General features: G+C 42.2%; 1 protein-coding gene across 2 annotated transcripts; it reads left to right on the forward strand.

Annotated features, from left to right (window-relative positions):
- Positions 1–1207: 1207 nt before the first annotated feature.
- On the forward strand, positions 1208–36226 carry pgpep1 (pyroglutamyl-peptidase I). Of its 2 annotated transcripts, XM_041204288.1 has the most exons (6): positions 1253–1337; positions 2989–3149; positions 14272–14324; positions 27076–27192; positions 28543–28775; positions 32833–36226. In XM_041204288.1, the coding sequence occupies exons 2-6, from the start codon at positions 3017–3019 to the stop codon at positions 33023–33025; spliced, it is 729 nt and encodes a 242-aa protein (XP_041060222.1). In that variant the 5' UTR covers positions 1253–1337; positions 2989–3016; the 3' UTR covers positions 33026–36226. The 2 variants fall into 2 exon arrangements, with proteins under 2 accessions (XP_041060223.1, XP_041060222.1); XM_041204289.1 differs by lacking the exon at positions 2989–3149 and having other exon boundaries at positions 1208–1337.
- Positions 36227–51348: the final 15122 nt, after the last annotated feature.

A 51348-nucleotide genomic window follows, 5' to 3' on the forward strand; every position in this document is an offset into this window, starting at 1 on the left:
GGTACTGTTTGGAAGGTGTTATAGTTGGTACACACTGCTGCAACTATGTGTTGGTGGTGGAGTGAGTGAATGTTTGTGGATGGGGTGCCAATCAAGCGGGCTGCTTTGTCCTGTACAGTATCAAGCTTCTTGAGTGTTGTTGGAGCTGTACTCATCCAGGCAAGCGGAGTATATTCTATCATATTTCTGACTTGTGCCTTGTAAATGGTGGACAGGCTTTGAGGAGTCAGGAGGTTAGTTACTTGCTGCAGGATTCCTAGCCTCTGACCTGCTCTTGTAACCACAGCATTTAAATGGCTAGTCTAGTTCAGTTTCTGGTGAATGGTAACCCCCAGGATGTTGATAGTGGGGGATTCAGCGACGGTAATGCCATTGAACATCAAGGGGCGATGGTTAGATTCTCTCTTTTTGGAGATGGTCATTGCTTGGCACTTTGGGGGAGATGTAGGAGAGGAGCATGTAAATAGGACAGGGATAAAGACTTGCAGGGGTGGGGAGAGACATAGAGTAAAAGACTAACATTGGAAACATACATGATGCTGTTGTAATAATGATGTCAGACCACATGACTGAGAAGTAAGCAAGATTTGGAAGAAGCTCCAACCTGGCGTAAATATCCAAATGTGTAAATACTTGCTGTAAATAAAGAATAATGGTTTTGTGAAACGACAGTTTCAATCAGCATACTTTTGGGTGAATAGACAATCCTGAAAACCCCTATCTAAACCCCAACCACACGATGAAACAGCTGTACCTGGCATCCACAGGTATGCTTGAGTCATTCCGCTACTAATGTGCACCAGAGTTACTGGAGTGCACTGTTCACACAGAAATAAAGAGTTGACACTTACATAACTTCAATAGTATAATCTTGATTTAATTGAGAAGTTGGGGTATTTTTTGTTAATTTGCTTGCTAATTAATGCTGCAAATCAACCTAATTGTTACCAAAACAAGCACTAAACAAACGACCAGTGGGTTTCTAGATCTGGAATAAGTCGGGCAATAACATGGTGCACATGTCCTACTAGTTTTCCCGCGCTCAATGGCAGAGGATGGGAAAGGGGCACAAAGCGCATGGCGTCTCAAACCGGCGCGCTGACGTAAAACACCGGCGTGCGTACGTGACGGGGTGACGCAAAGGTGGGTTGGTTTAGTTAGCCAGAGAGTCTGGGAGAAGAGGAAGAGAGAGAGAGAGAAAGAGATAAATAAAGAAAGTGAGGGTGGAGGGGAACGGAGAGAAAAAGGCAGGAGGAGGAGGAGGAGAGGAAAGAGAAACGGCTGCAATCAGCTGGGGGAGATGGAGAGGAACAGCAACAGGACTGTGGTGGTCACAGGTAAACTGCGGTGGGGAGTATTGCTGAATTGTATCCACTGGACTTTGTTACAGTAACTCGGCACTGGATGCACCTTAGAGGCACCGATAGCCCCTCTTGTGAGGGAACTCCCAACTGCTGTGTTTACATTTTAATAACTTTACTGAGAATGGGAAGGAGATCCTTGAAGCTTCCCCCCTCCCACACTCCTTTGTGTACTTGTTGTTGTGTTTCAAGAACCTTTGGATTGTCTTTATGTTTCTCTGCCTTTGTAAACTTCAGAATGTTTATTTTTAAATATTGCTGTCAATGCAAAGTTTTCATTAAGTATAACTTTATTTTTAGAAAAATTCTAGTACTTTCTTGAAGTATAAACACCTGTTGATAATTTAAGCAAGTTAGAGAAAGTAGTTTTAAGTTATAAAACAAACATGTAGCAATTTTTGTCAACAATAGCAAAGTTTGAAAGTGATGCATTGTTCCAATGGACGTTACTGTTATTATAGGTTTCTCCATAAGGTAGAATTGGACTAATCTGAAAGGGATCCAGATTTTAATAAAAAGACTGAGGCAAGCCAGAGGGGGGACTATTTTAGTTTTTTTTTTGCTGTGTTAGGCACAGTAGGGGAGCCATTATGCTAACTTTGCTGGGCTGCATGTGATATAGAGCTGCACTAGACAAAGAAAGGGACAAGGGAGTTGGTCAGACAGGGGCAGAGACTGGGCCAGACAGTAAAATTAGGCAGAGGAGACCAAGCATGAAAGGCTTGGGATTGTTGAGCGTCTGTATAAGGAATGACGTGACTTGGAGTGTTGTGACGACTTGCCTGACTGCAAATAGTTGGGGTCTTTAACTAGTTTATAGAGGGTAGAATGGGGCTGGAGGGAAAGAAGGAATCCGACAAAAACAAAGTAGAGATTAGTGTTTATTAAGTTTAAACTTGGAGATCAGTAGCTTCAAGAATTACTTTTCAAAACAGTGAACTCTGCATACTGGCAGGCATTTTCAAGTTGTGCTTTTACCAAACCTAAAAATCTTTGAGGCTGAGAAATGTTTAAAGTGTACTGGTTTTAGTTTCATTTTTTTGCTTGATTTTGTACATTTCTGTTCTATTTTAAGGAAAAAAGAGTAATGGGAGTCAGTAGAAAGGGGAAATGAAAAGTGGAAGAATGACAGTTATTATATTTATGATGTGACTGCCATTATCTTTCTCTCAATGACCTGTAAGATCTTTGTGAAATGATAGCAGTTAGGTAGCATTGTCTTTGCATAGCCTCTGAACAGCAGTAAAGACTGTAGATTTGCATAGTGTCTTTCATATCCTCAATGATCTGAAATACTTTACAGCCAAAGAAGTACTTCTTTGAAATGTAGTCACTTATTATAATGTAGTAAATATGGCAATTTGCACAGCAATCTCCCACAAACAGCAATAGATACTGACCAGATTTTCAGGTTTTTTAGTTATCTCAGATGAGAGAAATAATGGCCTAAGACATCTTGGGAGAACTCTCCTGATCATCTAGTACATCACCTGAGAGGATAGTTGGGGCTTTGGTTTAACATCTCTGACAGTGCAGTACTGTGGGAATGCTACAATGGGAGCGTCGGCCTGGATTTTTAGCTCAAATCCTTGGATTGTGGTTTGAACCCATGGTCTTCTGATTTTAGGGGAGTGCTGTCTACTGAGGCCTGGCTGATGCCTATCTCCTCCCAATCTGGTAGAAACAGAGAAAGTGGACAGACTACTCACCAGCCACTGAACATACAATCAATGAAAGACCCAATGAAGTACACTGACACCACCACCTCACCTCCTCTCCTCTGGCTCAGTGAGTACATGCACTGCCCTGTGTAATACTGAGCCGTACTGACCAGAATGTCCATGCTGTATCCATGGTCTGTGCTGTTTGGCTTTGGCTGTGGCAGCTGTTAATTGTTATAATGGAGCTAAGAACCCATGAACTAGACAGAGGGAAATCAGTCAGACATGCTGTTCCTAATCGCTCTCTAGAGCATATACCTGTGTGGGTACCAGGAGAAGCCAGGGATCTGCTGAATTTTTTATGTTCCCACTTGAGGAGCCTTGGCACTGTGTCACAAGAGCAAGAGGAGGTTATTCAACCCATTAGTCCTGTTCTGCTATTCCATCCAATTATAACTTATTTGTATCTAAACTCCATGTGCCCACCTTGGCCTGTAACCCTTAATATCCTTGACTCTTGCCTAAAGAATGGAGTTTGCCTGTAAAGCTGGACTCTAGAGTATGCAGATATTTTTTTTTCAGGAGAAACGGAAAGGGAGAGAGAAAAAAACTGTCCTTGCTATGACCCTAGTTGACAATGTCATTCAGCCAGACTAAGGATGGCTGTTGAAAAGTGATGGAGCAATGTCACCCTCTTTCCACAAACCCCTACCCTCAATATCAATTGGTACATTCTTTAGGTAAAAGTTATCAACAACAGCTTTCATTTATAGTGTACTTTTAATGCAATAATATGTGCCAAGGCACTTCACAGGAGTAATAGCAAGCAAAATTTGATGCTGAGGCACATAATTAGATATTAGGACAGGTGACCAAAAACTTAGTCTTAGAGGTAGGTTTTAAGAAGCACCTGAAGGGACAAGGGTGAGGTAAAGAGGCAGAGGTTTATCGGGGCAATTCCAGAGCTTGGGGCCCAGGAAACTGATGGTATGGCCACCAATGATGGAGTGATTTTTAAACGGGGGATATGCAGGAGGCCAGAATTAGAGGAGTGCAGAGATCTCGATCAGTAGGATGCAGCATTGGAGATAGGGAGGGCTGAGGCTATGGAGTGGTTTGAAACAGGCTGAGAATCTTAAAATCCAAACGTTGTGGCTCAGGAGCCAGTATAGGTCAGTGGGCACAGGGGTGATGGGTGAGCAGAACTTGGTGTGAGTTAGGATATGGCAGGAGGGGAAACTTTACCAACCTGTGCTGTGTATGATCTGGGAGTGCTCAAGGCTGAATTTGGGTGCCTGAAATGAACAGTGTTATATTCCTCATCACCCTGAGCAAAAGTAAAACATTTAATTAAACAAGTCCTTGTTTAGTATCATTTATATTATCAGGCATCAGGGTTGAGTGCTGCTATTCATCTCATTTTTTATCTAATCTTTACAATGTTACATAATATAATTTAAAACAAAATAGATCATTGGTGATGAGGGAAGATTGAGAAATTAACGTTGGAGCTAGTGAATGTAACAATCTTTCTCATGTTTCAAAAACTTAATCAGGAAATTAGTTACAAGTTCTGTTTCTAATAGATTCTGTGGATTCAACAAGTCTGGAGTTCCAGCAGAAGTCTTTTCTGTTCTTATGTCTGTGCTGCATGATTTAAACTATCCACACATGTAGCTGACACATTTTGAGCAAAGCAAACGCATGGAGCAGTGATTCCTTGAGGTCACTGTGCCCTTTATGATGACACAATGGTACAGCACTAAAGAGGCCACTTGGCCCATCGGGATTTGGGTGTCACTGGCAGGGATGTAACCTCCCGGGTGGGAGTGATATCCTCCTGAACTTAATCTGGACCTGCCTTCAATAACAAGAAGTGAGCAACTGTTCTATCACAATATCCTGTTGACAAGTGTTAACAATTTTATCATGGCTACTTTACATGTAACACTGCTCAGACCAGTTAAAGAGCACTGTCACTATCTACAGCTTGGCTCAAAAGTTCCAGGACAGTGGTGAAGTGTTTCACGATTGGTTCCTGGTACAATTCGGCCAATTTGAGTAACAATTAAGTGTTTTTCATTGGTTCAATCACCAACGTGCAATATACTTAGTTAATCATGGACAACCACAGCTCATAGACCTATACCATATCTTCCAATTCATGGCTAGCAATGCTACAATAAATCCAACAGTGTTTACACGATTCTTAGTTTTCCTCAGATCAACATCACTAAAACATTATCTAGCCGTTTACTATATTGCTTTGTTTGGGAGCTGCTTGTGTGCATATTGGCTGCCAAACTTCCTACATTACAGCAGTGACTACATTTAAAATAGCTTAGTTGACTGTGAAGTGCATTGGGAGATCCTGAGGTTGTGAAGGTGCTATATAAATGCAAATTCTTTCTGTCATAGAATAAATTTTTCCAAGGTAATTTTTTAAAAGTTCTGAATTTTGATTGCTGTCCAACACACTTTACTTTCCCTGTTTCCCCTTGTTGGCGCATGTTGTTCTTTCATAATGTTCAGTTTAAGAAAACTTCCTGTTAATTCCCTGTCTCCGTAACTTTCTCCCTCCCTGCAACCCCCTGGGATCTCTGCACTCCTCTGATTTTTGGCATCTTGCACATCCCTGATTTCGTCCCTCCACTGTTGGCAGCCATGCTTTCAGCTGCCAAGCCTAATAGATGGGAAGGCAAGCGGTGAGGATGAAAGTTTACAGAGGCATAGAGACAGGTAAAGTCAGTGGGCAAAAACTTGGCAGATGGAATGTAATGTGGGAAAATGTAAGGTTATGCACTTTAGCAGGAAGAATAGAGGAGCTGAATGTTATTTACATGGAGAAAAAGTGCAGAAAGCTACAGCACAAGGGATCTAGGAGTCGTCGTGCATGAATCTCAAAAAGCTAATATAAAGTTCTGCAGGTAATAGGTAAGGCAAATGGAATGTTGGCCTTTATTTCAAAGAGAATGGAGTATAAAAATAGGGAAGTCTTGCTAAAACTATACAAGGCATTAGTTAGACCACATCTAGAATACTGAACAGTTTTGGTCCCTTTTATCTGAGGAAAGATATACTGGCATTGGAGGCAGTCCAGAGAAGGTTCACTAGATTGATTTTTGGGTATGGAGGGATTTTCTTTTGAGGAGAGGCTGAGAGTAGGTTCGGCCTGTACTCATTGGAGTTTAGAAGAGTGAGAGGTGACCCTATGAGATTCTTAGGGGGCCTGATAGGGTAGGTGCTGAGGTGGTTTCCCCTTGTGGGAAAGTCTCTGATCAGAGGCCGTAATCTCCCATTTAAGACAGATGAGGAATTTTTTTCTCTAAGGCTGGGAGAGGCAGATTTTTAATCAGTAAGGGAATCATGAGTTATGGGGAAAAGGCAGGAAAGTGGAGTTGAGGATTATCAGATCAGCCATGATCTCATTGAGTCTGCTCTGCCATTCAGTGGGCCAAATGGTCTACTTCTGCTCCTACATCTTATGGCCTTAAACTCTGGAATTCCATTCCTAAACCCCCCTCTCCCCTTTACTTTACTTCTTAAAGCCTATCTCTTCGTCCAACCTTTTGTTCACCTGTCCTAATGTCCCCTTGCATGTCTGTGTCAAATTTTGTTTTGATAATGCTCCCATGAAATATTTGGGATGTAATCCTATGTTAAAGGCGCTATGTAATTGCAAGTTAATTCACTGATGAGCAGCTGTTAAATTATAATAGACACAGCCTCTGAATTCAGAAGGAATTAATCATTCTCTATCCTTCCGTTTGTATTAAGCATTTTGTTTTGAAATCTTTCTGGAGCATACATTAAATTAGTCATGTGCCTTGGACTGGCAGAGGGAGATGTTAGTAGTGAAGTGCTAACGTGTTGTATCAAATGCTGTTTTCATAAAGACATTAAACATTTAAGCAGTTAGAATTATTGAATCTAGTATTCAGCTTTCAGACTACAAATACAGATGTAAAACATTAAGAAAAAAGCCAAATATTTACAGGCTTTGATCTGTAACATTCCTTCAAGAAAGATTGGAGTTCAGATTGTTCTCCATTTACTCAACATTAAGGCATTGTGGCCATGAAGGGGCACACTTCCACTCTTGCAGCTGAACAATAATTTGTGAATGGCATGGTGTAACATTCCTGCCTGTCCTTTGTCTTACAAAAGCAAAATATGGCTGAAGTTGGAAACCTGAATTAAGAACAGAAAATGCTGGAAATAACAGGTCAAGCAGCATCTTTGGAGAAAGAAACAGAATTCACACATCAGGTTAATGACCTTTCTTCAGAACTCAGCCATAGTTGAGTTTTTTGAGCAATTTTTTTTATGCTCTCTGCCTTATCCTGAATACTTGCACAGGTCTGCCCATTCCTGTAATCTGTTAATAAAAATCTTGTCTAATTTACATCTGCCAGATTGTGTCAAAAGCTTTTTTCTTCTGAATAAACAAGTGTCTATTTCTTTTTGCTGCATTTTTTATTCTGACCTTGACAAATCTCCTCTTCTCTCACCAAGGGCCGAAGACTGATACACAACCAACTGCCAATCTGTTGAAAGTTCCTCTAAATAACCTCAAACTGTCCATTTTAGACCACTGCAGCTGAGTATTGCCCTTAAAGGAGTCAGGCCTATGCAAACACTTCCTTGGTAGTAGTTCTTGTGACCTCCATGCTGTGAGGGAGAAGAGCAGCAAATGCAATACACACACATTGGACATATATCAGTTGTTCCTTCATTGTCACTGGGTCAAAATACCTACAGCACTGTGGGAGCACCTTTGCCACACAGACTAAAGCAGTCCACCACCTTGAGGAGCAATGAATACCAAATGGCAGGCCTGCCACTGATGCTTACATCCCAAGAATGAAATTTTACAAAAAACAGCCCTACCCTCTAACTGCAGGCTTTCTTGATTAACTTGGATAATCAGCTAAGTCAGAGGTGAAAAAATAAATCTGGCAGTGTTGAAAATAATATTCTGGAAGCTCTTAGTGAGCCGGACTGCACCCTGGGGCCTGACCGGATAGGTTAACATTTTGGATTCAATATTTTTTCCAGCTCTGGGTTGTGCCTGAAATGCTAACCTGTCATTTCAGCTACTGTGTAACTCATGCCTCTCAAAATATGTGCAACCTGATCTTTTCTTTTGTTGTTGAGATGTCAGCTTTCAAGTGAAATTCTTGGCATCAAACTGTAGTGGCCCTGACATTTGAATAGTAACCTAGAGGTCATCTATTTCCACCTCTGTATCTGTCCCTGCCTCAGCTCATCTGCTGCTGAAACCCTCAACCATTTCAATCCACTCCTTGTTGACCGCAGCCCTTTGTAGACTTAAGTGCATTCAAAGGACCTTCTTCTATCCTAACTCATTCCAAGACCCAATCACCACCCCCCACCCCCCAAGCCCCCAACACCATGCTGTACGTGTTGAGTTACCTCAGTTTTAAAATTCTGATCCTTCTGGTGAAATCCTTCCACTGCCTTTTCCCTTCCTATTACTGTAACCTTGTCCAGCCCTACAAACCTCTGAGATCTCTGTGCTCTTCCTCTTGCACATTGGTAGGTGCGCCTTCATCTGCCTGGGCCCTAACATCTGGAGTTTCTCAAACCTTAACAGGCTCCCTTGCCAGTTAAGAGTATTTCAAAACCACCTTCTTTGACCAAACTTGTAGTCCTAATATCTCCTTATACTGCCTGGTGCCAAATTTTATTTGGTAATGCTGATCTGGAGGCATTTGATAAAGCGCCACATCAAAGGTTATTGCGGAAAATAAAAGCTCATGGTGTAGGGGTAACATTGGCATAGACAGAAAATTGTCTAGCTAACAGGAAGCAGAGAGTTGGCATAAATGGGTCTTTTTCTGGTTGGCAGGATGTTATGAGTGTTGTGCCATAGGGATCAGTGTTGGGGCCTCAACTTTTTTACAATTAATATAAATGACTTGAATGAAGAGACTGAAGGCATGATTGCTAAGTTTGCTGATAAAGATAGGTAGGAAAGTAAATTGTGAAGAGGACGTAAGGACAGGTCAAGTGAATGGGCAAAGATCTGGCAAATAGAGTATAGTGTGGGCAAATATGAAATTGTTCATTTTGGCAGGAAGAATAAAAATGAAGCTTAGCATCAAAATAGGGAGAGATTGTAGAGCTCTGAGTTTCAGAGGGATCTGGGTGTCCTAGTGCAAGAATTGCAAAAGGCTAGTGAAAACAGAAAACACTGTTAAAACTCAGCAAGTCTGGAAGCATCTGTGGAGAGCGAAAGAGTTAACTTTTCGAGTCCATATGACTCCCCTTCAGTTCTGAAGAGTCATATAGACTTAAAACGTTAACTCCGTTCCTATCTCCACAGAAGCTGCCAGACCTGAGTTTTTCCAGCATTTTCTGTTTTTATTTCAGATTTCCTGCATCCGCTGTATTTAGCTTTTACAAAAGGCTAGTATTTTGGTACAGCAGCTGATTAGGAAAGCTAATAGAATGTTATCATTTATTATGAGAGGAATTGATTACAAAAGTAGGGAGGTTATGCTTCAGTTGGACAGGGCACTGGTGAGACCACATCTGGAGCACTATGTACGGTATTGGTCTGCTTATATACGGAAAGACGTAAATGCATTAGAAGCAGTTCAGAGAAAGTTTACTAGGCTCATAAAAGGGATGGATGGATTGTCTTATGAGAGAAGGTTGGACAGGTTAGGCTTGAATCCACTAGGGTTTAGAGTAAGAGGTGACTCGATTGAAACCTTTAAGGCCCTGAAGCGACTTGACAGGGTGGATTTTTTCTTTTATTCATTCACGGGATGTGGGCTTCACTGGCTGGGCCAGCATTTATTGCCCACCCCTAGTTGCCTTTGAGAAAGTGGTAGTGAGCTGCAGTCCATGTGGTATAGGTACACCCACAGTGCTGTTAGCGAGGGAGTTCCAGGATTTTAACCGAGCGACAGTGAAGGAATGGTGACATATTTCCAAGTCAGAATGGTGAGTGGCTTGGAGGGGAACTTGCAGATGATGGTGTTCCCATCTATCTACTGCCCTTGTCCTTCTAGATGGTAGAGGCCTTGGGTTTCGAAGTTGCTATTGAAGGAGCCTTGGTGAATTCCTGCAGGGCATCTTGTAGATGGTACACACTGCTGCTATGTGTCGGTGGTGGAGGGAGTGAATGTTTGTGGATGTGATGCCAATCAAGCTGCTTTGTCCTGGATGGTGTCAAGCTTCTTGAATTTTGTGGGAGTATGTTTCCTCTTGTGGGAGAATCTAGAACTAGGGGTCACAGTTTAAAAATAAGGGGTCACTCATTTAAGATAGATAAATTTTATTGAGGGTGGTGAGTCTTTGGAAGTCTGCTTCCACCGCCTTTTTGAGGAAGAGAGCCCTTGAATACTTTTAAGGCAGAGCTAGATAGATTCTTGTTTAACGAGGGGGTGAATGGTTATCGGGGGTAGGTAGGAATGTGGGGTTGAGGTTACAATCAGATCAGCCATCATCTTATGAATGGCAGAGGAGCCTTGAGGGGCCGAGTGACCCACTCCTCCTAATCGTATGTGTGTGTGTTGTTTACTGTACTAAAGGCATTTATATTAATGCAAGTTATGTTGTGGGTTTAAATCCCACCTTGTCAAATTTAGAGTGAACAACCGAGAATGGAAAAGTGACCATGAAACTGGAATGGTGTAAACACCATCCTTTGAAGTGACAGAGCAAGGCACTCAATTACGCCACCAACTGCTTCTAGAAAGTGAACCATCCCCGTCTTGAGGGAACTGGAGATGGGTGGCGAAGGTTTTTTGACGTCATAGCCCTTGTGCTGAGAAAGACGGTGTGACTTGGATGAATAAACTTTCCCAGCTTTCTTATCAAGCAGCGTTTCTTGGAACAGGAGAAGGCCATTCAGCCCCTTGATCTTGTTCTGCCATTCAATTAGATCATAACTCCACCACCTGCCTGGGTTCTGTAACCCTTAACCCCCCTTGCTGAATAAAAAATCTATCAGTTTTTACCACCCCCCCACCCCCAACCCCCTAGCCTTAACAGCTTTGAGGGGTAAGTTGCAGATTTCTTTTATTCTTGTATGGAGAAATAATTCCTGAGATAACGTTAAAATCAGAGCTAGGTGTTTCCGTGGTGATGTTCCCCTGTTCTGGGTTTCCTCCACCAGAGCAAATAGCTTCTCTCCATCTACTCTAATCAAATCCTTTAGTCATCTTAAAAATCTCAATTCGATCACCCCTTATTCTTCTATACTCAAGGAACTACAAGCCTAGTCAATGCAATTGACTTTGTGCCATTATAATTATAATTATAATAATCATAACTATAAACCCCTTTAACCCTGGTATTATTGTGGTGAATATCATCTGGGCCCCGTCCCCCGTCCCCCTCCAGTCTCTCATATTTTTCCTGAAGTGAGGTGCCCAGAGCTGAGTGCAACACGTATGGAGTCTAACCCAGAAACTTATAAACTGTAACATAACTTCCAGTACTTTGTATTCTCCCAGAGGTGCAGGGTGGGGGGTCGGGGGGAGGGAGAGAGAGAGAGAAAAAACACTCACCAACTGACATGTTTCAACACAAAGTCAGACCTCTTTTCTCCTTCCCACCTCCCCCCACATCTATTACATCTGCACTGCACAGTGAGTTCATTTTTTACGCACACTTTTAATTCTCTGTACTGTTTTGAAGTTGACATTGCACGGTGCTACAGGTGAGATTGCAACTGTCTTACTGCAGTGAGTGGTTTAGGTTTTCCTGATGGGCAGCCCCAAAACTGGCACAGGTGAGTAGGAGAGTGGAAGGTGTTGTGGGTAGTGGTGTCTCACAGGGTTCTGACTTGGCTCCACTACTGTTCATGCGTACATGAATGATCCAGATATAGAGTCAGCAGGCTCTATATAGAATGAGAAAGAAAAAAATAACTCATGAGGAACGAAGAAAGATGAGGAAAAATATCGATCAGAACATTGTGTGGAAAACAGTGGCAGATTGAATTCAATGTCTGTATTTGTATATAATTGTCTTTTAAAAGAAGCAATTCTACTTTGAGAAAAGTAGGATGTAAAAGAGCAGAGATATCAATTTCAATGTTTAAAATCAGCACCTCAAGATAAACACAAATTTCAACGTAAAAGATAGAATAATGGGTTTAATGGTGATGAATTCTCCTGTCGTTTGGATGGATGAGTGTTTATTAAAAATAGTTTACAGTCTAGGCTGGTATCACATCTTGATTTGCGTAGCTGAAAAGCATATGAAGTCAATGTTGGAGAGGTGGATGGAGGCATTGGCTTTGTGCTGTGCTCGCTTGTCCTGAAGGCACTTGGCTGTTCTCCTCAAATGTTGAAATTGCTTAATGACAGAGACTTCGTTTGGGACTGTCCAAAGTTGTTTTTTCCCCATGTATTGGGATCCAGCTTGCAAGTTCTGAGATTGGCTTTCAGGTTGTCTTTATGTCTAAGTTTGGGACATGCTATGGTGCAGGTTCCTGTAGAATACTGTGGCAATCCTCCATGCAAACCACATGACCAACCCAATGAAGCCGAGCTCTGATAAGCATGACCTCTCTGCCAATAGTGCAACACTTTAGAACCTCTGTTTTATAGCAAGAGTTAAATACATAGACTGGTTGGGCCTGTTTCATTGTTTGAGAATCTGTACCTGTGTTTATGCTCCACATGAGCCTCCTCCCACCCCTCTTCATCTCACCCCATCAACATATCCTTCTATTCCTTTCTCCCTCTTATTTATCCAGCTTCCCCTTAAATACATATATACTATTCAATTCAGGTCACTCCCTGTGGTAGCAAGTTCTACATTCTCACCAATCTCTGGGTAAAGAAGTTCCTCCTGAATTCTCTATTGAATTTATTGGTGACTCTTATATTTATCACTGGTTCTGGTCTCCCCCAACAAACGGGAACATCTTCAAGTCTACCCCATTGAACCCTTTCGTAATTTTAAAGACCTCTATCAGTTCACCCCTTAACCTTCTCCTTTCTAAAGGCAAGAGTCCCAGCCTGTTCACCTTTGCTTCGAAGTAAATGCTCTCAATCTATTATCATTCTTGGGATAGAATATGAAAATGGACCTGTAATAGTGAATTAATATAAAATCTTAGTCCACAATTGGAGCACTCTGTTCAATTTAGGGCTGCGTATCATGGGGTGGATGTTCAGACAATAAGAGGGCACAACACACTGGAATTCTGTGTAGTATGTGAAAATACAAATATGAAGAAAAACTTGAAAAACTGGGGCATTTTTAAATAATGGAGGATGTTATGGGACCATGTGATAGAGGTGTTTAAAATTAAGTACGGTAGTGGGATAGAGTGGATAGAAGCAAATCATCTCCAGTGATTGAGGTTCTAGAGCAAGGGGACATGTATACAAGATTAAACAAAAGACAAGGATTATGCACAGTTTCTTGTGAGACTGTGGAATGCATTACTAGAGTTCATGGTTGAAGCAGATATCGTATCAACATTTAAGAATAGGTTAGGTGGGTGGGTGAAGGAAAGAGGGGATAAGGACAGGACAGGCACATGAGATTGGGATTAGGACACATGTTAATGTAGAGGATAAATGGCCAAATAGTACATTTCTGAGTAGTGGCTCCTATGTTACTGTCCTAATATTTGTCGCCTTTTTTCAATGAATGCTTTCCATAATTAAATCAAATTCCTTGAATTTAAATTAAAAGAAGAACTTGCATTTGTATGATGCTTTCACAGCCTTAGGGTTTGCTAAGGTACTTTACAGTCAGTGAGGACTTTTTAAAGTGTATTTACTATTGTAGGTGAACATAGCCAAATTGCACACAACAAGCTCCCACAAACAGCAATCAGCCAGTTGATGTATTTTAGTGATGGTGCTGAGGGAGAAATAATTATCCAGGATTCGAGCGTTCTTTTTTGCTGTTCTTTGAAATAATGGGATAATTTTAGGTCCGCCTGACAAAGCAGACGGGACCTCTGGTTAAAGCCACATCAGAGAGAGCGAGCACCTCTGACAGTGCAGCACTCCCTCAGTACTGCACTGAGTGTCAGCCCGGATTATGTATTCAGGACTCTGGAATGGAACTGGAACTCCAAAACTTTTGAACCACGGCTGTCATCTGAAGTAGGTTAGCACTCACTCAACATAATGAGCAAAAGATTTTTGTACATGTCTACTTGTTACTGATACTTGAAAAGCCTAATTCTAAAGCATCCAGTTTTTGTACTTAATTTTGTAATGTTAAAATGCTTTGATTTTTAGGGTTTGGCCCCTTTGGAGAACATACTACCAATGCAAGCTGGGTTGCTGTGCAGGTAAGATGACTTTTTTGGTTTTTGGTCAATAAAAATATAAAATGTTAGTGTAGTGGTTAAGTTACTGTACTTGCCCTTCTCTATCTCTATAATCTCCTCCAGCCCCCAATCCTTTGGGATCTCTACTCTTTAATCTAGTCTCTTGAGCATCCCCAATTTTAATTGCTCTGTTGGAGATTGTGCCTTCAGCTGTATAGCCCCTAAGCTCTGGAATTCTGTCTCTAAACCTTTCCTATCTTTTTTTACCACTCTTCTCCTTCATGACGGTCCTAAAAACCTACCTATTTGACTAAGCTTTTGGCCATCTGTCCTAATATTGCCTTATGTGGCTCATCCAGTTTTATTGTACAGTACTTTAAAGTGCCTTGAGGCATTTAATTATATTAAAAGCACTATATAAATGCAAGTTGTTGTTGGCTAGTAATCCAGAGACCCAGACTAAAAATATAGAGGTGACAGTTCAAATCCCAACAAGGGAGTTTGAGCATTTAAACTCTGTTTATAAAACCTAGAAATGGAGCACAGTTATCAGTAAAAATGACCATGAAGCAAGCTGTTGGATAATCAAAAAAAGACTGGTTGATCTCTGTAAAGAATAAAGACTGCAGTGATTCAAGAAAGCAGTTAATCTTTACCTTCTCACCAAGAGGATCTGAGTGGTATTGGTGGAAAAACAAGGACTGGAGAATTTCTTTCTCCTCTTTGTACCTTGGGATCTTTAACATTCATCAGAGTCCCACAGAAGATTGGTATAAGTTCCCGTCGAAAGGATCTTGAACAATACTGAAGTCCTGGAGTTGGGGCTTGAACCCACAACTTCTGACCTAGATCTGTGAGTAATACCAAGCCGACAAATAGTGGACATATTAGATAGTGGGTAAAAGCAAAAAACTGCAGATGCTGGAAATCCAAAGCAAAAATAAAAATACCTGGAAAAACTCAGCAGGTCTGGCAGCATCTGCGGAGAGGAACACAGTTAACATTTTGAGTCCGTATGACTCTTCAACAGAACTAAGTAAAAATAGAAAAGAGGTGAAATATAAGCTGGTTTAAGGGGGTGGGGGAGGGTAGAGCTGGATAGAGGGCCAGTGATAGGTGGAGATAGCCAAAAGATGTCACAGACAAAAGGACAAAGAGGTGTTGAGGGTGGTGATATTATCTAAGGAATGTGCTAATTAAGGGTAGAAAGCAGGACAAGCAAGGTACAGATAGCCCTGGTGGGGGTGGGGTGGGGTGAACGAATCGAAATAGGCTAAAAGGTAGAGATAAAACAATGGATGGAAATACATTTAAAAATAATGGAAATAGGTGGGAAAAGAAAAATCTATATAAATTATTGGAGAAAAAAAATAGTGGGTACATTGGAACAGGTGTAGACCCTCTACCTGTTCTATTCAATTAGAATTTGATTGATTTGTATCTTAACTGTATCTACCCAGCTTGGTTCTATAACTCTTAATATCCTTGTCTAACAAAATACATCAATCATAGTTTTAAAATTTTCAATTGAACTCCATCCAGCCTCATCAACTTTTTGAGGAGAGACCATTCTCTCTTTTCATTACCCTTTTGTATGAAGAAGTGCTTTCTAACATTACCTCTGAATGACTGGCTCTAATTTTAAGAGACTGGGGCCCTTCCTTTTTGGGGTCCCTCCATTACCCAGATGAATGGAGTATTTTTAATACTGACACTGGGGTCATGGCTGAGATCCCTGGGTGAGGGAAGCCAGTCTTTTTGAGACACTACAGCAATTAATGATAACCCTGGTTTACAGACCAGGTGGAGAGAGTTGCTTGAGATTACAGTGTAGATCTTATACAAAACCATGGTCTTTGGCCACTTCCTGGTTGTAATATTGTTTCATGTGTGAGCTTGGTATCGACTTTTAATTGAGTTCCTTTCCTCACCTACCACCCTGCCCCCACCCTGCGCCCCCAACATCAACCCTAAACACACTCGGGGGCTTTGTAGTTATTCGCACTGATCCAGACAGCAGGCAGTGGGAATGAGCCGACACAAAGGCAAGCGACCAGACGTCTGTTCCCAGGGCAACAGGATCTGCATTTTAATCAGAGAAACATCAATCAGAAAGTTACAATGTTTAACATCAGTTAAGTCGGTTCTAGGATGACTGCAGGCTGCAATTTTTAGTTTCTTGACTGACTCTGGTTGCACCAGACGAACTTTTTCACTTGTTCTAAATCACTTGTGTCAGAGCTGAACTAGACCATTTTAAAATTTATATAAATATTTGGAGGATATAAATCTCCTGAACTGCTTCATGACAAAAGTACTGATAGAAATCAAATTGCCATTTGTTAGGGTTGCCAACCCTCCAGGATTGCCCTGGAGTCTCCAGAAATTGTGAGGTTAATCTCCTGGACACTGCTGTGCACAATTTGAAAGAAAAATAATAAAGGCATTCCATATTTTAAGTTTATTTTTCATTGGTTTAAAACATTTTATTTTATTTATAAAAGTATTGGAAACTGAGGGGGGTGGGGGGAAAAGCTATTTGACTAGGTGGGGTAGTTGGACCAGGAAATCACATGATGCAATCTCCAGGAATATGTCCAATCAGAGTTGGCAACCCAAGCATCCCTCTAGCTTGGTTTGTGTCTAATTGCATGTCTCTTTTCCTTTTTACATGGTAGTTTTACACTAGAGGATTGCAGCTGACCATTGGCAGCCTGGGTCTCTATTACACAGTGGAGCTGCACCATGTCAGCCCTGGCTTAGTAGGTAGCACTTTCCTTTGAGTCAGAAGGTCATGAGTTTGAGCCCTGCTCAGACACCTAAGCACGTAACCCAGGTTGACCCTTCCAGTACAGTACTGAAGGAGTACTGAGCTGTCGGAGGTGCCATCTTTGGGTGACTTATTAAACTGAGGCCCTGTCTGCCCTCTCCAGTGAATGTTAAAGATCCCGGGGCTCACTTTCAAAGAGTAGGGGAGTTACCCACAGTGTCCAAGAAAACACATTATTTGGTCATTATAACATCGTTTGTGGGACCTTACTGTAAACAAATTTGGTTCTTCCATTACAACAGTGACTACATCCTCAAAGTATTTAATTGGCTGGAAAACGCTTTTGGACATTCTGAGGTCATAAAAGGTGCTATGTAAATGCAAGTGTTTTTTTTGGCCTTTCAGTGAGTCAAACACTTTTAAGGCATCAGATTCACTTTGGCAGCTGTGAACGTCACTGGTTAATGGGCTCACTGATCATTTTATCTTGTTGCGGTTTGAGATTGTGTGTAAAATGGCTGCCAATTTTCCTGTGTCATGAGGCACTAAATCTGCGAATAGCTGATCTCTAAACTCCCTTCTGACTTGGTGCAATTTCAAACCTTTTACGGTAGCATCTCATGGTATTTTGGGATGATTTCGTGCCTCAAGCATTGGCATTATTAGTAACGGACTTTCAAGCCATACATGTGGAATTTTTGGCACACACTATGTAAGTATGTACATTAACACAATTACCAGGCCGTTAAAGCCACTTGTATATAAATAATGGAGGATGTAAATTGGATTTCAGAGATTCTCAATCACATTTTCCCTTGTACCCTTTTCTTTTCTCAGTAAATACCATTCAAGAGAAGGTATTGACTCCATTCCAGTGACACTTGTCTGAAATGCAGCTAATCCTGACCCTAGGTTTCTGTTCCTGACTAATGAAAGGGTTAATGGTAACCCTGAGAAGTGACATGTGTGGGCGAGCAGGGAAATAGAAGCTCTGAGCATGTAATAGAAACCATAGTCTTTGACCTTGACAGTGAGAGGGTAGGGAATGCTGACTCTGTGCCATTGAGTTTATTTTGCTGCAACCTTGATCAATTCAAGGTCTGCTGTTTGCAAAACCTAGATGCTGAAGTTTGAAGTCCAGCAACATATGTATTGTCTGTATATGAGTGTGTGTGTGTGTGTGTGTGTATGCTTGGTGTCCTCAACATGTACGGCACAAGAAAGAGACAAAGGCAGCTGTCACTCAGGGTTTCAATAGTGTACGATTGTGAACTTTGATCAGTTATAAAGAAAATGCAAGCCTCAGCCATCAGCTTCTGAACAAAAAACTGGCGGGTAATAATTTTGGTGGTCACCCTTCATCAGAACAGCATCATAATTGAAATATAATTCCATCTTTATAGTCTTGTACTGTATAATACTGGGATTGTGGAATTTTGATGCCGGGTCCAATGGAACTATAGAAAACACCCAACCCTTAAACTATATATCCTAACCTTCCAAACCCGAACCACCTTTGGAGAGAACATTTGGAGCTTAGCAATAGGGTATAGTACTAGTGAGTACAGATCTTTCACTGTACAACACGGGGGTACAATGCTGGTGGGGATTGGTCTTCCCCTGTATAACACGGGTACAGTACTGGTGGCCATAGGCCTTTTGCTGTGTAACACTGGGGTGCAGTGTTGTGGTTTTATCTATCTGAGAGCAATTTGTTTAGAAATATCGCATAAGAAATCTAAAAGAACGTGAGCATTAGGAGCAGAAGTAGGCCATTTGACACCAAGCCATTCAACAAAATTAGCTGATCTTCTACCTCAGATCCATTTTTCTATTCTATCCGAACATCCCTTAATTCCCTTAGTATCAGAAATCTATTGATAACTGTTTTGAATATATTCATTGATTGAGCATCCAGTGCTCTCTGGGGAAGAGATTGCAGATTCACAAGCCTTTGAATGAAGAAATTTTTCCTCACCTCAGTCCTAAGTGCCTGACCCTTTACTCTGAGACCGTGATCTTAGTGTTTCAAATGCACCCTCTTTCTCAGTTTATTGATACCAATTCATCAAATAAACCGATTGATAACACAATAGTATGGTGACGTTTCAGTTGGCTAATTCTGTATCATGTAATGTGAGTAAGTAACACAGGCCCTAAGTAGAGTGGAACCAATATCCTTGAGGGTGAGAGCATTAAGCCGATTTGTGATTCAGATAGATGTTGAAGTTCCCAGTGCCCTAACCATCATGTCTCCCTTAACCAAATAACCACTTTAAAAACAATGATCTCTAAACAGCAAAATAACTGCTGTACTTGCATATGGAATACTCACCCCATTGGAGAAATTCACTGTGTCCGAAGACATTTTCGGTGTGCTAAATTGCTTTCTGAATGCAAGCCTTTTCATCAATCCATAGAGTCATACAGCACAGAAGGAGGCCATTCAGTCTTGTGCCAGCTCTATGAAAGAGCTATCCAATTAGCGCCACTCCTCCTGTTATTTGCCAATAGCCCTGCAATTTTTTTCCCCTCAAATATTTCCCTTTTGAAAATTACTATTGAAAATGCTTCCACCATCCTTTCAGGCAGCGCATTCCAAATTGTAACTTGCTGTTTCAATTTTTTTTTAAACTGAAGATATCTCCTCCTCTCTCGTCCCCCAACCATGTTTTTTTTTTTGTCCATTGCCTAAAATCTTCTGGTTACTGACCCACCTGCCACTGGACATAGTTTCTTCTTATCAACTCAATCAAAACCCCAAAACTAGAGTACCATTTGATTGAAATTTTAATAATTCTGCTGTGTACTTCTTCAAAACAGGCCTGGGGGCACCTGCAAGTCATCCCTTTGAAAATTTGTTCTTCATTTTTGATTAACTGACTAAGGTTCCAGGAAAGTTATGAAAAACAGATTCTCAGTCGTGTGATGCTTTTATCATATCTCAAATGTTTCAAAGTGTTGTTTCTTGTACCATGACAAATCTTAATATAGATAAACGTAAGGTGGTACACCTTAGTCGGAAGACTAAGGAGGTCCCTTGGAAGTTTAATATTCAAATGGGCTGGAGGAGCAGAGAAACCTGTGTCTATCTGTACCTCAGTCACTGAAAGTAGTGATGCAGGTTATAAGGCAACTTAAAGATAAAGCAAACCATGCACTCAGGCTCACTTCTAGAAGATTGGAACTGAAAAGCTAAGAAGTTGCATTAAACTTTGTATAGACCCTTGGTTAGACCAAGCACCAAGTAATGGAAAATTGTGCATAGTTCTGACCTCCATGGACTAAAGGGTATGGAGGCACTGGAGAAGGTGCAAAAAAAATACTAGAATGATACCAAAACTGAAGTTGTAACTATCAGGGAAAAATACTGAAGAGACTAGGGCTCTGCTCTTCAGAAAAGAGAAGGCTGAGGAGTGACAAAATACTTTGATAGGGTAGGTACAAAGTGAAAGGGCAGTGGAAACAGATTCAATAAACATTTTCAAAAGGGGCAAAAGCAAAAACAGCTGGAAAAACTTAGCAGGTCTGACAGCATCTGCGGAGAGGAACACAGTTAACATTTCGAGTCCGTGTGACTCTTCATCAACTCCTCTCCACAGCTGCTGTTGGACCTGCTGAGTTTTTCCAGCTGTTTCTGTTTTAGATTTCCAGCATCCGTAGTATTTTCCTTTTATTTTCAAAAGGGGAATTGGATAAATAACTTAAAAGTATTTGTAGGGCTAATGAGAGTGGGCCTAATTGGGTGAATATTTCAAAGAGCTGGCACAGACATAATGGGCTTAATGGCTGCCTGTGCTGTAAGATTCTATGAAGAGAAAGAACTTGTATTTCTGTAGCACCTTTCATTGCCTCAGGGTATCCCAAAGCACTTTATATAGCTAATTAGTACTTTTTTCAAAAAAAAAGTGTATTTGCAGTTGTAACATAGGAAATGTCAAAACATATTTCCTGCCTGATAAGACAATGTAAAAGATTGAACAATGCAGTCATATATTACCAGTGAAATTATTTTTCAAATAAAATGAAACCGAGACAGATACGTAATATTAAATATGTTACAGTGTGATATGTGCCAGGCGGACCAAATCCATAAGGGAAACTTGACCATGCTATCACAACTATTTTGCAATTGGTATTAATTGAGAAGATTTGTGCACTGAATTCTGAATTAGTGAGTCCACTAACAACTTTAGAGATTTTAAAAATTAAATGAAAACATTTATTAACAAAAACTATTCAAACAGACATAAGATTACAGTTACTTGATATTGTAACAAAAATTCCTAATTAACCTGACTCCCAACTACACATCCCCTTTAAGGCAACAGTCCAAAATAGATTTTAAATCTAAATAGGCAATCCAGCAAGGTTACAACATGCACCCACTTGTCAGTGGAATTCCAAAGGCTTTTTAAACACAACTTTGGTTACTGGACACAGCAGACTTCTGCAAAAGTGGCTAGAGGCTTTTCCCCAAGGCTGCTTTACACAGTGTACCTTTCAAAATGTTACACGACCACAACCACATAGACTTCCATCCTCCTTTATATATATTTCTTTTTAAAGTGTAAAATCCCATTGTTCTACATGTCTTTGGAAATTTACTTTTTCCAAAAAAATCATGTCAATGTAGCCTTTTTCCTTTTGGGAAAAATGAACGTAATATACTTGCATTGTTTATCTTCATAGGATATTTACAGCTAACATCCCTTTGAAAATCAAACAACTTGTTCACTTATCTAAAAATGCAATTTTCCTTCACACCTTATCAACTGACTCTTGGACTCTAGCTCACTCGTTAGCAATTCAAATGCCCTTTTTACACCTGACTCTTCTGATAATTTCAACCTTGCAGTCTATTTGACTAATGCAGTTAAATCTGTCACACAGGACCATCCACACTCACAACCATAAACCTTATGATTTCCTGCAATACTAGTATGAAAAATATAATAGTTTCATAACAGCTAAATATTGGTTACCCAGTGAGCAATGAGAATGTGGAACTCGCTGTCGATTGGAGTGGCTGAGATGAAAAGTTTAGATGCATTTAAGGGAAGCTGGATAAGCATATGAGGGTGAAAGGAATAGAAGAGTATGTTGATGAGGAGAGATGAAAGAGGTTGGGGCAAGGCTCATGTGGAACGTAAACATCAGCCTTGACTAGATAGGTTGAATGACCTGTTTCTGTGCTGTGAATTCCATGTAAAGCTATTTCGACTTGGGAGGCACACTTGCACTAGCAGCCATAGTGCCACTCAAACCCAATAGGGAATTCAAGAGAAACTTCTTTACCTAGAGAGTGGTGAGAAAGTGGAACTTGGTCCAGTGGTTGAGGCGAACTGAATTGGGGCATTAAAGGGGAAGCTGGATAAACAAATGATGGAGAAAAGAATAGAAGGATATGCTGATAGTGTGGGTGAAACGGGGTGCGAGGAGGTCCTGAATGTAAACGCTGACACGGACCAGTTAGGCGAATGGCCCTTTTCTCTGCCCGACGTTATGTGTAATATCATTTATTACTTTTTGAAGTGAATTGTTTGATTAAAATGTGACATGTTCTATTGAAATCTCAATAACCTCAACAAGGTGAGTGACCATTTGTTTTTTTTTGGGGGGGGTGTTAGTTGGGGAATGAAAGTTGGCCAACATGGCTGAATTCCCATGTTGCTTGTACAATAACACAAGATGTTAACATTTAACATGAAAGCAGATAAAGCCTCTGTTTAACATCTGGGTGTGACAGTGTAGCAGTTATTTTGCTGGACTTGTAATCCAGAATCCTCTACAAATGATCCAGAGAACACTGGTTCAAATTACCTTGACAATGTGAGAGTGCTAACAAAATAAATAAAATCTATAGTGAGTTGAAAGTGACCTGCAAAAACCCAACCAGTTCACTTTTAGTGAAGGAATCCTGCTGCCTTCACCCAGTCTGGTCTCCGTGACCCCAGTCCTACACCATTATGGTTGAGTCATAGCAAACCAGTCAGTCATATCAAACTCAAGGCAACTGGGATGGTCAATAAAATTTCCAGCCTGGCCAGAAACTCCTGCATCATGGAAACAAATTTGATTGGGAAAGAAAAGACCAGCTCCACTGTGTCTTTGTCCTTCAATCAGCATGGATTTGTGATCTGCATGTTTCTTGTGCAATATTTTTCATTAGATCACAAATGAACCCAAAAGTGCTGCAAAATAAAAACTTGATTTGCGATCATCACAATCACTTGTTTCAGAATTCGGGCTCTAAGCCGCTTATCCTGCAATTGGGTAAATTAGTATCAAACTACATGTGAAGACACACTAGTAACAATCAAACTGACGGAGATTGAGGGGTGACTTGATAGAAGTTTACAAAATTATGAATGGCATGGAGAGAGTAGATAATCAAAAGATTTTTCCCATGGTAGAAGAGTCAATTACTAGGGGACATAGATTTAAGGTGAGAGGAGAAAACTTTAGAGGAGATGTGCAGGGCAAGTTTTTTACGCAGAGGGTAGCAAATGTCTGGAATTCGCTGCCAGAGGAGGTGGTGGAAGGAGGTACGAAAGTGGTGTTTAAGAGACAGTTTGACAAATACATGAATAGGATGGGAATAGAAGGATACAGACCACGGAAGTGCAAAATGTATTAGTTTGACAGGCAATATGATCGGCGCAGGCTTGGAAGGCCAAAGGGCCTGTTCCTGTGGTGTACTTTTCTTTGTTCTTTGACACACCACACATCTGCTAGATTCAGTGAGAAAGGAAAAACTTGAATTCTATGCAGTGTCTTCCTTATCCTCAAAGTCCCAAAGTGTTTGCTGCCAGTGAGTACTTTCTGGAATGTAGTCACTGTTGGAATGTAGGAAACACAAATTTGTCAATTTGTGCACAGCAAGCTCCCACAAACAGTAGTGTGATAATCATTAGATAATCTAATGTAGTGATGTTGGTCGAGGGATTAATATTAGCCGAGAACACTGGGGAGAGTTCCTTTGTTTTTCTTCAAAATATTCCCTTGGTATCTTTTACATCCACCTGTGGGACTAGATGGGACTTTGGTTTAACATCTCACCTGAAAGATGGCATCTCTAACAGGCATACACTTGTGCAGTTTGCTTAATTTAGTTTGTATTCTTGAACCTATAAAATCCTTTCCCAAAACCCCATACTGCTCTCCTCAATATGATATGCTTGCTGAAGTACAGACCTGGCTGAACCAGTCATGTTTATCGGATGATTAATGAGCGGAAGACAGTGCATTGAAGACGGCTCCTTCCCTCTGCTGCCAAGTGTAGAGGCATTTCACGTCAGCTTGATGACTTCCCACTCTAGCATGGTTAGTTCAGCTTGTGGATGGAGAAACCACAGGCAGATGAAAAGCATCAATGCTGTGTCCCTTCACAGCTGTGAGACTGCTTGACCTGACCTTATGTTACATAATGGGTTGGAAAACACCCAAAGCTATTGCACAGTATGCACCAAGCTCAGTATAAAGAATCCTGAACTCCCATTACAAAGATAGGTATCAAGGATCAAGCCCCAAACTGCACATTTAGTTCATTCTTCCATAGAAATTGCAATCAGTAAAAGTGACCACGAAACTGTTGGATGGTCAGGAAAAATCCAACTAGTTCACTAATGTCTTTTTAGGGAACCTGCAATCCTTACCAATCAATCAACTATTCAGCCGCTTCAAATTCAAGGCAACTGGGGATGGTTGATTAAAATTAGCAGCCTTACTAGCAATTCCTACATCCCTAGAACAGATTTATAAAAAGAAAACCCAGCGCTCCCTATGTCTGTAACCTTCTCCAATCCTACAATCTTCTGAGATCTCTGCTGCCCTCCCAAATCCAGCTTTTTGTGTGTCATTAATTTTAATCACTCCACCGTTGGCAACCATGCTTTTACCAGCCAAGGCCCCAAGCTCTGGAATTCCCTTGCTAAACCCCTCTACCTTTCCTCCTTTAAGATGATCCTATATCCTAATTTCTCCTTCTGTGGCTCGGTGTCAAATTTTGATTGATATTGCGCATTGGGATATTTTTACGGCATTAAAGGCATTTTAGGAATGCAAGAAACAAAAACAGAAAATGCTGGAAAAACTCAGCAGGTCTGACAGCATCTTTGGAGAGAGGAACAGTTTGATGTTTTGAGTCCGTGTGATTCTTCTCAGCTCTGAAGAAGAGTCATATGGACTCGACGTTAACTCTCTTCCTCTCTCCACAGATGCTGTCAGAGTTTTTCCAGCATTTTCTGTTTCTGTTTCAGATTTCCAGCATCCGCAGTATTTTGCTTTTATCCTAGAAATACAAGACTTTGTTTCACTTAAAAAGGCCTTGAGATGGATATCTTTTATTGTCCTATAACTTCTCTTGTTTCTTTCTCACCTTGTAAGGATGAAATCTGGTTTACCCTCCAGTTCTGAGGTTGTTCTATTGTGGCCTTGGTAAAGTTTTGAAGTGTCCCCTATGGCTTGTTGAACAGAACCGAATGCAATACACAAAGTGCAGTCTGCTTGGAGCCCTGGAAATTGAACTTGCCTGTCCATGACTTTGAAACAACAATTGGTTCTGTGTTTTGTTTTATTGTTTTGTCTACATTTTGTTTCTTTAGTTATTTGCCTCAAAAAACCTGACCAAAAAATGAACATTTTTAGACTGTAGTTACTAAAACTATAACCCTATTTATTGTCCCAGATTGGGACTGTTGTATCCTGCGCTTTTAACTTGTGGTTCAGGGGCTTTCTATTCCACAAATACTGTCCTAACATACTGTTGTCCTCTATGATGGGAGGGAGTGGGTTGGTGTTTTATATTTAAATCTGCGCATCCTGTTCCATTATACCTGTTAAACCCAACCATGTTTTAATTTGGGTTTCTACCCTTTAACATGGTCATTTGTGATCGAAGGGTCGGGGTGTATTCCTGTGCTGTGTTTTGTGCTTGCACTTTCTGTTGCTTTTATTCATGACCTGTTCTACTGCTCTTGTAAAATAACTGGTAGGCAGAGACTAGGCCACATAGAAGGTTCCTCATCCAACTGGGAGGGAGACAGGCTTTTAACTTGCTCAGCATTGCCTGGGAGAAAGTGATAGGGAAAAGATCTTGGTACTTGTTATGACAGACTTCAATTGTGCCATTTTCTATCATGGCTAGACTAACTGCTGGTTATTGAGAAATCCTACAAAGGCTTTCATTGTCTTGAGATGTGAGCCATTCCATTATTCCACTGTTACGACTTTTTATGGAGGCTGAGTTTAAGTGAGCCACAGCACACAGGCTGTTCTGTCTAAGGGCCGTCATGCAGACTGTCCTTTCTCTGTGTGTGTTTGAAGTGGGATGTTGGTGTACACATGTACTGTTTAAAGTTGGCCTCTAGGTGCATGTGATAGCTATCCTTTAAGTTTCCACTCAGCAAGCCCCCAGCCCCCACTCTGCGCTTGCATTCATCGGACACAGATAGGGCGAAACTGCACAAATCTTTGATTTAAGAAGTTTACAAAGGCGCAAGTCTAGAGAATCTGGCTGCTTCATTCCTTTGTAATTTTATTAATCTGTAGATTTCTTTCTAAATATATCTTTCTTCTGGTTAATTAATCTTTGTATAAATACTACCATCCAATTTTGCTACAAATATAGACAACATTTTGCTTATCTGAAAAATAGTTGCCAAATCAGCAGTGAAGTTGGAGATCAGCAGACAAGTCTTTGCTCTCCCAGAATATTCGATATATCGATCACATTCTGCTGAGTTTGTGCCTAAGAAGCTGTATGAAAAATGCAGAGTCAGTTATGGGACCAGTCGGGGAAATAATGATGATCAGGGATGAACAAGAGACCAGAATTAGAGGTGCACAGAGATCTCGGAGTGTTGTAGGATTGGAGGATCTAGATCTAGACACTCTGCTCATCAATGCTGAGGGTGCTTTTATCACAGATTTCAAGGGCAATGATTTCTGTTGAACCCACATTCTTCCACTGCTATCATTTACCTTCTGACTGTATTTCAGGAGTTGCAGAAGCTCGGGCTAGGCGATGAAGTGGATCTGTATGTGTACGAGATTCCAGTAGAATACCAGAAGGTCCTGGATTTGATTCCTTCTCTCTGGAAACGTCATAATCCCCAGGTTAGGTACATTCTTCCTTCTGGATAATATGATTTCAAATGATTTTATCAGCTAGCACACAGAAGCCCCAGCCAGAATGGAGGTGATTGAGTAAATTTTCCTGTTAATTATACTTTGAGATTGCGCTGCTGAGAGTGATGGGATTGATTATAGGTGCATAATTTTTATTCCGTTGCTATCCTCCTTTCATTGCATTTCGCTGGAGAAATCACCCTGCTTTTATTGGGAGATTTTTCTGCAGTTTGGGTCCTAGGTTCTGTTTGCTGTAATTAAAATAGACTCTTTGCTGTGAGTCCACCAAAAATCCTGGCCCACCTTAAGCTCATTAGCTGATACAATGATATAAGTACTTGTTTGTAATTGTATTATCGTGATGCTCCATGTCAAATTTGATTTTAAAGTTGTGCCTGGTTTTAGGACCTTGAATCCCACCATTCTAACTGCTCTATGGAATCCCATTGTTATTATGGACAAATGTCTGCATCTGGTCCCTGGTATCATGTGATTGGAAATTTAGAATCTTGTTACAATGTGATTATTGTTAATTGTTTTCCTCCTTAAGTTCTCTCTCCCAGGCATCTTGCTTTCTCTGATCGATGTACATTTCGATAAGAATATTGAAATCACTAATTCAGCTATTTGATATAGATTTGTAAACAAATTAATTTTCAACAGTTGCTCATCATGTCACACAAATCTGATTGGTCCATAATTGTCAGTTGTTAATCAGGACCAATTTTCCACCATCCCCTCTTCTCTATTGTTTTGTAGCTGCTTCCAACTCTGTACCTTCAGGTCAAGCCTCCGTGCTTTTAGAGTCTGAATCCCAGGAATTGATCCCTTGAGTAGCCCTGGCTCCCATTATCCCCTGCCTAGACCTTGTCCCTTGCATTGTCCTTGTACAAAGTCAGCAAAGTGACATGGGCCCCAACTTCCCATTTGAAGGATAAATATGAATTCCACTGAGGCTTGTGGATTGCAGTTTTGCTTTCAGGCTTTCATTGCAAGCAAGGAGCAAAGTCGAGTGTGAGATGTACAGAGAAGTGGAAGTATGCAAGAGGTAGGTAAAAATATCTCGAAGCTGCCTGATCAAACATGCCCAGAGCAGGTACGATAGAGGTTATGTACAGAGTTAAGCGCTTTCTGCCCTGTCCTGGGAGGGAGGGTGGTGGGGATAAGAGCGAGGGGGAGGGTTGGGATAGGGTGGGTGGAAGGGGAGAATGGGCTGGAAGGTGGGAGAAGGATAGGCAGGTGGTGGTTTCAGCTTACGTATGGGCCAGGATAAATGGACCAGGTGGTCCTTTCATGCATGTCAATTCCTTACCAATGTTCATAATCTTTTTCTTTCAGTTGTTCATCCATGTCGGAGTTTCGGGAATGGCCACCACTGTGACACTGGAGAAATGCGGGCACAACCAGGGCTATAAAGGGCTGGATAATCGATGTTACTGCCCGGACAATCACTGCTGTGTCCAAGGAGGACCCGACTGCCTTGAGTCCATCATTGACATGGATGTTGTGTGTAACAAAATCACTGACCCACAACTGGACGTGGTTATTTCTGTGTCAAAGGATGCAGGAAGGTAAGGAAGCATGGCAATGGCCCAGGATTTTCTGGTGAGGGCCATTTAGCAACATGTACCACTTGCTTTTCTGATTAGAAAGAGAGGAATAACAGAGAAGAAAATTAGGTGAATTCGAAATCAGGTGCAGAAAGAAATAAAGAGAGGGGACTAAAGAGGCTGGGCAATTGGGGGGCTATGGTGGGATGGGCAGACGGATTTATGAAAACAGCCAGATGGATTGAAGTGACCTTTTGGCTCCTGTGCCCCTGAAGAGTTGGGTTTTAAGTAGGTTTTTGAAAATTGAGCTGGTATGGCAGGGTGGGGGGTGGTTGGAATTTCGGAAGTGAGTTTTGAGTGCAGGGAGGTGGGGCCCAATTTGAACTCAAAAATTGGGTCCATATTGCCTGGAAGTTGTCAGTGATGATAAAGCAGCAAACCAGAATTTAAACAATTAGCATTGAGACACTGGTGTATGGTGGGACACTATGATGGTGAAGTCCTTAGAACTAGGGTGTAATAGGGCCCTGGACAAGTTGGAAAGGAATAGAAAAATATTATGTTGAGAGACACCTGGAAACCTTGCTGTAGACTGTATGATTATTATTTAAAATGAAGTTGAGATATGAGTCAGGATACAATGAGAAGGATAAGAGAGGCTTTTAGCAGGTACAAGGGAAGCAAATCAACGGAGGTATTAGTGGAGTACAGAAAGTGCAGACCAGAGCTTAAGAAAGCAATTCGGAGAGCAAAGAGGGAATATGAGAAAGCTCTGGCTGGTAAAAGTAGGGAAAATCCCAAAATATTCTATAAGTATATCAATGGGAAGAGGATAACCAAGGGGGCAATCTATGGATGGAGCCAGAGGACATTGGTAGAGTGTTGATCGAATACTTCACATCCTTCTTCACGCAAGAGAATGAGGGTGAAGGTATCGAACTTGGGGAGAGAGACTGCGAGGTTCTTGAGCAAATTGATATAGGGATTGACAAGGTATGGAGGTGTTGGCAGGCTTAAAAGTGGGCAAATCTGTGTCCCAGACTGCTGAGGGAGGAGATTGCAGGGGCTCTGACCCAAATTTTTAATTCCCCTCTGATCACGGGGGAGGTGCTAGAGGACTGGAGAACAGCTAATGTGGCTCCGCTATTTAGGAAGGGTTGTAGAGAGAAGCCAAGGAACTACAGGCCAGTGAGTCTCACGTCAGTGGTAGGGAAACTATTGGAGAAATTTCTGAAGGAGAGAATCTATCTCCACTTGGAGAGGCAAGGTTTGATCAGGGATAGTCAGCATGGCTTTGTCAGAGGGAGGTCATGCCTGAATTTTTTGCGGAGGTGACCAGGTGTGTAGATGAGGGTAGTGCAGTTGATGTAGTTTATGTGGATTTCAGCAAAGCCTTTGACAAGGTCCAACATGGGAGTCTTATAAAGAAGGCAAATGCACATGGGATACAGGGTAATTTGATAAAGTGGATTCAAAATTGGCTTAGTTGGAGGAGACAGAGGATGATGACAAAAGGATGGATGTTTTAGTAACTGGAAGCCAGTGTCCAGTAGCGTACCACAGGGATCTGTGCTGGGTCCCCTATTATTTGTCATTTATATAAACGACATAGATGACTATGTGGGGGGTAGGATTAGTAAGTTTGTGGATGACACAAAGATTGGCCGGGTGGTTAACAGTGAGGTTGAGTGTCTTGGGCTACAGGAAGATATTGACGGGATGGTCAAATGGGCAGATAAGTGGCAGATAGAATTTAACCCTGAAAGGTGTGAGGTGATACACTTTGGAAGGAGTAATTTGACAAGGAAGTATTCAATGAACGGCGTGACACTAGGAAGTTCTGAGGAACAAAGAGACCTTGGCGTGTGTGTCCATAGATCTCTGAAGGCAGAGGGTCACGTTAGTGGGGTGGTGAAAAAGGCATATGGAACACTTACCTTTATCAATCGAGGCATAGAAATTCAAAAGTAGGGAGGTCATGTTGGAGTTGTATAGAACATTGGTGAAGCCACAGCTGGAGTATTGTGTGCAGTTCTGGTCACCGCATTATAGGAAGGATGTGATTGCACTGGAGGGGGTGCAGGGGAGATTCACCAGGATGTTGCCTGGGATGAAACATTTAAGTTATGAAGAGAGGTTGGATAGACTTGGGTTGTTTTCGTTGGAGCAGAGAAGACTGAGGGGTGACCTGATCGAGGTGTACAAGATTATGAGGAGCATGGACAGGGTGGATAGGGAGCAGCTGTTCCCCTTAGTTGAAGGGTCGGTCATGAGGGGACATAAGTTCAAGGTGAGGGGCAGGAGGTTCAGGGAGGATGTGAGGAAAAACTTTTTTACCCAGAGGATGGTGACAGTCTGGAATACATTGCCTGGGAGGGTGGTGGAGGCTGGTTGCTCACATCCTGGATGAGCACTTGGCATGTCATAACATTCAAGGCTTTGGGCCAAGTGCTGGTAAATGGGATTAGATAGGTAGGTCAGGTGTTTCTCACATGTATGTGTAGACTTGATGGGCCGAAGAGCCTCTTCTGCTCTGTGTGATTCTGTGGGATGCAGATCAGCCATGATCTAATTCAATGGCAGGGTAGGACCAAGAGCTGAATGGCCTTCTATAGTCCTATAGTCCTAACCAATGTAGAAGGGCGATCGAGGCAAATAGAAAGTTGAACTTCAGTAGCCAAAGGAGTGAAATGCAAATCAGAGGAAGTCGTGATGGTGCAAAATGTTCTTAAGCTGTACTTTGAGCACTGTTTTTTAAATTCTGGTTTCTGAGACAGAAGTGGTTTAAGCAATAGCAGGCATCAGTTCCCAGCAAAGACTGTTCCCTGACTCTAGAGGTTGGAATTATGACCTGGAGATAAACTTGGGCTTTTTGTCTATGTAAGGATCGTCCAAACACTGATTGCGCTGAGATGTTTAAAATTGGAGAAGGTTAATGCAGAAAATAGCTTCAGATTAAATTACTAGTAGACCCAAGAGAATATGCGTTCACGCTAGTTAAATGCAAATTTAGGATGCTTTTCTTCACAATGCTGTCTAGTATTCAACATGTGAATGGGACTTCCCATATATAGTGAAGGCAATAACCCTGTAATCACTTACGAAGCAGTCGGATGCTGAAATGGAGAGAGAGATTTGGATCTCAAGAACTTGTTTTCATCAGCCGCAATCATTTTGTGATGCAAGGATTCAAAGTTGCTTCCTTTTAATGGTTAGTGGAGCTTCACAGCAATATTATCAAAAGGGACTTACCTACTCGAACAAAGCCAAGAAAAAACCCGGTTTTAAAAAGTATCTAAGACTCCCTGTTGAGGTACTCAAAATCGTGAACAGTTTGGATGGTTTTTTTGTTCTTTCATGAAATGTGGGTGTCGCCGGCAAGGCCAACATTTGTTGCCCATCCCTAACTGCCCTTGATTTAAGTGGCTAGGCTGTTTCAGTGAACAGTTATGAGTCAACCACATTGTTATGGCCCTGGAGCCACATGTAGGCCAGACCAGGTAAAAGGATAGCAGACTTCCTCTCCTAAAAGCCATTCGTGAATCAGATGGGTATTTATGTCAATCAGCAATGATTTCATGGTCACCATTACTGAGACTAGCTTTTAATTCCAGATTTTATTAATGGAATTTAAATTCCTCCCAGCTACTGTTGAGATTTGAACCCATGTCCCAGAGCATTAACCTGAGCCTCTGGATTTCTAGTCCAGTGACATTGCCACTGCGCCACCATATCCAAAAAGAAAAAACTGCTGCCAGTGGCAGAAGGGTTGGTAACCAGAGGACCCAGATTTAAGATAATTGGGAAGATGAGTAATTTTGTTCTACGCAGCGAGTTGTGATCTGGAATGCTCTGCCTGAAAGGGTGGTGGATGCAGATTCACTAGTAACTTTTAAGAAGAGAATTTGATAAATGCTTGAAAGGAAAACTTTGCAGTGCATGGGGAAGTAGTGGGGGAAATGAGGTTATTCAGATAGTTTGACCAAAGAGCCAGCACAGGCATATGGGTCAAATGGCCTCCTGTGCTGAATGCTTATTCCTATGGTTGATTATAAATTTTTCCTCTCTTTCCATCCAGATACCTCTGTGATTTTACCTACTATACCTCTCTACACCTGAGCCATGGAAAATCAGCCTTCATTCACGTCCCTCCTCTGGGGAAGCCATACACGGCTGAGCAGCTGGGACGAGCTCTCCAAACCATTATCGGAGTAATGTTGGGAGTGTTGGAACGTCCCAATGCCAAGATGAACTGCCAGATGGGGCACTGAGCTCTTGGGAGTGGGCACTAGGGCGAGAAGATCTGTCATCAAAATGATTTTCTTCTTTCTAAACTGTTGTGGAGTGCAACCCTGATCATAGCTGCCATTGTAAAATTCACCTGTTCCGGTGTGGTAGGGGCAATTGAGTGGGTCCGGAGCCTGCATCTTGGTAACTGAATTGTTTTTTGTTTGAGGGTAGGGGAAGCGCACGCACCATATTTAAAGCTCGGATCCCCAAGGTGCTGAGACAGTGAGAACTCCAGAACACCTCCCTCTGGGCTAGTGTAATGAGTGCACATACACACTGTGATACATTTAATTCTGTGTTCAATTTTTATAATATGTTTTCAAATGAGACTTTTCTGATTAAGTTGTTTTTAATCTGAGCCAGGGACAGCAGCTATATTTTTTGATCTTTTCGGGTTCTTTGGTAAATCTGTCACTTTTTTTCTTTTTGTTCTCCTCCCTGTCTGTCTCGTTCACTCTGTCCTTTTGGTGTGCATTTCTCTGTCACTTGTGCACTTGATCTTTATTTTGCATGTGCTTTTTTTCTCTCTCTCACTGCTGTTGCACATGCTGTCTTTAAATCTCAATGTTTCTCGCTTTTTCTTTTGCATTCTAACACTCATTCTCTTTCGCCTGCTCTCTTGTTATTCCTTTTCTCTCTCTTGCTTTCTCTCTTTTGCACTCTCTCTCTTTCTCTTGCTGTCTTTAAAAAGTTCTGTTTCAGAAATTTGATGATAGGTGTGTGGAGAAAAAAGACAGATGGTCACAGAAACTCCACTTTGAACACTCTGCTGAACTTCACCCCAGAGGCTAAAAAGCCACAGCCCCTGAGGCTGAATGCACTTAGGCACTTAGATATTATCATTACTCAAAGAGAACACATGCTCCCAGCATACGTATGCAATGTTTGCTTTGTACTTAGTCAGTTTTGACTGGATTTTGTATCTCTTTAGTAAGGTTTGGGCTAAACTAATCATAGCTTAGATGGTTTTAACTAGGTTAAAGTAATACAAGAAATATTAGTTAATAGAATATTTTAGCTGTTTTGAGACCTTAATTATTTTGATGGCCATGGATTTTAAGGCTGAGGTTGACATCAAGCTCATAACAAACCCTAGTTCCCTTCCCTCCCTCATGTCCTTTACAATTATGCGCCCCCTCACCTGGGTCTCCCCTTGTGGCCATATTGGTGGGAGGTTCAGTAGGTTTAGGTTCAGTACTGTTTTGCCCTCTTTTGGCTTCCCACTATTTCGGGAGCAGGTCTGTTCCTCAGATTAATCCAAGGAAAACTTTGCAATTCACCACTTGCAGCATGTTTGGTGATGGGATCTCCTAAGAGGGCATTGCACTGCAGACCCCATTCCCCAGGGAGCTGCAGCATTCTGCAAGCTGTCCCCTGGTGAGCTGCCCCTTCTGATCTTGAACATGTCCACTAGAGTGAATGCATGTGTTCCACTGTGTCAAGTTTTAGGGCAAACGTGTGGTGTGAGTGAAACTGGAGAGTGCATTTCTTCACATAGCCTCCTCCATCCTTGGGTTCTTCCTGAGCTTCAGTGGAACTTACTTGTGTCTAGAAAGAGAAAGACAGACCAGCCATGAGGTAACCTTTTCTTTAAAATATTCTTTCACTATCTCTACTGCAGTTCTTATGCTAGAGGAAGCACCTGGCCCCTTAACCCCTGACGCACCATGTCTGCAACCCACACCAACATAGCTGAGAGCTGGAATTCAGTGGAGGCTTGTGACTGCGAGCTGGCTTGTGCCTTGGCTGGTGCATCCAGTGATACTGGCCAAATATTTGTTTATTATTGTCTCCACACTGGAGTTTTCCTGTTGCTGGTTTGTGGCATGAGGATGTATTTCACTTTGTAATGAAACAAAATAATGAGTGACATTAGTTTTTACCCAAAGTGCGATAGACTTTTGGAACAACTTGTGGGGAAAGAGCAAAGTGATAAGTGGGGGCGAGTTTTTTCAAAGAGCCAGCACAGGGTCAATGGGCCAACCGGCCTCCTCTTCTATACCATTCAATGATTCTATAAAGTCATCAGGAAAAGCCATTCAGCTGGACATTAAAAGTGGAGGCTGGAGACAGTTTAAGTTTCTGAAGAGGGGAGTGAAGGATATGATGGAAAGGAGGATGGCTCGTTGGGTTAGTTTGAAACCCTGATGGGTTAGTTGATGCATCAATTCCTTTTCCAATAAATTTTCATGGAACCTTGGATAGATGAGCCTTGATAACTGGAGCTGGGATTTTGAACCATGGCTATTGGAAGCATAATCCTGGTCTCTAAACCTAATGTGCAGTGAAGTTGCCACACAGTCGTAGGATTAAAAAGCCAGTTGGTCTTGTGTAGGTTTTGATTGTAGCTGAGTGATTTACAAGGTAAGTTTGATGTACTAAACTTGTAATACTAGACAATGTAAATACTGTGCTGTAGGAATATATATATTGTTAAAGTGACTACATTTAAACTTGGAAGCCTATGTCTTGGATTTTTGTAGTGCCTTTAATAGAGTAAAACGTCCCAAGGTGCTTTGTGGGAGCTTTATCAGACAAAATGTGACATTGAGCTGCACAAAGAGATATTAGCACAGGGAAAGCAGTAGGTTTTAAGGAGCATCTTAAAGGAGGGAGAGGCAGAGTAGTTTCGGGAGGGAATTCCAGAGTTTAAGTCTGATGGAATGGCTGTCAATGGTGGGGCATAGGAATTTAGGGATACACGAGGCCAGAATTGGAAAAGTGCCCAGATCTCTTGAGAGTTGTCTGGCTAAGGAGGTTAAAGAGATGGGAGAAGGGTTTTAAAATACTTTCAAAGCTGCTAGGGAGATGGGATTTCCCAGTTGTACACAGAAGCCTCTACCTTGGAAGTGCCAAGTGATCTTTCCTGTTTTTTTTTAAATCAGATTTAAAATGCAAGAGCTTTTTAAAAATGATTTTTAGTTTCATTTAATGATTGTCTGTTTATAACAACTTGTCTGTTCCATTCTCCCTTGCCCCCCCCAGTCACCCTTGTGCTGTAGTGAGGTGCATTCATGTTCTGCAAATTTCTTTAATCTCTTGCAAACTTGGAAGCAGAAGAGAAAAAGGGAGGAATGGAGCATCACATAAAGGGTTGTGAAGGCTGATTGTTCTGTACCTGGAGAAGGAAAAATATTAACTCTGTAATTTGCTTGTTTTGGATCTTAAATGATTGCACTGCATTCGTGGATTTTTTTCTATTTAATCTCTGGTATTTTCATTGGAATATAATTGTTCTGCATGTGGAATGCGCTTGTCACAGTGATAGATATGCCTGTCTATTTGGTGTAGCATTCTGCATCCTGATATCCTGGTGGTTCCTCTTTTTTTTTATAAGGATCACAGGAATTGCAAGGCGCAAGGTCCACCTGGTTCACCTTCCAGGGAGTCGCATGATAAACACTAATGGGGCTATTCACTAATCTTGAACATCAATCTACCAATTGCAGGTACATTGTCCCAAAACCAGCAACCTTGGGACCAAAGCTGTGCTGAATTTCAGATCTTGCCGGACTTTGGGTGGTTCAGGTCAAGTGGGTCAGTTAGGGTCAAGGGTCGCTTGGAGCGCAAGAATAGACCAGCGCGCAAGCAGCAAAGGGGGTTACTAGTCAGGTACCTCACTGCACCAATGCAGCGCCCAGCTGAGTTGTCCAGGTAAGTTTTTAAAAATTTTATTCAATTAATATTGATGCATGGAACATTCTAAAAATGTAGTTTTTAGACAACTCCAATTTTTGGATAGCTACATTTGAGACACTACTATATTTCTATCTAGAATGCACTGCCTGAGGATCATGGAAGCAGTTTCATTAGTAATCTTCTAAAGAGAGCTGGATATATCGTTATAAAGGAAACATTGGCAGTGCTATGAGAAGAGAGTAGGAAGAGTGGAATTAATTGGTAATTCTTTTGAGCTGACACAAGAACAAAGGGCCGAATGGCCACTTATTGCACTTGTTGATTTTGCTTCTAATTAATCTACAGCAGAGGCAGATAAGAGGTGAGGAAATTCCCCCAGTGATCCAAAATCACCTGTTTCTCCCAAGCACAGTACACTATCATTGTCTCAAAATCCTCCCTAAATCTTATTTTCTGAAAGAAATCTAACCTGTGCTTGAAGGAATCAATAGCAACTGCTTCCATTATCTCCCTGCGGATTTATTCTACAGATTAACCTCTCGCTCACTGAAATATTGTTTCCATTTTACACAAACTGTGTTGCCATCAGACTTGCTCAAATCTGTAATGGTACAAGAGAGATACAATGAAATGTGTCAGATGCAGCTTCAGGAGAAGCCCCTTTTTCTAATGCCTCCATAGCATGTCCACACTCAGTTCCTCAAGTGGAAAAAAAATAAGAACTTCCAATTATATAGCACTTTTCATGACCTCAGGACACCCAGAGTGCTTTGCAGCTAAATAAGCGTTTTTACGTGTAGTCAATGTTTGAAAAACAGACCAGTTTGCACACAGCAAGATCCCACAAGCAACAATTTTGATGTTGGTTAAGTGATAAATGTTGGATAGGGCACTGGGGAAATTACTCCCTGCTGTTCATCAGATTGTATCCTGGAATCCTTTTACATTCACCTGAGAAGGCAGAGGGAGCATCTGTTTAACATCTCATCAGAAAAATGGCACCTCTCAGTGGAATGTCAGCCATGATTATGTGCTCAAGGCTCTGGAATGAGGCTTGAACCAATGAAAGGGAAGAGTGCCACCTAATGAGCCATAACTGATGCCTGAGTAGATTTACTGTGTGTCAGCTGGACTCAGTGGTGATGGTCGGGAGGTTTGGGTTTGAGTTCTACCTCCAGCTCTTGAGCGCAGAATCTAGGTTGTCATTGTAATGCAATACTGAGGGAGCATGGCACTGTTGGGAGCGCAGTCCTTGGGCTAAGATGTAAAGCCCAAGGCCCCATAACTTGAGGGAATGTTAAAGATCCTGTGGCACTATTCTGAGAGGAGCAGGGAGTTTGCCCAGTGACCTGACCAATATTTCTCGAGCAATGCCATCACAGACATTAACTGGCTTACTTACTGCTCTTTGTAGGATCTTTCCTGGTACAAAATGATTTCTACACTTGCCTACTTAACATTTGGTTCAAAGCAGTTTTGTTGAAAAAGAAGTACTCTGAATCCAGTACTATAAACTATGCTGAATTTGAGCAGCTTCTGCAATGAACTTGTTCCTGTCACGAGTTGGGTTCAGACCATAAAAACTGACTATACTTTGTCACTAGTGATACCAAGAAACAAAAACCATTAATAGTAAATCATTAATTTAGACTGGATTCAAAATTCCTTTCCCTGTGTGAAAGAATAGTTCCTCATCTCTGAGCTACCCCAGTTCCTTCTTCACTGAAACATTTTAACATTAAGATCAGAGAGCACCATAGTTGGAGTTCGATGGTTGCTCCAGAAAGTTGTTCTTGTCATTTACACTTAGTAGCAGAGAAAGCAAAATTTCTTATTTTAAATATTCTGAAACTTGCTTGAAGGGGTCATGACTCAATGTGCAGGACAGCGCTGAGACTCCTGAAATCAGTTGAGTAGATGGTGCCAACCTTGGGTTTTATAGGGAGACTGAGGTGGGTGGGGTATTCCACTGTGATGAGGTGCTAGGGAAGAACATTAGAGCAGGAGGAGAAACAAGGAGTTGGTTCCAACACAAAATGGAGGCGTGAGTGTGCACAGGACAGGTGAGGTATTTGGAGCTAAGGATTACATGAAGGTCCATGGATGCACTGCCCAGTTTGATAAAATAGTCAAAAAGTGGTGAGAGTGAGTTTGTAGGTTACATTAGAATTGAGGCAGAGATCAACCATCAAGTGAAGAAAGGTTGTGTCCTGACCTTGATACCTGAGCCTCTCTATATTGGAGGAGCATTCATGCCCTGTGAGGGGTGACTTGGGTGTTATAGAGATGTTTGGCCTTGCTATGAGAAACAACTCTATTTGGTTAGCCGCCCACTTGTTGCCATTCAACCATGGTATAGCTTATTCTGTGAATGTCTAGAGGAGAGGAAGAAGTAAGTTGGTGATGGAGTGGAGCAGGTAGAGGAGACCTTGCCGTAATTTGGTTTTTATGTTTGGTTGACACTTTCTTTTAAACAAGTCAAAGTTATCTAAGCCGATGAATGAGCCTTTATTAATATTGAATCTTGATCTGAAAGTGCTTGTTGAGATGGGCTAAGCTTGTACTATCTTGTGTGCTGATCCTGCATAGGGAACAGCAGAAATGGTCGCTCGCCTCAGCAATATCACCTCTCAACTTGATGTCAAATTACCTGCCTCAAATAAGGAATGCGTTTATGTCTGTACAAATTATTAGGGGATTGAGCAATGCAGTGAGCTTGACATTGTCCTTTTCCTGCTGGATTGGCATTCAAATCCAACTCAAAAAACAATAAGAAGAAGTCTTTCTTCTGCTTGCAAGGATCCAGTATCTATAGCAGCCATATCCTGGTATCTGTGTTTCTTAGAGGGGTTGAAACTGGTTACAGTTCAACCTTAATATGGCAGTCTCTGGCCACACAGATAATGGTGCAGGAGGTAGAAAGGTCACATGGGTACGGCACAGGGTCATTGGAACCAAGAGAAATTGATCGGACAGTGGAAAGTTTGCTTTGGACCAGAACTTCTGTGGAGTAGCAGTCACAGTCGGATTGCTCCTTTTTACTTACCCAGGCTGGGAGCTGCACATTTCTTGCCTGCTGTTCTCACCCGGGCCTGGTGAAAAAAGTGCTGTGTAGTAGCTCCAGTCTCCCCCCTAATCCAGGATAGCAGCTTTGGGGAGTGAAGCCATGCTCCCTTTTTACAGCACTAGCTGCTGTAAAACAGGTAAGTTTAAAGGTACCAGCCACTTTGAGAAGCCAGGGAGAAGGTAGCGGGTGAGGGGGTAGGATGGTCAAGGAGGGTGGTAGAGGGCCGGGGCACAGTACCATAATTACCCGGAAGCTAGAAGTGGTTTTAATCCTTCTGAGTTTTGCTAGGTGGCTATTCTGCTGAGAGGGTTGGAACTATCCAAAGCCTCTGTCTCAAATCAGACTATCGGATGGCTCCAGGTACAGGGTAATTGCCCGTCAGAAGTTTAAACCTCCTGGGCAGTTGTCATGTAGTCCTTGTATGTGGAATTTTTTTTTTTCGCGGGGGGGTGGTGAGGGGTGTCCCCCAGTGTACCTTCTGGAGTACCTCTAGGGTACAATTCCCTGGGGAACGGAAGTTTTGGGCCATTGTATTTAACCCCCGTGCTGTACCTGCCCTGGGAGTGTTTGATGGGACAGTGTAGAGGGAGCTTTACTCTGTATCTAACCCGTGTTGTACCTGCCCTGGGAATGTTTGATGGGGACAGTGTAGAGGGAGCTTTACTCCGTATCTAACCCCGTGCTGTACCCTGTCCTGGGAGTGTTTGATGTGGACACTGTAGAGGGAGCTTCACTCTGTATCTAACCTTGTTGGGATGGGATCTGCTTAAATGAGTTTCCAGGACTGGGAAAGACAGAAATCCTGTTTGGAGAACCTGCAGCAACAGAACTTCAGCATTTGAATGTCATTGTCTGACTCTCTGAGAGCACAGTCGGAAATCACTTCCATGTATGTATTTTTGATAACGTGTACTCTGCCAGTTTTATTTTGTGCTGCTATCTGGTTTTGTAATGAATTCCCCGTGTAGCAGTGGTTGCAATGTAAACTTGTGGTTTTCAAGCATTTATCAGCAAAATGTTAAGTGGTGAATATGGGATGGTGCTGGTTTGAAGAGAAATTGTTTGGCTGCCTCAGAGATGGGGACACTGAAATACTGTGAGTACAGAAGGGCCAGGAGACTTGAAGGGCATTTAAAATTATTTTTTTGAAGGTTTTGTTGGGAGAAATTGTTTCTTGTGATCAGGGATTCTGTGATGAGGGGTCATCAACTTAAAATGGTCATGAAGAGTGAGTGGACAGGGATGGGGAAATTTCTTTACGTAGAAGGATAGAGTATTAGGAGGGAATAGTTGAGGCAGATGGAAAAGAAAAGTAAATTATTGAAATGGAGTGTGCAGGGGTAGGTCTTCAGAATTAGTTTTGGACTGTTCTAGCAAAGAACTAGCATAGATGCAATGGTCCAAATGGACTGTAAACTTCTGAGGTACATGTAACGAAATCCAGTATGCAGTTGTGAAGATTTCCTCTGGCAATTCTAGCAAAATCGTAAAAGCATTCCGTTCAAACGTGTAGAGATTTTGTGAATTAGTTTGGCATGTTAGCAGTCTTCCCCCTCCCACCCCCTGAGTCAGGCTTGTGGATTCATATCCTGCTCCAGGAGCTCGTAATCCAAGCTGGTGCTTTTAATGCAGTGCTGAGGGTATGCTGCATTGGTAGAGAGGTCCCACCTTTCTGATCAGATCCCATGGCATAAGTTGAAGCGGTTTGTGGGACCTTGCCGTGCACAGAATACCTGATACCTGCTGTGACTGTGTTTCAAGAAGTTTTCTTAGAGAAATCAGGTGCTTTTTACTTTTTCAGGAATAGTGAACAGCATAAATTATAAGCTTTTAGTGTGTTGCCATTTGTAACATTGAGAGGAACTCCCAGCGTACAGTCAATACATTTTGTACAATAGTGCCGTTAGTCTGTACACTAACAGCATATTCTAAGAGGATCAGGAAACAGTTTAGTCTGTCACACTATATTCCAGTTCCCTAACTTGGAACTTCGGTGATTCCTAATAAAAGGTGTATTTCTTCTGAAAATGTAGGGAACTATCTTTTACCCTGAGAAAGTACTTAGGTTTTATTTCCTGAAATAAAATAAATTGGGCTGGTGTGGGGAGGGGGGGAAAGAGGCAGTAGCTTTGAGGAAAACATTTATAAAAGTACTAATGTTAGTCTGAGAGAAATGTGAAGATCCTGTTCAGAAAATAAAAATCAATTTTTGAATATAACTTAAACATTTGTAAGTCCTTTGTTTTCATTAGCTTGTGAACTTCTCATGTCAATGTTCATGGTGCGTTGGATTGTACACTGTTTTGTAATGGTTTTGTACCACATAATGCACAACATATTCTACTATTAAGGTGCAGCTGTATTTAGTTTTATCCTGTTGCATGATTAAAATCTAATTGTGGTGAATTAGCTGCAGCCCAATGGGTAGCACTCAACTGAATCAGAACGTTGTGGGTTGAAGCCCAACTTTGGACACTTGATCGCAAAATCCAGAATGTGTCAGTACTGAGGGAGTGCTGTACTGTCAGGTGCGTCCTTTAGATGAGATTTTGATTCGACGCCTTGCTTGCCACCTCAGGTGGATGTAAAGATCCCACTATATCCTACACACTGGCTTAAACATTCACCACCAATGTACAGTGGCAGCAGTGTATACCATCTAAAAGATCCAGCAACTTCCAAACCCACGACCTCTACTACCTCAAAGGACAAGGGCAACAGACACATGAAAACACCATTACCTCCAAGTCATGCACCATCCTGATTTGGGCATAGATCTGCGGTTCCTTCATCATCTGAGTCGAAATCCTGGAACACACTCTAACATCATTGTGGGTGCACCTGCACCATGCAGACTGCAGCAGTCCAAGAAGGTGGGCCAGTCTCTCTCAATGGCTTGTTTGGTGCTCATTTCCTAGCATCTTTTCCTCTCCTCTTCCATGAAGTTCTTCATCACGTTTTCGTAGATAAAGGTTGTATTTCAAAGCAAATTTATTCTGGTGCAATTTGAGATTCCTTATTTGTTAACTTGACCCAGACACACTTTTTCTACAGCCCTTAACCTTTCCAGAAACTGTTTCTTCAATTCTGGCCGATTGCATATTCGCCACTCGCTTTGAACCACCATTGGCGCAGTGATGCCTTAAGCTATCTAGATGTTAAACTCTGGAATTTCCACCCTAAACCCTCCTGCCTCTCTACCCCTTCTCCATTTAAGATGCTCTATCAAACTTGCCACTTTGATCAAGGGTGTGGTAAGCTTGTCCTTATTTTCTATCCTTTTTTCAGTTCTATCAGTTTTTGGCTGAATATCCTATAAAACACCTAGGGATATTTTACTAAAGATGCTGGATAAGACCAAGTTGTAGTTGGTTGGGTTTGGAGTTTTGGGGACTGGCAGGGGCACCTTATGAAGGATTTTAACTTGTGCCTACTTACACTTTCTTCCCTTATTATTTTTCATTCAGTAGACCAGCAGGTGTGGCATGAGGCTGAATGACCATTGGGCAGAGTCAGAGATGACTTCAATCTCCCCTCAATCAACACCCATGCTTACATTTTCTGTACATACAACAATAACTTGAATTTATCTTGCAATTTTAAAGTCATAAAGACCCCAAGATGCTTCACAGGAGCATTTGTGAAACAAGTTTTGACACCAAGTCACTTATGGAGATATTAAGACACGTGACCAAAAGCTTGGTCAAAACAACAGATTTAAGGAGAATCATAAGGGAGGAGAGAAATTGGACAAAGTTTTGGGAGGGAATTCTAGAGCTTAAGGCCCAGGTAGCTGAAGGCATGGATGCTAATGTAGAGTGATAGAAATTGGATGTTCAAGCCGCTGGAATTCTTAGTGGAGATCTCAGTGTGTTGTAGGGCTAGAGCAGGTTACAAAGATGAGGAGTGATGCCTTGGAGGGATTTGAACGTGAGGATGAAAATTTGTTGCATTGTCGGATAGGAGGATGATGGGTGAATGGGACTAGGTGTGAGTTAGCATACCGGTGACAGAGTTTTGGATTACTGAATCTCAGAATTGTTACGGTGCAGGAGGTCATTCGGCCCATTGTGTCTTCACCAACTTTCCGAATGAGCATTGACTCTGCCATTCTTCTGCCATTTTCCCCATAACCCTGCACATTGTTTCTATTTAAATAATTATCTAATGCCCTCTTGAATGGGCTAAAGTTTAGAGGGTGGAAGATGGCAGGAAGTCTGAGAGCTAGAATCTAGAGGTAACGTAGCATGGATGACACTTTCAGCAGCAGATGAACTGAGATGGAGATGGATGATATTGTGGAGCATTCTTCAGCATTAGTCATCGTACAGTAGACTGGAATTCTAGTCTATTTTTCTCTTTGCCCTACTCAGTTCCTGGTGCACTGAGACTGATTGTTTGGCAAACCCTTGCTGTAGAGGGTGGCTGATGGACACTGACTCATATGTCACAGTGGCTCCACATTTGCTTGTTATTCTTTTATGGGATGTGCATATTACTGATAAGGCCTGCATTTGTTGCCTATCCCTGATTAAGAAGGTGGTGGTGAGCCACAGTGCTGTTAGGAAGGAAGTTCCAGGATTTTGACCCAGTTGCAGTAAGGTAATAGCGATCTATTTCCAGGTCAGGGTGGTGTGTAACTTGAGGGGAACTTCCAGGTGGTGGTGTTCCCAAGCATCTGCTGGCCTTGTCCTTCTAGGTAGTAGAGGTCACAGGTTTGAATGGCGCTGTGAAAGGAGCCTTGGAGCGTGCCTGCAGTGCACCTTGTAGACAGTACACACTGCTACCACTGGAGAAAATGTGCTAGCTTTGAAAGAGTAAGTGTACAGAAATGCAGAAAAGCCAGCGTCTGGTAGGGAAGCTGTTCAACCTGCAGACACCAGGTGGTGCTAGAGCCACCACTAGAAGCATTGACTTGTCTTTCCTAGAAATTCTGTCTTGTGTCCAGCATTTTCTGCTGTTATCTCCGATTTCCAGCACACACACAAGCGACAGTCAAATAACAGCTTGCATTTATTTAGCACTTTTACGGTAGTGAAACATTCCAAACTCCTTCATAGTAACAAACATTTGACAGCGAAACACGCGCACATTAGATTGGGTGTCCAAAGTTTTGGGCAAAGGGGAGGGTTTTAAAGAATGTCTAAGAGGGGAGAGAGGGACTTGGGGAGGGAATGCTAGAGTGTAGGGCCCAAATAGCCAAAGATAACTGCCAATGGTGGAATGATGAGAATTGGGGGTGTGCTAGAGACCCAAATTGGAGTACAGCAGAGATCTCGAAGAGTTATAGGGCTGAAGGAGATTACAGAGATTGTGAGAGGCCATGGAGAAATTTTAAACAAGGATGAATATTTTAAAACCAAGGTGTGGCTAGAGCAGGAGCCAATGTGGGTCAGCGAACACAGTGGATGATCGTCCAGGTAGCAGTCTTCATGCGTAACAGAAAACGCACCAATGGTCTCTGTAACTAGACTGCCCCTTTCTATTGCACCCTGAGACAGGGGAGGAGGCCAGAGTGAAATTACAAAGACAGAGGGAGCAGTGGCTTTGAAATGAGCAAAGAACTGCCAACAACAGCTGTCATCTATAAAGTGATTAACGTTAACTGTGTTCCGATAATACTTGGCGCAAGGTTTTACAGCTGTTGTTCTAGCGGTCCTGTTTGAGAATTGTCAGCTGTTGGGGGAAGAAATCTGGTTTTGCTTTCTAAAGTAAGTTCTTGAGATGTCCTTAGGTAAAAAGGGAGCGAGTGGTTAATAGAAATATAAACACAAAATGCCAGAAATACTCAGCAGGTCAGGCAGCATCTGGGGAGAGAGAGAAAAAGATTTAACATTTCAGGTTGAGTGACCTTTCATCTGAACAGAAGAAAGAAATATGAGAGCTTTTAAACCAGTAGAAGGGGGAGAGGGGGAAGGAAAGCTCTGCGATAGGTTGGAGGGCTGGGGAGATTAAATAACAAAAGATTTCATCATGTAACAGCCAAAGAGAGTGGTAATGGAGAAAATAAAGTGGTCGATGGGATTTGCCTAGTTCCAAAGTCCCAACCATCATCAATGCAGCATTCAGTTCACAAGCTGGTCACTGGACACTGCAAAGGTTACAGGTCCCAGCCATAGCCAATAAGGTTTCCAACTCTGGTCAGATGTATTCCTGGAGATCTTAGTATTTGACTTCCCACCTCCAATGGCACGGTGCCTGATATATTTTATCCTGGCAGCGCCCTGTCCCCACCTGTGTCATTGGTCCCCTGGCAAGTCCATCCTCACAGTGCCCCTTCTTCCCACATTAATCGGAAAGAGTGACCATTTTTACCCAATCAGATGATTCTTGACTGTCAATCAAATAACCGTTTATTCTTATGTCTAATTTTTTATAACTAACAAATGAAAGTGTTCAAAGAAAGTGAATAAAATGTAACCTTGATTTCTCTCAAGTCCTGCTTGCAGTCGGTGTCCTGAAGATTAATCTCTCATTCTAGGAGACTCCAGGGCAATCCTGGAGGGTTGGCAACCCCTGTGATGACTGAAGACTTATTTTGCCAGCTGCAGCCTGAGCCATGCTGAGCTAGTGCACTACACCACTAACATCGAACCCAACGGTTTCCTACACGACAACAGTGACTACGCTTCAAAAATACTTCATTGCCTGTAAAATGGTTTGGAACATTCCGAGGCTGTGAAAGGTGCTATATAAATGCAAGTTCTTTCTTTGCTCACCAATAACCTGTTCAGCGATGCTCAGCCTGGGATTTGCCAGAACCACTCAGTTTTCATCACAAGCACTTTAAGAAGCAGTGAATGCCAGAGGAAGGAAAGCAAGAGAGAGATCAAGAAAGCTTTCGATCCAGTGGATAACTGTGAACCTGAACTTCAGTTTTAGTGATATTGGCTGAGGGATAAGTATTGGCCCTACAACTCTGCGGAGAACTCCCTTGCCCTTCGTTGAAATAATGTTCATGGGATCTTTTACATCCCCTGGAGGAGGCCTCGGTTTAATATTTCAACTAGAAAGAGCATACCAGACAGTGCAGTATTCCCTCAGTACTGACCCTCCGGCAGCGTGGCGCTCCCTCAGCGTTGACCCTCCGGCAGCATGACGGTCCCTCAGTGCTGACCCTTTTGGTAGTGTGGCACTCCCTTGGTACTGACCCTTTGACAGTGCAGCACTACAGAGCAGTGGTGCTGGGAGTCTCAGTTTAAAATGTTGGGGTCAAGTCTCTAGAATTTAGGTTGAACCTACAATGTTCTGATTCAGAAGCTACCTCCAGCCTGGAGCCTGAACAAGATCAAGAGAAAGCGAAGGGAGTTGGAAAAAAAGGGGCGAGGGATGATCAATAGAACATCTCCTGTCAGTGGTTTCAGCTACGAAGAACAAATACATGAAAATGTGAGAAAGATGGTTGCCACAGAAGCAGGAGAGTTGTGGTATTATTTTATTCCAAGATGTAAAACATACAAATTACTTCACCATAGTGTTAGTTGTTTCTCAATTTATTTTTTGATTACGTGATTTTTACTTTGCCTTAAAAATAATTCCTACAAACAATGCATTTTTTTCTAGATAATAAAACATCTGATGACATTAAGACATTGAAACTACTCTTTCAGGACAGGGTGGCTTTGTTTGGACATATTCCAGGGAATTTTATTGGATGACCTTCAACTGGTCAGCTGTCTTATCCAATCCCCACATCGCCAATATTTTTATAACCAACTAGAATGTTCAAAGAAGATAATAAAAGCATACATTCATTTTTTTAATGCCTCTACGATCTTCCACTCTGTTTAATTTGCTACAGCGTTTCAGAGCTTCATCTTTAATTCCTGGAGACTCCAAGATAATCCTGGAGGGTTGGCAACCCCAGCTTTATGGTATTGGATGGTAGCCTTCAGTTATTTCAGAGTCCAGGGAAAAAGATACTGGCAACGCCTCGGAAACAATGACCGTCAAATTTTGCAGAACATATGAGCACACTTTGGAGGAGCTTTGTTACCAATCCCAACATTGTCTCTGGAATGTGATATGACAATTGAACAGCTAAGCGACAATTCCTGACCAGGAGCAGGTGCAGACTAGGCCCCCATCTCCGGGGGCTCCTACTCAAGCCTTGGACGGTTTGCTTGCTATTTCACCACACTACAATCCTTTCATTGGAATTTACAGTGATTATTAAAGGGAAGTCTGTGAAAGTTCGACTTCCTGAAGTGTTAAAATGGAATCAGTTTCATAAAAACAGAGTATGTCCAAAATAGCCAGGTCACAGCAGCTGTGAACAGCAGTGTTAACACTCAAAGAAATGTTTTACCTCGTGTACGCTACTGCAATGAACGGGGATAAATTAACCAGGACAGAACGTCATTTAACTTCCACCATTGTGAATGGCCATAAATGACTTTTCTTAACTAAATTTAACTTAAATAAATCTGGTCCATGTAAACTGTCAATCGGAACATTCATGAAAACAGAAATTTGATGAAGAGTTGTGAAGGAGGGAGAGGGCAGAGAGCTTTGGATAAGGGTGTTCAGTAAAGGGTGCAATCCGGACTGGAATGAAAGGGGGCAGTGCCAGGTTGAATTAATGGGAAGGAGAAGTGTGCCAATAATGGATGAGTCCGATGAGCATTGTCTCTCTCTGAAGGAAAGAATGGGCATTTGGTTAGGAATAGTATCTCTGTGAGCTGCAGCAGGGTGGTGGAGTGTGAGAAACTGGCTGAGAAGCCCCAGTTTCACCAGATTGGTCTCTATCCCTGACACTTGGAAGTCAGCCTGACACCTCTCCTCTACACTCCCTCCTCCTCATGAATGTCTATTTCTTAATGACCGGAGCTGGATGCAATATTTGAATTATGGTTTCACTTGGTCACTAGAAAGTTTTTTTTATTCATTCGTGGGATGTTGGCATCACTGGCTGGGCCAGCATTTATTGCACATCCCTAGTTGCCCTTGAGAAGGTGGTAGTGAGCTGCCTTCTTGAACTGCTGCAGTCTATGTGGCATAGGTACATCCACCGTGCTGTTAGGGAGAGATTCCCAGGATTGTGATCCAGTGAAGGAACGGCAATACATTGCCAAGTCAGGATGGTGAGTGACTTGGAGGGGAACTTCCAGGTAATGGTGTTCCCATGAATCTGCTCCCCTTGCCCTTCTAGATGGTAGTGGTCATAGGTTTGGAAGGTGCTGTCTAAGGATGTATGTTACTTCCTCTAACTCATATTTTATAATTTTGGCCTTGTAATTCTACACCCTGTGGTTTCATTTGCTTCTCTGCACTAGCTGAATATGTTCAGTGTTAAACACATTAGGGCTCCTCTACCTGTCAGTTTCACCTTTCACTATTCCTGCACCATTCATAGGCGGTATCACTGATATGTGTGATCACAAAATATGCATCACACTTTTGAAAAGCAGAGTTGCCAATCACACCATCTGAGCTTCTTGTATCAATCATTTGGAATTTAATAATATGGCTCCTGCAGAATCGCTTGCATTAAATTGCTAAACTAATTAGTCAGTCAGCAAATTAATTCTTTGATCAGCTCTTCCTCTCCTCTCATCCCTGGCAGGGTAGGTTCATGTGAGTAAACCGGGTATAGTGTGAAATACTGGGTTATTGTATGAGGGACCAGGGTATAGTGTGAGACACTGGGTTATAGTGTGAGGGACCAGGGTATAGTGTGAGACAATGGGTTATAGTGTGAGGGACCAGGGTATAGTGTGAGACAATGGGTTATAGTGTGAGGGACCAGGGTATAGTGTGAGACACTGGGTTATAGTGTGAGGGACCAGGGTATAGTGTGAGACAATGGGTTATAGTGTGAGGGACCAGAGTATAGTGTGAGACACTGGGTTATAGTGTGATGGACCAGGGTATAGTGCGAGACACTGGGTTATAGTGTGAGAGACCAGGGTATAGTGTGAGACACTGGGTTATAGTGTGAGGGACCAGGGTATAGTGTGAGATAAAAACAAAAAAACTGCGGATGCTGGAAATCCAAAACAAAAACAGAATTACCTGGAAAAACTCAGCAGGTCTGGCAGCATCGGCGGAGAAGAAAAGAGTTGATGTTTCGAGTCCTCATGACCCTTCAACAGAACTTGAGTTCGAGTCCAAGAAAGAGTTGAAATATAAGCTGGTTTAAGGTGTGTGGGGGGGGGGCGGAGAGAGAGAGAGAGAGAGAGAGAGAGAGAAGTGGAGGGGGTTGGTGTGGTTGTAGGGACAAACAAGCAGTGATAGAAGCAGATCATCAAAAGATGTCACCAACAATAGAACAAAAGAACACATGGGTGTTAAAGTTGGTGATATTATCTAAACGAATGTGCTAATTAAGAATGGATGGTAGGACACTCAAGGTATAGCTCTAGTGGGGGTGGGGAGAGCATAAAAGATTTAAAAATATTTAAAAATAATGGAAATAGGTGGGAAAAGAAAAATCTATAATTTATTGGAAAAAAACAAAAGGAAGGGAGAAACAGAAAGGGGGTGGGGATGGAGGAGGGAGCTCAAGACCTAAAGTTGTTGAATTCAATATTCAGTCCGGAAGGCTGTAAAGTCCCTAGTCGGAAGATGAGGTGTTGTTCCTCCAGTTTGCGTTGGGCTTCACTGGAACAATGCAGCAAGCCAAGGACAGACATGTGGGCAAGAGAGCAGGGTGGAGTGTTAAAATGGCAAGCGACATGGAGGTTTGGGTCATTCTTGCGGACAGACCGCAGGTGTTCTGCAAAGCGGTCACCCAGTTTACGTTTGGTCTTTCCAATGTAGAGGAGACCACATTGGGAGCAACGAATGCAGTAGACTAAGTTGGGGGAAATGCAAGTGAAATGCTGCTTCACTTGAAAGGAGTGTTTGGGCCCTTGGACGGTGAGGAGAGAGGAAGTGAAGGGACAGGTGTTGCATCTTTTGCGTGGGCATGGGGTGGTGCCATAGGAGGGGGTTGAGGAGTAGGGGGTGATGGAGGAGTGGACCAGGGTGTCCCGGAGGGAGCGATCCCTACGGAATGCCGATAGGGGGGGGTGAAGGGAAGATGTGTTTGGTGGTGGCATCATGCTAGAGTTGGCGGAAATGGTGGAGGATGGTCCTTTGAATCCCTATCATGTTTCTGGGAGGGAGGAGAAGGCGTGAGGGTGGATGCGCGGGAGATGGGCCGGACACGGTTGAGGGCCCTGTCAACGACCGTGGGTGGAAAACCTCGGTTAAGGAAGAAGGAGGACATGTCAGAGGAACTGTTTTTGAAGATAGCATCATCGGAACAGATGCGACGGAGGCGAAGGAACTGAGAGAATGGGATGGAGTCCTTACAGGAAGCGGGGTGTGAGGAGCTGTAGTCGAGGTAGCTGTGGGAGTCGGTGGCTTTGTAATGGATATTGGTGGACAGTCTATCACCAGAGATTGAGACAGAGAGGTCAAGGAAGGGAAGGGAAGTGTCAGAGATGGACCACGTGAAAATGATGGAGGGGTGGAGATTGGAAGCAAAATTAATAAATTTTTCCAAGTCCCGACGAGAGCATGAAGCAGCACCAAAGTAATCATCGATGTACCGGAGAAAGAGTTGTGGAAGGGGGCCAGAGTAGGACTGGAACAAGGAATGTTCCACATACT

This window comes from Carcharodon carcharias, chromosome 14, assembly GCF_017639515.1.
Source record: "Carcharodon carcharias isolate sCarCar2 chromosome 14, sCarCar2.pri, whole genome shotgun sequence".
Lineage (NCBI taxonomy): Eukaryota > Metazoa > Chordata > Chondrichthyes > Lamniformes > Lamnidae > Carcharodon > Carcharodon carcharias.

Coding starts and splice junctions, on each gene's coding strand:
- pgpep1 (XM_041204288.1), top strand. CDS start 3,017: ATGCCTATCTCCTCCCAATCTGGTAGAAACAGAGAAAGTGGACAGACT. Junction 3,150..14,271: donor ACCTCCTCTCCTCTGGCTCA/GTGAGTACATGC, acceptor TTTGATTTTTAG/GGTTTGGCCCCTTTGGAGAA. Junction 27,193..28,542: donor GGAAACGTCATAATCCCCAG/GTTAGGTACATT, acceptor TTTTTCTTTCAG/TTGTTCATCCATGTCGGAGT.